General features: G+C 35.1%; 5 protein-coding genes across 5 annotated transcripts; 3 read left to right on the top strand and 2 right to left on the bottom strand.

Moving 5' to 3' along the window:
• Positions 1-15,930: 15,930 nt before the first annotated feature.
• Positions 15,931-31,022, bottom strand: LOC110696489 (GRIP and coiled-coil domain-containing protein 2-like). Its single transcript, XM_021873784.1, has 12 exons — positions 30,116-31,022; positions 29,687-29,820; positions 28,810-28,942; positions 27,567-27,767; positions 27,330-27,452; positions 26,463-26,500; positions 26,269-26,380; positions 20,147-24,547; positions 17,646-17,771; positions 17,335-17,433; positions 17,106-17,248; positions 15,931-16,512 (listed from the first exon to the last, which is right to left on the bottom strand). Exons 3-12 carry the CDS (start codon positions 28,885-28,887, stop codon positions 16,236-16,238), a joined length of 5,598 nt encoding a protein of 1,865 aa, XP_021729476.1. The 5' UTR covers positions 28,888-28,942; positions 29,687-29,820; positions 30,116-31,022; the 3' UTR covers positions 15,931-16,235.
• Positions 31,023-39,559: 8,537 nt separating this feature from the next.
• Positions 39,560-41,910, bottom strand: LOC110696488 (transcription factor MYB117-like). Its single transcript, XM_021873783.1, has 2 exons — positions 41,508-41,910; positions 39,560-40,999 (listed from the first exon to the last, which is right to left on the bottom strand). The coding sequence occupies exons 1-2, from the start codon at positions 41,674-41,676 to the stop codon at positions 40,200-40,202; spliced, it is 969 nt and encodes a 322-aa protein (XP_021729475.1). The 5' UTR covers positions 41,677-41,910; the 3' UTR covers positions 39,560-40,199.
• Positions 41,911-51,727: 9,817 nt separating this feature from the next.
• On the top strand, positions 51,728-52,600 carry LOC110696428. The gene has a single exon (XM_021873715.1). It carries the CDS (start codon positions 51,728-51,730, stop codon positions 52,598-52,600), a length of 873 nt encoding a protein of 290 aa, XP_021729407.1.
• Positions 52,601-60,585: 7,985 nt separating this feature from the next.
• LOC110696427 lies at positions 60,586-61,437 on the top strand. Its single transcript, XM_021873714.1, has one exon. The coding sequence runs from the start codon at positions 60,586-60,588 to the stop codon at positions 61,435-61,437; it is 852 nt and encodes a 283-aa protein (XP_021729406.1).
• Positions 61,438-67,861: 6,424 nt separating this feature from the next.
• On the top strand, positions 67,862-68,737 carry LOC110696426 (uncharacterized mitochondrial protein AtMg00810-like). The gene is made up of 2 exons (XM_021873713.1): positions 67,862-68,089; positions 68,165-68,737. Exons 1-2 carry the CDS (start codon positions 67,862-67,864, stop codon positions 68,735-68,737), a joined length of 801 nt encoding a protein of 266 aa, XP_021729405.1.
• Positions 68,738-72,089: the final 3,352 nt, after the last annotated feature.

Here is a 72,089-nt window from a genome sequence, read left to right as displayed (position 1 = left end):
ACGAGACGGAAAAACTATTCAAATAACAAGTCAACGCACGCAAAAGTACTATCCATGCAATGGCCTAGTCATGCCAGGCTAGGCTAGCAAGGCTCCTAGCCATGCCCATGGCTTAGCCGCAAGCCTAGCAACCACATGTGTGTGCTGCGTGGGCGAGCTGGCCGAGCGCACATGCTAGCAACGCTAGCCCCGCAAGCATGCGTGCTGGCATGCTAGCAAGGCCAGCACCAGCCCCGTGCGCCAGGTACCCTCGCAAGCAAAGCCAACAGCAAGAGATGCTTGCTGGGCCTTGCGAAAGGTAGCAGCAGTAGCAGCGAGGCGGGCTAGCTAGCGATAATAGCGCCCAGCAGCGCACAGCGACCCTTGTTTATGCAAGGCCTGCTGGTGCGGGGCTGCTACCGAGTGGGCCGGCTAGCAGGCCCAACCAAGGAACCAGGCGCCAGCGAGGCAGCCCGCCATCCGGCGCGTAACTATTGGGCCCGTTTTGAGTGAGGCGGTTTGCTTGGGGAGCAAGGGATATGTAGTCCTCCCTTATAGTCCTCACCTACTCCCTTTCTCTCCTTGTGACACTTGTTATTTGCTAATTGTTTTGCCATTTTAATTTAATTTAAAATTAAATTAATTCATTCTTTTTGGCATTTCACCAATTCTCCCACATGGAAAGATGATGGGAAATCTTGGGAACAATTCCCTATAAATACCAATCATCGGGTATTGGGAATTTCACTTGGGTTGGTAAACTCTAAGGGATCTTCCAAAGTGTGAGAAAACCTTAGTTCGTAAACTCCAAGTAATTTTAATATATCCCCGTCTAAGCTACAAGGTAGGGGCCGTTTGGTAATCGAGGGTGTGAGACGTCGGAGGTCTTGCATTTGCAGGGCTTAAAGTTTTCCAAGTCCGAGCTCGATTAGTGAGCGAAGCATGCATCAAGGGTTAGCTTCTTTCTCTCTCTTCTCTTTATGTGTTTGTGTTTTATTTATTTGCATGCTTTTGTTTATGTTGTAATTATTATGCATGCGATCTGGTTTTCAGGTTTCGTTTCCGCGCGATGTCGGACACCGCAAAACCTAACATATGGAAACCCCTATATCCAGTGCCTGTCCCTCCTAAGGTATTAGGATTAGGTTGGGGCATCGCTGGATATCTTTCACCATATAGACCACTAGCTTGACCCTGATTCCATGAGGAACCTTGCGTAGGGTGACCAGAGTTTGGATATCCATATGGTTGTTGGTTATAATTCCCAGGTTGTGTGGGAGATTGGTGACCATTCATACCGATGGGCCGAGAGGAAACCCTCTGTGCAGGCGCAGCAGCTTGTTTATGGCATGTTGTATCTAGCAGGTTTCCAATACCATAGTTGGCATAATTGATACCAATCTCTGCTCCCAAAAGAGGCATGTTACCCATTGAAGAGATTAATGGGTGTGTGGTAACAGGTGGGAGCAAGGACGAAGAAGATGGACCCTGGCCATTATGGTTATAGCCTAACTCATAAACCGGCCCTATACCATTAGCTCTTCCTTGACCCCGATACCCCTCATCAGAACCAATAGGAGGGATACTTCTTGGAACTGACACTGAGGGCGGATTTGCATGAGATTTAGTCATATTTTCTACTGTAGGGTATCCCAGGGGGATATTCTCCCTTGATTTACTTCAGTAATCCCACTAACTAAAACGGTTAGAACATTCAACAACTTCTCATTGAGTTGGTGATGTCTTTCCACTAAAGGTTCAAGCCTTGTACCTACTTCAGTTGCTACACTTTTTGATAAAGCCACGTTAGTAGCGTTTAGAGTATCATTAGTATCTAGAATAATCCTATCCACTTGTCTGGTAGCCGCTTGTTGGGTAGTAGAGTCAAAATTCCTTAACTCGATAGTTACCACTTTGGTGGCTTCTTTTACCGCGACACGATAGTAGTTATCAAACTGCTCTCTATTATTTTCTTATAGATCTTCCATCAGACTCTTTACAATGTCTACATATTTCGTGTAGATTGTATTCAGTAAGTTTCTAGTAGGAGAACGGCCTTCTACTCCTTCTAAAATCAATTCGTCTTGCCTTTGGGTACACTAGTAGAAAAAGCAAATGAGCACCGGTTCAAAACCGGCTTTGCGCACCGGTTTTGAAGCGGTGTTCATTTGAGGGGTGCAAAAAACTTAAAGTATTCGCACCGGTTCAAAACCGGTGGGAATAATGTACAAGAGCACCGGTTAACCAGTGCACATACAAGATTAATAGCATTTGTTAACCGGTGCCCTTAATGGCCCAAATAATAATATATTTTTTTTGTGTTTTTTTTTTTTTGTATTTTCACTTAAATTTTAGCAAACACTTGTATATAATCATAATCTACATAAAACACGTATATATTCATCAATAACTTGTAATATTACACTTTAAAAAACTGAAAAAAAAGAAACTACAGAACCAATATTTTCTTCTAGCAGCAGTAGCATCAAATATAAGGCAGCAGCAGTAGAGGGAGTAGCAGTACAGGGAACAGTGGAGAGCTGATCCACTCTCATGTGAAGGGCATGAGTAGCTTTATAAATCCATACATCTCCTTTGTGCTCATCTTTCCTCTGAACATTGCAGAGGCTGTCAAGTAACGACCGTGACGTAGGTCTTCTGCACACATGTTCTTCGAATCCCAAATTTGCTGGGTTACCTCAGGGACTGTCAAGGAGCGGTACTGCTGGGACCCACGAGATGTGAGGGGAGCAAAACCAACCATGAAGAGATAAAGCCTGGGGAATGGAATTAGATTGACTGCAAGTTTCCTGAGGTCCGAGTTCAATTGACCTGGGAACTCAAAATAACTGTCGGATGAACTTCTTGCAATTAAATCAAAACCCCAGATTAAGACTCAAATCAAAATTGCCAAACAAAATGATGAACTTCTTGCAACTAAACCAAAACCCAGATTTTAATTGTTTTCAAATCGCATAAACTATACAACTACTCAATAGTACCCAATTTGACCAACATACCAACTTCAAATAATCTACACAGCAAGACTAAGCAACAAAATTCTAGCTTCAATCAATCTCTTGCAATTTTACTCGAATATGTAGCCTTGAAATTTTAAATTAAGGAGTTCAAAAATCAGGATCCAAAAAAAATCACACTTAACATCAGCCTCGGCAGAGTAGTAGCAGCAGCAGCCTTGCCAAGCTAGCTACAACAGCAGCCTCAGTAGGGCAGCAGCAGCCTCAGTAGGGCAGCAGCAGCTGCAACCTTGCCAGGCTTGCTGAAGCAGTAGCCTCGGCAGGGTAGTAGCAGCTGCAACCTTTGCAGGCTAGCTGCAGCAGCAGCCTCGACAGGACAGTAGTAGCTGCAACCAATCAAAGATGGAAAGATTTGTGATGCTTGTACTTATCCCTAAACAGAAACTCTGAAGGTTGACATTATTGAAGGATACGATGCATCACAATGTTTTTTTATTAATGTTCCAAGTAAACAAAAATATCATCACTGAACTTGAACTTAAATCACGAGAACACAAGAGTAGCACAACCAACAAAATTAAATTCAGTGCAAGTATACAAGCTGATAAATATACAAGTTTTATCACGAAGGGAATATTATACAAGTTGCTAATATTTAGCACAAAACAGAAGACATAGTTAATGATATAAATTGCAAGTAATGACTGACTGACCTTTAAAAAAATGTAGAAAAAAAAAAAAGGAAGACAAAGGGAAATTATGCTTAGCATGCACATAGCATCAAAAATAACCAGCAACTTTTATACACAAGCTCATGCAAGCAATCCAAGTTTACAAGGCCAACCCAAGAATAATAATTCTTATTTCTAGAAGCTTTAGTATAATTTTGTTATAACAAAATTGTAGTAATAAGATTCTAGTTACATATGTAAATAGCATGTAATAATCTCTATAAATATGAGATGCTATTGAACTTGTATTAGTCATTTATTCAATTAATAACAAAAATTATTTCCCTCTTTTCTCTCTAAATTCCTCTCTATTTTTTCTCTGCGATAATAAAGTTCATAATACCATGAAATTCAACACTTTCAATTTTTCAGATGGTATTAATAATATAACAGGAACTGAAACTATTCGGTTAATCATTAGCAATTGACAAAATAATCATTTAAATATAAAAAAGGAAATTTCATAATACAAACTATACTATTACTGTAAGATAAACAAAACCACAAAAGTCACCAAATTAATAGGAAGACAGAGAATTTATACCTCGGGAATGAGCTTAGTGTCAACCGTCGTCATTGCTGGTTTTCCTTAAACCCGAGATCGAGAGGAACTTAATGGTGAAGGTGGGTCCAGATTACCCCTCAAGCCCAGATTACCCCTCTGCAAATTCATATTCCATTTTGAACCTCCTTCTCCACAAGACCCATAATCTTATCATCCCACTGTTAAATTCAATCAAAATTTCAATTATTCAGCATTAATCACAAAAAATTAAAGGCAAAATTGGCCTCGACACTCTTAACTATTGCTTAAGTGCACCCAGCACCCTGTACTTTGCGTAGTAGCCAAAACACCACAAACTAATGACTTGAGTGCAAAGCGTACCTTTAGTGAGTTTTCCAACCACCATTGTCGCTGGAGCCGGTAAATTAAATTTTTTATTTTTTGATTTGCGTGCCTAAATTTGTCCCGTTAAGGTTTTGGGGTTATTTTGATCCTTAAGAATCCAAATTGAGCTCGAAATAAACAAAAAAAAATAGCGTAAATGACTCGTTTTACGTGTTATAAAATATCTTGATTTGTCATTTTTTTTAAGCCAAATTGAGTTATTAACGCTAATTTTTGCTTATTACGAGCTCAATTTGGACCCTCAAGGACCAAAATTATCCCCAAAACCTTAACGGGACATTTTTCGGCATGCAAATCGAAAAATAAAAATTTAATTTACTGGCTCCGGTGAGTATGGTGGCCGAAAAATTCACTAAAAGTACGCTTTGCACCCAAGTCATTAGTTTTTGGTGTTTAGGCTACTACGCAAAGTATAGGGGGTTGGACGCACCCAAGTCATAGTTCAGAGTGTTGAGGTCAATTTTGCCAAAATTAAATAAAAATTTGAATAAAAAAATTGTTTTATAGGTCAAATTATATGCTCTATATAATTTTGAATTGCTTAGTAGAGAATTCTAAGACATTAAGCGTCACAAAAAGAAAATTGATGTCCCAATCCTAATTTAGTGATAAAACACTAAAATAGAAGGGAAAAGCAAACTCACCAACACGTGCATGTAATAATTGTCGAATATTTCGCTCAATTAATAGGATTCAATTTTTTATTTAAAGGCAAAAATAGACCTTTAAATTGATAAAAATTAAAAACCCTAGATTTCAAATCGAAGAACAATACACCTTCATAAAGAAATCCACCATATCTGCAAAGGGAAGGCACCGCCGCCGCCACCTACGATGGTCACGACAACATTCACCACCTCCGTCACCCTCAATTCCCCACTAGTGCGAAGAAAGAGAAAGAGAAAGAAATAAAGATCTGGGAATAAGGAGAGAGAAGAATGAAAGAGAGAGTGGCCTGGGGCGTCGGTGGAGTAGAGAATGAGAGAGAGTGATTTGTGAGAAAGAAAGAGAAAGAGGAGGCAAGAGACTGAAGAGAGAGAAAGGAGGGTTTGAGGAGAGAGAGGGGGACGCAAGAGTGCTATAAAAAAATAAGAAAAAAAAAGGCACCGGTTAAACGGTGCTCTTTGTATTAGAAAATGTTGGAAAATAAAAAATAAAAAAAATCAAGGGCACTAGTTAACCGGTGCCAATTGTATTTTGGGGCACCGGTTTTTAATAATCGGTGCTCATCATTCAATGCGCATTTATGTTTTCTACTAGTGGTATGAGGCTCGAATTGTTTAGAAGAGTGTGCCACGTGTTCAGTTGGCAGTTGATTTTCTAGATCTTGTTGATCCTCTAAAATATAATAGTCTCAGGATTGAGTTCAGATGAATTAACATCTTCCTCAGTGTTTCCTTTACGTGTTGAACGCTTAGGAGCCATGGGAAAAACTTCTAAATTAACAGAGTTAAATAGATTTAGTTTAGATTTCTCCCATTGTGGTTGCCAAAAAACTTGTTGAGGCAGATATTGTTCTTTGCCAACAAGTTAAATACTCTATCTTGTTCTAGAGTATTAGGGGGCTGCCCCTCGAGTTACCGGTTTCTAAGATTGATAACCTAGCTAACGTAACAACCCAAACAATAAGGAATCTTTCCCAAAGAAAGTAAAACAAGTTAGAATTGCTTAAAGAAACGAGTAGATAAACATATGACAAAAGATACAAATGCATTCCATTAATCAAAGGATAAAGTCAGGTCTACAATTGTATAAGTTGAAGGAGAGGTTACCTCCATGATCATACAACTGGAAAAGACGAACGATCTTCAATACATGCTAAGAGAAAACTAAACTATCGCTTGGCTACTAAGCCAAGGGAAATTACAAAAGCTAAGAAGAAAGCTTAAAAGAAATGAAATGCTTGTTGTTCATTGTTGTTGATGTCCTTCCTTTGATCTTCATGCTTCTATTTATAGGCAAACAGGAGCGGTTATGGATGACTCCCACAATTGTTGTGCGGTTATGTTTCTTAGCACCAACTCTCTTCAAAAATTAAATTACCCACTTTGCCTCCAAACCACTTTCTAATATTGAGTTTTTGGATGATATTAGCCCAATTCTCATTATATCTCTACCAGTTCAGCCCGAAAGCCTTCTACTGACTCTAAGACCCAATTCGCTTGGTCAAAGTCAAGAAAGATCAATAAAAAGTCAAAAATCCAATTTTTGGGTGTAACAAGTGATCACTAATATTTAGAATTATGTGTGCATTATTATTCAACCAATTTAGCCTAATCTAGTTTTAAGTAAATTGAATCTTTGTTTGTATTCCTTTGAGATCGCAACTTTTCACTATAAGAATCGAGTAGAGGCCAATACGGGCGAAGTTGACTTCCATGACTCACTTCGTACTATCATCCTCGATCCTTCATTTGTGGTTCATAACCATATGCAGTTAGTAATCTCATGGATTATGAATATAATGGGGTGTAACCTTCACGGATCAAATCGTTGTTGCCTTTCGTTTGGTCGATTTTCGTAGTTGCCTTCAATGATCCGTAAACGGTTTAAAAGTTTCTTTATAAATTTGTTGGCGGCTCCCTACTTTATTGTCTCTTATCGTATAATGTCAAATCCCACTTTATATGATTGTCAAGCATATTCAACATATGCTTAAATAGGCGTGCTTCAATCGACGCCTACAGTAGCCTAATATGCCCATATTGCCGACCCACTTAATTCACGACGAAAAAAAGATTGCTACAGTTGGAATGAAGAGTCTACAAGAGCTTTTGGGAAGCTCAAAACTGCCATGGTGACTGCTCCGGTACTCGCCATGCCATACTTTCAAGAATGAATTCGTGGTGGTGCTACTTGCTCGATGTTGTCCTTATGCAAGAAGGAAGACCCATTGCTTATTTTAACGAACTTTTGGGTATGAGGGCCCAAGCCAAGTCGATTTACGAGAAGGAATTAATGGCTTTTTTCTTGGCTATATTGAGGTGGAAACACTATCTTATGGGAAGACACTTTGTGGTATTAATGCCATTCATGTATTTTAGTACCCTCCCCCCGGCCCATTGGTGTTGTTAAAATTAATTTTGATAGTTCAGTTCGAGATGGGTCAAGTGTTGCTGGTATCGTTATTAGAGATCATTTTAGCAACAATATCTGTAGCCGCACGTGTAATTTAAGAACGGCTACTCCCCTAATTTCTGAAGGTATGGCTCTCCAAAATGGGCTCCTTCTTGTAGGCGTCATTTGAAGCACGCCTACCTAAGCATGTTGTAAATATGCTTGGCACTCATAGGAAGTGGGAATTGACATACGATTAGGGACACGATTAGGGACAAAGCAAAGTAGGGAGCCGCCAACAAGTTTTTAAGGAACTTGTAAACCGTTAACGGATCATTATAAGGCAACCACGATAAGAGACAACGAAAAGCAACAACGATTGACCCGTGAAGATTACACCCCATTCATAATCCATGAGATTACTAACTCCATATGATTCGGAACATTGAAAGGAGGATCGGGGATGATGGTATGAAGTGAGTCGTGGAGTCACATTCACCCGTATTGGCCTCTACTCGATTCTTTTTGTGAAAAGTAATTCCTTCGATCTCAGAGGCATACAAACAAAGATTCAACTTGCTCCAAACTATTATTAAGCTAAATTGGTTGAATGTTAATGCAATATATAATTCTAAAATATTGTGATCACTTCAATTAAACAACAAGATTAAAAAGGATCCTAAACCGATCATCCAAATTATCTTATTAAGCGTTATATTCAATTACATATTCCCTTTAACCATGCAATATGGTGATCTGATCAACAAATATAATAAAATCAACATCAACATTGGAAGCAATTTAACTATTAAAATAACGATTAGTATATGAAAAACATAATAAAAATCGTTAGAAATATAACAGGAACAAAAAGAACATGATTCCTTACTTTGACTGCTTTTGCTTGCAAGTATAAAACAATAAACGCGTTAGTAATTTCAAAGAAAATAATAAACAGTAATGGAAATTAAATTAAATTAAAGTAGAGTTGATTTGGGGTCAAACCCTAAAACAGTTCTACCTTTCACGCCTTGGTTTAAGTGTAGAAATTCGGGTAAAGTATGGACTCCGGGGAGTGCTTAGGGGATGTATAATGAAATTAGGAGAATAGGTTTAAGGCTTAGAATGAGAGAGAGAGGAATTAGAATGTGTGTTCGTTGGTGCCCCGAAACTGGGAAATCAGCCTCGTATTTATAGAGAAAATGTGAGGGGTGAGGTGCGAAACCCTATAAATGAAGCGCCGCAAAGGAATAACGGGTCAAAGAAATTGTCGTGGCACGACAATCACAATCGTGTCACGGTATTTTTACAGTGACGCTGTAATGTCCGGTTTACGCGTTTTTAAAACTTTGATAACTTTTGATCCGTAAATCAGAATAAGGCATATAATATATCGTTGGAAATATCTTCAATTCTACTTTCCAACCTATTTTTAATCAAGTCAAAATATTTTGTATATTTTAAGATATAACCGTTTTAATTCAAGGGTGTCGGCTTGGGGCCGAGTTTTAGTGTTTTGCTCATATCTTCTTCATTTTAAATCGGAATTGGGCTTATGATATACCGTTGAAAAGCTTATTTCAAGTTCTATCCAATAAAATAATATTTGGATCAAAATTATAGGGCCACAAAATCATTTAAGCTCGGTTTTGTGATGTGGACACAAAAAGAGGAAAATAAGTTATGGTTTGGGGAAATGGGCTAAGAATTGGGTCGGTTTATGAAATGTATTGGATTGAATATGGATTTAAGCACTCCAAAGATTAAATAATCAACCCGATCAATAATGACGGTGAAAGGTTGTTTATCATCGGGTTTGGTCTTGGGGAGACATTTTTAGGTGTCTACACTTCTAGCCGCGTGCCCATAATTTTTCTAATATTTTAATTGAAGGTGATAACTTGCTTATTATTCATATTTTTTAGGGTAAAGCTCAGTGCCCCGAAGATTCAACTGTTGATGGAAGACATCAACAAGCTTATTCATCATTTCCTTTGCGTGACTCCAAGCACATGTATAAAGGGCAATCGACGCGAGCAGCAGATTATGTTACTTCTTTGGGTCATTTTATACAAAGTTATCAGGATTTAGATCCCTTTATAGATAGTAATTTATTTTGTTATTAATTCTGATAAGTTAGGTTTAGTCTTGAGAGAATACTTTCCTAACTTTTGTGAACCTTTTCTTTTAAAAAAAAAATAAAAAATTAAAGGCCACGCATAAGTGTCTATCTCATAAATTTGTTGGTTTCTACTCCTTCAATTCATTGGTGCTCTTGGACATAAAATAAAGGTTTTAAGAAAGATTAATCAAAGACGCTGATTAATACCTCCTATGTTTTTCCATAGTTGCAATACTTTCTCGGAATGAAAACGTCGCTATGCTTGCAGCACACTATAATTGGAAAGGTTTTTGGGTGAAAGATGTTTACCCTCATTTAAAACTCATGGCCCATTTAATAATACTTCTAACAATCTCTCACCCTCATTTTAATTAATTATATTAAATTATACGAGATCCACTTTTCTTAAATACTGTGAAAAAGTACGTGTTACAAATATTAAAAAACGGAGAAAGTATGTAAATACCAAACGATTGTCAATGGTGTTGTGCATTCAATTCCTTTAGAGTTGAATTTGCATAGATCATAATAAACATTAGCTAAGTTGTAAAAACAAATTCAAGGCTGCACCCATTACAATATTAAGGGGTGAAAGGTACTTATCTCCTCATAGTGAGAGTCTTACTAAAATAAATTTTTTTAATTTATCAAATAAAGGATAAAATTTAAATGTACGAGAAATCTAATTTTTATATTCTATAAAACCTCAAAATATATAGGTAGTACATACGTTGTTAAAGGAGTAGAAGTACAATAGTTGAAGAATAAGTTGAAGAACAAGACGAGGAGGAGGAAAGACAAAATGAGATTGCTTGAATTTGTTGGTTGAAGGAAGAAAAATGTTAAAGAGGGGAAGGGGCTTAAAGCTAAAAGGAATTGCATACATATATGAAGGTGATGAAGTCAGAGGTTCGTTGAGAGAAGTAAAAGGGTAAATAATCATAAAAAGGATAAATGGAAAGGAATGGACCCCATTAATGGATTAATGAACGAACAAAGTGGTGGCAACATCCAACTTCTAAGTCTCTTTTGTGGTAATATAAAAAGTTTATTTTTTAAGATGCTAAAAGACAATTTGAACATTTTTAAAGGCATAAAAAGAATAAAAAAAAATAATGATAAAAATAAAGGAATACGAATGAGATGCGTCACTTTCTATGACTTGCAAAACAACTATGTGAATATATTTTCATTTCTTAAACATCTTCCTTGATTGTTTTCAAATCTCTAGGATTCATGTCAATACATACGAACATATCATAGATGATTCACCATATGTATTATGATTCACCCAATTATGTTTGATCTCTAAATTTTTTACTCCTTTGAAAAATCTATCACAATATGACACTTATAGAAGCATATCATTGTTGATGTATCATTATTCCCATAGCGTAAATCCTTTTTAACTTCTTTCTTTTTCTTATTGTACATTTTCTTCTTTCAAAATCTCTAAATTATTAGCTATATTTTCTCCACATTCAACAAACAAAGTACTTTATACCTTTTAAATAATTCCAATGCATATTAAATTTTAATAATTAATTAAATATACAAAACTTCACTAATTCTACTAAGGCCCCGTTCACTTCACCTTATTATTTTTGCTGAATAGAAATTATTTTTACTGAATTGAAATTATTTTTGTTGAACTTAAATTATTTTCACTGAACTGAAATTATTTTTGCTGATTTGAAATTATTTTACTTAATATTATTTTTTTAAGGTGAAATGAATAAGACCTAAGTTGCAAATAGCAACGACAATCAATTACAAACGCAAATAAGTGCTTGAAGATACCGTTATACATTATTTAATATAAACAACTAAGAAAATAATAATTGTGGGAAAAATATCATCACACTTTTGGTAATGAATCAATCTAACGTTACTCTTAGAAATTAACAAATTTATAAGAATCAGTAAATACACAAATTGGAAAACTGAAGGCATTAAATTATAATAATTTTTGTATATAAAAATAAAACTGCTCTATAATTTTGTTTTTGGTTCTTCTTCTTATGCTCAATCCTCTCAAATTTCTCTCAAAGTTAAAGAAGATCATCTTATTAGGCTGACAAATCTCTCTAAATCAAAAGTAAGACATTTCTTATTTCTCCATTATTTTTGTTTTTTTTATACTACTTTTTAGCACAGCTTCCATATTATATAATTTATGAAATACCATCACCATAATTATTGTATTAGCCATGGGTTTTAATTATTGAAATAAGTTAATAAACGTGATACTTTGGAATTAAAAGGAAAAAATTGAATTTTGATGAGAAATTTTATAATACTCTTATTTTCTCTTTATTGATTTATTTTTTAATTAATTCTTTATATATGTTTTCGACTACATTTTCTTTTTATGTCTTCTTGACTTTTACGTGCAATCCATACTTTGTGGATGAATGTCAAATATCTTAATTGGAAAATAGTTGGAATTGGGAGGAACACATGAATTCAAATATCGTCTTCATATAAGACTTCGTCTCATGGCTTTCAATAAGAAAAAGAAAAGTAAAACCTAAAAAAAAAATGGCGCTTTATGTTATGTTTTGATTTTAAAGGTTTTTTTTTTTCTATAAAAAATTGACGAAATTATTGATATGTATAATTTGTTAAGAAAATTAAAGAAACCTTATTCTATCACATTTATTGAGAAATTTTATAATTAATGCCTACTTATTTAGTAGAAAAGACTATGACACACTACCCACATTAATTTAGTCAACAAGGGAGTGAGATAAATTATGTTTGACACAACATTTTATGTTTGGGAAATTCTACACGGTACTATTGTACTTTTGATTTTTCTTTGTGGTACACAATTTTTTATTTATTCCACATAATACCACTATAGTTTACCCCATAGTAAATTAGTGATACAAACGTTAATCAACCGTTTAATTGATTGTAAAGCCTATTTAACATTTGATTAACGTTTGTATTATTGTAGTATTTAAGGGTAAACTACAGTAGTATTATGTGGAATAAACAAATAAAAATTGTGTACCATAGAGAAAAGTCAAAAATATTGTAGTAGCATGTAGAATTTCCCTTTGTTTTCGCTCTAAATTTTTTTTCACCATTCTCCAATATTTACGAAGATTTGTTTTACACTAATCTATGAATTGCCTACCTTTCAATTGTTTTGCATAAACTTTGAAATTTGAAATAATCCTAAATTTTTTTGATAATATTAATTCATTAATTGAAACCTATACGACACCTACAAATACAATCTAAATTAACAATTACATAAAATTGAAATAAGAGTTTTCTTTTCCCTAAAAAAAGAGTTTGTAACAGAAATCGCATAACGAAAGCTAAATTAGCAGCATAATCTCTTACAAAGAAAACAAAATGGACTAATTTTTGCATTTCAAAATATTTTTTGCACTTTTTAATTGTAAAAATCAGTGAGATACAAGTGTAAATTAGAACAAAGAACCAAATTGCAATTGAGCCCGTACATGATTAGAGTCTAATTTAAGTAGATAAAATACAAAAACAGCTGGATAGATCCAATTGTTGCAAAAATTGAGGGTTTATTGTTAGTTGTAGTCAACAAGATGAACACAAATTGCAATATTAGGCCCTGTTCACTTCATCATAAAAAAATAATATTCATTAAAAATAATTTCAATTCAATAAAATTAATTTCAATTCAGTAAAAATAAGTTCAATTTAGTAAAAATAATTTCAGTTTAGTAAAAATCAGTAAACTTTAAGAAGAAATATAATAGAAAATCAGTAAAAATAAGTTCAGTTCAGCAAAAGTAATTTCAGTGTAGTAAAATTAATTTCAGTTCAGTAAAAATAATTTAAGTTCAGCAAAAATAATTTCAGTTCAGTAAAAATAATTTCAGTTCAGCAAAAAAAGGTGAAGTTAACTGGGCCTTATTGTATTTGTTTATGAAAATGTCCCAAAAGACACTGAGTTTCATTAATTAAAGCCACTCGACATCAACAATTGACAATTAATGATATAGAAAACATATTTAACAAAATAAAACAAGAATTTATTCAAAAAAAAAACAAGAATTAATCAGAAAAGGCTAAAAGCCTCATAATCTAAAGACATAGATATAACAATTCAATACATTATCAATTTGTTATCTCGTACAACTTTATAAGTGAATCCATCCTCGTTTTATAATTATTTATGATTACACCTTCGTGCATCATTGTCTTGTCAAAATTTCGATGGAATCAAAAACTTTTCAGTTCTCGCAAAGGTATAATGTCAAAGGTATCCATGTACTTGTACATAGTTAGCAAAAGAGTACATACAACAAAGTACAAGTTTTTTTTTTGAGGAACAAAGTACAAGTTTTTTAATACTCATTATTAAAATGGTTCCTACTCTTGCGTAATTTATTCAATTACCATGGTGGCGGCGTCCCGGTCAGGCGCCGGTTCCAGGGTGGTGGTCCGGCAATATTTTTTTTTTTTTTTTTTTTTTTTTTTTTTACATTTAACTTGCTTAAAATTCAAAATAAAAAATTTTCTCAGTTACCAACAAAAAAAAAACAAAATATTAAAAAAAAAAAAAAAAATTTCTCAATTTCCAACAAAAAAAAAACACAATATTACACCAAAAAAAGAAAACAAAAAATTATCAATTTCCAACAAAAAAAACATGATATTACACAAAAATAGAAAAAAAAATCTCAATTTCCAAAAAAAAAAAAATATTATACAAAAAAACAAAAAAAAATTAAAAAAAAATAACAAAACAACCACAACAAGGTGGTGGGGCGCCTGGCCAGGACGGCCGACGGCTGGTGGTGGCGCCAGGTCCGGCAGCCACGTCCACCGGCTTGGCGTCTGGGCAGGACGCCCAGCCACAGTGACTGGCGCCTGTCCCAAACGCCACTCACCGTGGCTGGGCGTCCTGCCCAGACGCCAGGCCGGTGGACGTGGCTGCCGGACCTGGCGCCACCACCACCTTGCCGCCACGAGCCACCACCACCTTGCTGCCACGAGCCAACCACCTTGCCGCCACGAGCCTCGACATCCCCGTACTTTGATTTTTATTGAGGTTGTGTTTTTTTTTAAGGTCAAGGGCAATATTGTAACTTCAATATAAGTTTGCGGGCTTTATGTGGAGATTTGCGGGCGATGTTTAGCAATCCACTTCTTATTGTGTAATTAAATAATTGCTCGATCATAAACAATTATTAAAATAATTTATGCTTCTCTTCTTGTGTAGGTAAAATTAATTGCTCGATCATACAGTACTCATGCCTAGCAATAACTGGTTTAATATTGGTATGCTACTCTCAAACATTTGGATTAAGCACTTGTTATTTAAATTTAGACTTTTAACCCTAATCATCTATGCAAATCCGAGGTTCGATTCATATATTGATAAAGATATTCATAATATTGGTCTTAAATCAATACTTAATCACCAAGATAAAGAATTAGAGGGCTCTAATTCTAATTCAAAGATACTCGTCGACAAGATAAATATAACTTCATCATTATTGTCACGGTCACAACCACAACCACCACCACCGCCACTAGTAGACTCATTACTATTTTGTCTATCATCATCGTCCATATCACTAGATACTTCACCATCGTCGTTGGCCTTAGTAGATCATGATATAATTGGCACCGAGAGTGGTTTTCATTCCATGTCAATAGATGATATGATAAATTACAAAAGGGTAACTCATAAGACAAGTAAAAGTGTTACTAAACGATACAAATCTCCGGTACCATCATTGCCTCCTCTTACATACATGCAAGATGGAATGGTAACTCGATTTCATAGAAAGTGTATCGATGGTAGATTAATCATAGAGGGTGAGAGCATTGATAATCATGCATCTAGTTGTTTCAAGACTTATAGACAGAATGGTCGATTGGTAAAATGCTTGATCTTACCTTCTAAAGCTTAAGTTTCAGACTCAATTGCAACAGTTATGACTAAATTTTATACTACTTTGGTTAATAAAAATATGTACTTTGAATTAATATGGTATTGTTATAATGATGTGTTGAGTTTTTAATCTTACAGCTAAATTATATGCAAAATAAGTTCCCATCTATGATAATAGCTGGTGAAGATTGGGTCATTGTGTGCTATATAAATGAGGAAAAATTTGCTAGATTCGAGTTAAATTACAAGTGTTCCAGCCAAAATTTATGTTATAACACTGAGATGCTGTAATTTACTTGCTATACATACATATTGATACATAAATACCGGTGAAAAGTTCCGGATATTACCTATGCAACAGCCCAAAGAACAATTGAGCATCGAAATCTAACCTATAACAAGGAATTTTTACAATGCTCGTTATTTACACAAGCACTAGTGTATTTACCCTATGGATAAATTCATTCGCCATCCATTTTCAAACCTTGAAATATGAAACTGCTGATGTTCAAATAATCAAAATTGATAAACAAACTAGCAGTAAGAAAACTCTGAAGGATCATGAAGATGGATCCTCATAGGTGGATGATTGAAGCCGATTTAAGAGTCTTTTTGGTGAACGCACGTTTTTTAGCGTCATTGTCAGCTTTTGTCGCTCTCCTTCAACCTCGGCAAAATCCAGGCTTAGTTGAGAGTATCGCTTATGCATATCTTTGAGTTCTGCCTCCATGGCACTGTATCTATCCTTCATCTCCAGCAAGTCTTTAATCAACTCATTTATGTCTCTGAAGCTATGGAATACTGCAGCTTCATCACTGTGTAGTTTCAAGAAAGAACTAGGCCAAAAAAGAAAGAGTATGGTAAACCTTTAGTTGCATTTTATAACCACAACAAATAGAAAGGGGAAAAAAAACATCTATCACCAAAAATATGTCCATGCAGCAGTACGTTTTCTAAGTACTGAAAGAGGCAAAATAACAAATGAAACGCCCACTGTCACAGGCAAATGCTTAAATAGTCAGTATGTGTGGAGCATTCTTGCACTGGGGCAAGAACAGCTAAAACAGCATGACAAGCTAACACAAAACCCAGAACTTGGAAGCACACGTGCACAACCAAGATTTAGTTAAGTGGTGAGTAAGACTTTTTTGTAAATAAAGGAGTTTTGATTAATTAACACGAGATCAACACAAAGGTGAAATCCTCTCTGCCTCAAGTGTTAACTGGGGGCACTTAGTGGGCACAACCGATATTTCGTTAAGTGGCTTGTGGCTAGTAGGAATTTCTCATGGGTGTAATGTTGAAAGAACTGAATTTTATTTAACACAAGCTCAAAACTAAGATTGAATCCTGCCTCAACTGTAATGAAAGCTGAAAACTAGGTGTGAATCTTGAATTATGAGTCAATTATGAGCTAAAGTATATTCACCTCTGAAATTGAATGGTTGACTTTTTCTTGGCCTGCAAGGCTTCAGCAAGTTCCAGCTCCAAAGCAAGTACTCGCTCCACTGAGTTCCCACTTCTTGAAGAATCATTATACAGAGAAGACATATCACTAAGTTCCTTAGTCACCTGTGGTGAAACATTGCAAAGTAGAAGAGCTAAGAACCAGATCAAGCTGATCACTTGCAGATTAGACTCAACTCTTACGGCCTTACCTTCTCCAGATGCATTTGCTCACTGCGTAATCCTTCATGACATTGTTCACCAGAGTTTTCATCCTCTAGAAGTGTATTTTCGCTTCTCATCCTTTCTAACTGCAAGCACATAACATATAAGTCAATAAGGTGTTGACAGAGCTTCCAAAGGATGAAGTGAGAATACATGATTACATGGTACGGGGAAAATAAAATCGCTATATGCTTTCTAGTTTGAACAGGATATGAAATGCAACTCACTAAGAGAAAAGACTAAGATCATTATTTGCAAATCTTTTGCTTTTATGTTATTCATAGCAAAGTGTGTATACCTCCTTCTGTAGGCGGTCCATGCTTGACATTAGATTTTGTGCTTTCAGCTGATCATCGTGAAGTATATCATCTTGATCCTTTGTTACCCCTGAAAGACCTTCTGAGGCTTTGGTTACCAAGGCATCCTGCATATATGGTAAAATTGGTTTACCTCAATATCAGAAAACAGAACATGTAATTTATTGGGTTTAACATAAAAAGAATATTGAGCATTAAACTCAAACACAATGTACACCTAAATTGATAGTGGTCAGCATATCTCATGCAAAACAAAAGCTCCAACAAATCGATATACATCCCAAGATAGAAATGAAAATGTTATTCTTCCCTCCATATCACCGTGACCAATCGAGTTGATTTGCATATTAGGAAAAGTTAAAAAGGACAAATAATAAATGGTTCAGGGAGCTGTGCATCAGCTGAATAGAGTGAAAATGAAGAATTAACAGTCCATTTGAAACTGATCAAACTAGAAATTAGGCTAGACAAAGTGGAACAATATGAAGAAAGGTTGAAGAGATGATGAAGAGGTCAATGTGAACTTTTTAATATCAGGCACCAACCTAGGACCTAAGTTGCACAGACACCCCAAGTAGGAGGCATGTCACCATATCAACACATATTGAAAACCAACACAACATTAACAGCAACAACAACAACAAAACTACATTAATATCTTATAAAAATTACTGAGAAGAAAATTTTGGAACAAGTATAGCTTTACAATGTCTCTCACAAGGGTATATAATACAACCACCAATTTTCTAAATTCTACCCACTTTCTATTTTCATCTATTTCATCGAGTTCTACACACTTTTACCTTATTGCCTCAATGGCAAATTGGAAACCTTTTTCATATTTTATCATCTCCTACCCACACCCCACCTTGTGGAATCCTACTACATAAAATAGAAACCCTTACTCTTTGTATCCTTTCCTTCTAAAAGTTTTAAGTACCCACATGAGAGGCCCCTCTATTGTGTTCTCCTTAGTTTCCATTGCTACAGCTTAATACTAAGTGAACTCAGAAAAATGGAGGTAATAGAAGTTTCTGCAAATTTTCCTGAATGTGCTGGTGCAAAGTAAGACAGATGAATGATAAAATAATGTTGTAGATAAAATTTGGTGTCCACTCCCAGTCACCTATCTCAACTCAATAATAAGTTTGGGAGGAACACAGGAACTTCATCATTTATATCATAGCCTTCTATTCATGAAATCAGTAATTAGCATAGATTATTATTAATTTGTGCTATGAAATTTGATATTTCATCAGATCTATGCTGGAAATTTACATCAGATACTCCAGGTGATTCTGCTCTTGCACTCAATAATTATTATTCCATATTCATACTAATTACTATTATCAATGGAGGAAAATAAATTTACATAGGGATGCAGAGCAGCTATAGTTGACATAAGCAAGATTCATTTTGTTTATAGAAGTGAACAGACAATCATCTGCCCCAGGTTAGTAGTGACATTGGAAGTCACATAACCCCAATAAAAGCTTGTCACCAAGCATAACAAAGTCATATAGCAACAGTAAGCAAGTTTGAGATTAATGTCAGAAATCAACATAAATAAAAAAAAACCTTACTTGGGGCAGATTATCTAATTATTAATACATCAGTAATTTCATACTAATAGTTCTACACTTTAAAAAGAAAAGAGAGACTAAGAATATACTCCATCTCTCCCAAAAGACCATAATAGTGTACCCATTTGTTTTTCATATTCTCCAAGACACCTTTGATTATAAATATCTTTAGTTACATGTTGGTAAAGTAATATTGACTCCTTTTTTTGGATGAAACACTTTGTTTCACACTTACCAATACATATCTCTAGTTATCAGTAAGTAAATTTATTGCAAAATTGATATTCGGAAAGTATATATTTTAACAGATTTAATGATAATGTTTTTCCTTCATGAAAATATCACCAAAAATAGAGATTGTATGGTGTGTGAATGGTGTAGATTTAGAAATGTTTCACCTATGAGGAGGGAAAAAAAAAGGAAGAAGTATGTGTTTGAAAATACACATTGAAACATATCTAACAAGATCACACATAGCAAAATTGATGAACTCTGACCTCAAAGAAGCACTGGGTACACCTCTTGTTTTACACTTGCCAATACATATCTCTAGTTATCAGTAAGTAAAAATCATAGCAAAATTGATTTTAGAAAGCTTTACGTCAGATTTAATAATTATGTTTTTCCTTTATGAAAAAATCACCAAAAATAGTGTATGGTGTGTGAATAGTGTAGATTTAAAAATGTATCGCCTAAAAGGGGAAGAAAAAAAAAAGGAGGAAGTATGTGTTTGAAAATACACATTGAAACATATCTAGAAAAATCACACAAAGCAAAATTGATGAACTTTGACCTCAAAAAAGCATTTGGATACACTATCAGGATGGAAGAAAAGTTTGCAAAATTGTGACTCATCAACCGATTACTTATATACTTAGAGCGAACATAAAGACAATTACCTGTACTGCTGGCGGATTCATATATTCCCTGTCACCCCTTTCAATTTTCTGTGGCACATTGTGAGATAAGTAGTTAGCCTGATCATCAAAGGAATTGTCCACTATTTTCTCAAAATTTGAACCCTTTTGCAGTGCATCACATCCATCCTCATTGTATTTGGGACTTGTCATGAATGCTTTAAGATTCTCTATCTGTTCTCTCAACAATTCAATTTCATCAGCAAGTCTAGTTTTTTCACCATTGGATTCCTGTAAAGATGCCATAAGCTGCTTTTTTTCTTCCATGCAGCAGTCTAGACTCATGACTGAGCAGTCTAACTCTGCCTTTAGCTGTTCATATTCCATAAACCTTTCACGATTATCCGAGAGCACTGATTGTAGCTCATCCTCTAACTCGTTAATCTTCAATAGTAGCTCTTCATTTCTTTTTAACTGAGACGCTTCACATTTCTTCCTATTCTCGAGCTCGTCAAGAGCATCCTGTAATTTCCAGAGCATCTCTTCACCATGCTTCTTCGAAATAGACAGTTGATGTCGAACTTCTTGTATCTTAGTTTCATACTGCTCCTTAATGAATGCTATTCTCAAGGATTCTTGCATAGAAGCAGAAGACCCTTCAGCTTCTTTCTTTTCGCGTGCTTGAAGATGCCCTGCTTCAGCTTTGTCTTTAAGCTCCTTAAGATGAATGGACAGGTTCTTGAACTCCTCTGTTTTCAAAATTTGCTCAGAAAGCTTACGGGTAAGATCAGAGCACTGTTTCTGCAGTACAGTCAGCTCTTCTCTACATTCTTCGTGAAATTTGCAATGAGCACTCATCTCCTCCACTAATGCTTTCATCACCAGAAACCTGATCTCAAGCTCTTCCTTTGAAATTATCAAAGTGTCATTCTCTATTTGAGAACTTCCAAGCAAGGATTTAAGCTCTTCAACTTCAAACTTGTGCTCTAATTTAGCATCTTCATACCTTGTCTCTAAATTATCACTCTTCTTCTTGTACTCTTCAAGTTCAGTCAATGTAACTGTGTTGATATGCTCAAGATCTTTGTTCAAGGAAACATAAGATTCTGACTCGGATCTAAAAATTTCAAGGGCTGACAGCAATCTAGTATTGTCTTCAGCAAATGTTTCTTTGCTAGCAAGGCAATTGTTAAGCTTGGAAGTGAGATCAAGATTTTGCTTGTTAACCTCTAAAAGAAGCTGATTTGAGTACTCCAGCTGCTGTAAGAGCGCTTCAACATGGACTTTATACTGCTCCTTAACAACGGTACATGTAATGTCAGCAGCAACTACAAGTGCATGCATATCCAGCAATTGAATTTCTGAATCAGCTGAGGATCCTGCTGCTGCCCTCTTTAGGTGCTCTTCCATATTGGAGAATTGATGGTAGAGACTTGATTTTTCTGACTCCATGTCTGATAGATGCCGCTTCAGTTGGCTAACTTCAGATTTCTGCTTATCAAGGTGGGACAACATTTCATCTCTCTCCTTCACCTGAGTATTCAAATTCAAAACATCTGCCTCGAGTTGATTTCTGAAGCCCTTTTGAAGAGAGACCTCATCCTGCAATATTTCCACAGTTCCTTTCAATTTATTAAGCTCCATTGTAAGAATGCCTAATTCATCAGTCTTATTATGTAGCAATTCAGTTAGGTGCATATTTTCTTGTGACAATCTATCTATAACCAATTTATCCCCCTCTAGCTCATCAGTAACACTTCCTAAATCCCTTATCTCTGCAGCAAGATCCCTATTTTTGGAAGTAAGTTCTTGCACAGCATCATCCAGTTTTGCAAAATCAGACAGAAGATCATCAGCCATCAGTGAATACTTTTCCTCTGCCTCTGAGCTAAGCTTGAGTTTGTCACCAACAACCTCAAGATCTGTTTGAAGCTTTTCCATGAGAGTGCTCGATGCATTTAATTTTTTAACCATGTCTGCTACATCACACTCAAACTTCTTCTTCACAATCTCAACTTCAGACGTTGCACTGGCTAAGGAGAATTTAACAGTATCACACTCATTCAGCAAATCTTCCTTCTCTTTTGTGAGTAGGAGAATTTTATCATGGAGCTTCCGCTGGCCTTCTTCCAACTGAAATATTATACTCACAAATTCTTCAAACTCTGAATTCTTATCCTCTATGTCACGGCAGGATACCAAACCATCAACCCGTTCATTGCCAGAAGCCAACAAATTCTCCAGTCTTTGACGAAGATAGTCGACTATACTCTGCAAATGCTCATTTATGCTAACTTTCCTCTTCATTCTCATCAGTTCTTCTTGCAATAACAATATTTCATTTGAAAGACTTCCCTTCTCTGCAGTAGCTTGCTCTAGTGAATATGCCAGGTTTTCCTTTTCAACATTACATTCTTCATAATTGCTTTTATAACTTTGGTAGTTGGTCAACAAAATCCCTAATTCACCAATTTTCTCATCAAGAACAAGCTTTTCGTTGGAAATGCTTTTCAGATCTGCTTCCAATCTATCATTCTCCAAAGCAAGGTCATTGCACCTTGAGATATAAAGATTTTTTTCCTCACTCAAATTACATACCTCACCTGTCATATTCTGCAATTGAACTTTAAGTGATTCATTGGCCCTGGATGAAAGTTCCAACTGCTTCGCAAATCCATACGTCTCTGTCTCTGCAAGTCTCCTCCCCAAATCTGCTTCTACTAAAGCTTCATGTAGCGTAACTGAGAACACGTCAAGATATACATTTGCAAGATGCATTTCAAAAAGTTCTTCCTGTATCTTCCCAAACAGCTCTTCCTGCGATGCTAGGGACCTCTTCAACTCCTCCAAGAGCCTATCACTTCCCAGAAGCTGATTATTGACAATTTTACTATGACTCTGGGAGATCATAAAATTTTCAGTGTCACAGCCTCTTGCAAGATCATTTGGCACAGCATCTTGACACTCCAGGAGATATGGTTGTGGAGATTCTGAAAAAGCTTTACGTATGAGGCTTTCATTTGTCTCATACATAGAGTGTACCTGCAGAGAAAGAACTTCAAGGTCCTTTTGTAACTTATTCACAGCAATTGAATAATTTAATCTTGCCCTTCTTAGTGCCGCTTCTGATGAATGAGCTCTTTTCTCCAGCTCTTTATTATGGAGATCCAAGTTACATCTCTCCTCAGCAAGTTGTAACAGCTCATTGTTCATCTGTTGATGCATTGCCTCCATCTGAGCCTTAGTGGATGAAACAGTGTATATGCATGAAGAATGTTCATTTCTTAGATTCTGCAATTCACCAAGAATCTGTTTCTGGTTTTCCTCCAGCTCTTGAATAAGTGCTTCATAATAACATTCCATCTGATCCATTTTTCTTAGAAGGCACTCTCGTTCAGCTTTAGACTCATCTAACTCCCTCAGAAGTTTAAAAATTTCTCCTTGCATTGCATTTGTAGCATCTACTGAACCAGTTCCAGTAGGCAGCAGCCCTGGCAAAAGTACACCTTCAGGATGGCACAACTCAACACCTAGACCAGTATCTGACATGACATGATCAGTTTTAGGTGAACTCATTACGCCAATGGTTGTCATTGCTTTTCCAACTGAAAGTCCGTCAAGCTGATTACTAGAACCCTCAGCTCCTCGTTTGAGATCTTGCACAATACTGAGCAATGCCTCTAGATCTGTGTGCTGCAAAGTTGAATCATTCCCATTGAATCCAAGATGTGCCTTCTCCTGAACTTCTCTTATCTTATCCTCCACAGCTGAAATGCCCTTCATCCATCTCAAATTCGTGTCTTGCATTAAGTTATATGGATCTGCATCTACTGCTGTCCTTCTAGGAATTGGAGGATTCATTTTCAAATTCTTTAGCCATTGAAGATCATCTTTAAACCTAGAACAGTCTGATTTGAGCAAAGAGACCTCTTTCACCAGTTCCTGATCTGCAGAAATTTCAATGGCTAATTTTTTTGTCAAGCTTTGTGCTTCAACACCTATATCATCAGCATAACTTTGCAGAGAGCTTATCTCCCGTCTTAGATCATTAATAGTCATATTGGCTGCTTCCAAGGCTCCCCTAAGTCTATTGTTTTCTTCATATGCAATTGCAATTTCACCATCGGTTAAGTTTTCAGCACCCCATTGGTGGACCCAATCACCGGTACCATGCACCAAAAAGCGATGATCAGATGCCCCTTTCTCCTTTTCAGAGCTCTGAGGGGAAGGAACTCCCTCACGATCACCAGAGAATGTTCTCTTGACACTCTCAATTTCACGAGTGCTAGAGACTTCATTCTTTTCTGCACACAAACTTCCTGAAGTGTTGGATGATCCATCAAAGCCAGCAGCTGAGTCTGCATACTCTTCACTGACACCTGATTCTTCTTCAAGTGATGGTAGCTCCTTAGATTCTAACTTGAATTTAACTCTTGGGCTCACCTAATAATAATGATATCATTAGAAGTTTTATAATGTTACACAATCTTACAGAAAGATAACAGCTTTAAGCTAGGCTTTGCTCCTTGTCAAATGTCTTCAACACAGAAGAATTAATTCTAGACATAACAATTATGGACCACAAAAAAGAATATTAGAGATTCTTACACAAAAATACACACTTAGTACACATATTTTACCCTGGAGCAGGATATTGTCGCAGCGTGACCCGTGAGAGTTTTCCAGTTAATGGCACAGACTTCATTTAGCCTACTGTTTCATTAGAGATATCTGCTATACATTCTCTTTTGTGATCTTTGCTGAAAGAAACTAAAAGAACAACCAAGCATAGCCAGAGAGAACATCTGACATATTGTATGGCTAAGAACTTTTGGGAATGGAGGTAGTGTGTTTTTGTTTGCAAGTTTATTTATTTACTCATATGTTAAAAATTAATATTATTTTACTAAACTTATATAAAAATATAAAGATTTGCCAATTTCGTTCTTTTAATCTAACTAATGATGCCCTGCCCAAAATATTCAACAATAATATTACAAACTAGTTGTTGAGCACTTGAAGCAACCCAGACCAAGGAGTCCAAGAAGGTTTGGACTTAGGGTTCAGAGCTTTTGAAATTTACCCAAGACCCATTGCTACTCAGCTACCCTACTCTTAACAGCGCAAATTCTAATATGACCCAATCTGATCTTCATGAGATGAACCTTTTTACCTATTCATCTATTACTCTATTATACATGTGTGCATTTGCCAGACAATTGTAACATAAGAAAGATAAATGCACTTATACCTTGACACCACATCATTTTATGCCAATAGTTCTTACTTCTTAGATTGGAACTCCACTTAAGATTCAAAGTATCAAATTGATTGTATTACTGCGTACCTTTAGAACATATGCCTTAGTAATACTAAGAGTAACCCTTATTCATTCATACGAGCAACCTCAATTATTCATAATGGTAACCTTATTTTATCAATAAGAGTAACCCCAATTTATAACAACTTTATAAGAATAACATCAATTAAATAAAAAATAAAAATTAAAAAAGGAACCATATCTGATCATTCAAGTAACTCCTCTTTTTTGGTTTTGACTATTAAGAATTAACAGAATGACTCCACTTGTTATAAGAGTAACCCGATTCCCCCATTGCGGTAAACCCTCATCCATCAAAGTAACCCCATTTGATCATCGTCATAACCCCATTATTTAATAATTGCTTATATGTGAAGAGGCCACGCGTTCAATTAATGGTGTGGCTGGCCAAATATAAGAATTTGTGATAATCAATATTATTAATAATTTTAATAATTAATGAAACAAACTCCGCCAAACCCACTGCCAGTCCCAAGCCTGGATAAAGGAGGACGGTTACGGTAGGCCAGTGACAGCCAGTGTAAAACTTTGTCACATCGCTTGACAAGAGCCACAATGATTGAGAAGAGTACTAGGGTGGGTGACCTCCTGGGAAGTCCTCATGTTGGTTCATGTAGCCAACCCCACTTATGGGATTAAGGCGTTCAAGCAGAGAAGAAGAATAATTAATGAAACAATATAAAAAAAAAAAAACTCATTATAGCATCTGAGATTAAAAAATTTCATGGTGACGTGCAATCTATAAAAGGTTTTAAAACACAAACAAAAAAGCATCACAAATACAGATGCAGCTTCAAAAACACTCTGTAGAAAAGTGTCATACCTTGTCAGTACGAGAAATGACTCCATCTACTGGTGCTGACAGTTTTCCATTATCATTATCAGTATTTGACGGCAAACCTCTGTCACTGACTTCCCTCTGCTGTTCAAATTCCCTGGACATTTGAATGACAATATAAGACCTACTAAATAAAACAGTGGAATCACTAACTTGTATTAGGAGTCTGTACACTGTACCTGAAACCTGTTTTTGAAGTCAAAAGCTGCACTGTAACCTGGCATTGAATGAGAGTCAGCTATATTTCTTATGTTCAAGATCAAATGATTTTTTAAAAGTGAAAACCATGTTTCTATAGATGCATCAAGATTTGTGGCATCTAAAGTCTAAACCATAACTAGTGCTGAGGCACCCACATACTGTGGTATCTAAGATGCAGATATATTTGTCCTTATAAAGTCTAAAGATGATTGCCAACAGAACCCTACTCTAAAATGATGAAAAAACATCATTAGATTGAAGGAAATAAAATCCCAATAAATGTTTTGACTGTTTGTATCATGGCTTCCCTTCCTCCACCAGTCCACCCCACCCCCGAAACAAAAGGAAAATTCAACACGTTAGATCTTTTACTGTCTTTAGATAACTGTCCCATTGGTATCCTCCCTACCAGCGCCAAAATCTTGTCATATATTAGTTTACTTTCATAAAAGAAAGTATGGAGCACTTTAGAACTGCCTAACTGTGCCTGGACAGAAGTCTAAGCACCCAGATTTCATACTTTAGGAGAAGTAACACCAAAGACAGTGGGAAAGGATGATAATGTCAATTTTCCCCTCAACCCCAATACCCCCCCCCCCCCCAAAAAAAAAAAAAAAAAAAAAAAAAAATTAAAAAATTAAAAAAAAAAAACAACAAAAAAAATAAAAACCCACATGTAAGAGAAACAGAAAGCTTTTCTTGTTCACAAAACAAATCACAAGCCTTCATCATAATGCTTACTGTGCAGTATATTTTTTTTCAGGTCAAGCAATATGTTCTCAATTTCCTGTCAGATATAACCTCAAACCAAAATGAATGGAAAAAAAAAAAAAAATTATCCTTACATGTAACATAGCTCCAGAATCAGATCCCTGAAGGGGCAGAGAAATGGCAGTGGGCTTTAACGCATCAACATACTCAGAAAGATTTATGCTAGCTTCACCAAAAAGGCTAGACCTTGATGTCCCCTGATAGCAGCAGAGAGAAGAGAGCAAGAAAATCAAATAGTTCTTCAAACAAGAAGAAATATACATAAACTGGTATGTTGACAATATCCAAGTACAGGAATTATAAGCAATTACCATTGCAACAAGAAGTTTGTAAATTTTTTCTTCAAATTGTTTAGTTCTAGAGTCTTGGAGAAGTCTGGTGGTTTCATAGATAGGATCTGGCCATTTGCAAGAACCATTTCTAACATTTGCTTTATTAGTCTTTGCTGTTGCCTTGCCAGAATCAGCCGGAACTAATGAAATGAATAAATTATTCCATCCAGATTGTGGGATCTGTAAAAGGCAGAAATAATCACTTCAGTTGGAACAGAAGTAATTAAAACAGATCCCTTTTCTACACCAAATGTGGTGCCACATCTCAAACAGAGCAGTTTAAGCTAATAGTAATTCAAGTACTGAAAATAATAATTCGATATTATATTGGGATACTGTGACACAAACACAAAGGGAAATAACATGAAGCCTTTCTATTTTTGGAGGTAAAATGCTTCCTCTGTTGTTTATATATTTCCATTGCAGTATGGGGGCAGGCACCGAGTTCTAGGAAACCCACGTGATGAGGAGTTAAAAAAAATGAAAACAAAAGCTATAGAAGGCATATTAAACTAATTTAAACTTCCAAAATTGGAAAGTATTGCAAGTCTTGCAGCTATATAACACCATGAAGATTTCTCCAATAGTACGGTTGTCCAACTTAATGAATGATATTTAGTATAATCCACAATTATCAGTCCTTAAATTGAGTCTAAAAAACACTACTTCATATTAAATTTTTCTACAAAAATAAGTCGGAATACTTATGCTGTTAGCCTGTTATGCATCATCCTTAATGTTCATTCTGCACTTTGTTCGTCCCTTGTCTTACCTTTTCTCTGCGATCTGCATCAGTATAAGCAGCTAGGAAGGACTGAAGTACATTTCAGGCATATAGAAACTAATTGATTAAATTTTAAAATCCACTTTTAACAGGCTTTAACTAGAACAAAAATATCAACATCAACATTATCCTATGCCTCTAAAGAGGTTCCTACAGATGCATCTAAAAGGGAGAGAAATTGGAATCTATCATAAATTTGTCCAAGTATCACATATAATGTTAATAAATCAGTATAACCAGGTTTGTCCACCACTACCACCTCCACCACCCACCCACAGGAACCGCTTTCAGTAATATGCAATCTGGCAAATAATAAGGAGTAAAATGGTACACTTCTGGACTAATGTTATATGTAATTATCCAATCCCAGCATACTTTAAGAGAATTAACTGCTTAAATCACAGTGTGCATTGCGAGTATTCATAAGAAACAACTTACATGTGTACATTGGAACTGAAGTCGGAATACAACTTTTACTTTGGTCTTTTCAAGTTTCCACTTCGAAACCCTTGACATTCTTGGCGGTCAGAGTATTATAAAGTGAAGACCATTTGATTCAACTATCGATACCCTGTTCACAAAACACATAATGGCTTTTAAGACTTCACATGTTTCCACTAAAACTAAAGCCGAACCTCTATGGATTACTATTAGCAAGGTAATGATCATTTAAATTTAGCAGAGAAATGTAAGAAAGTATTTCAATTGCCAAATCCATTTAGTTCTAAATAAATGTCTATATGTCATTGTTTCAATAGTGACACCTTTAAGCAAATTCCTAATGAGAAACCATTCATACAAGCTAATTCCGTGGTTCATTAATTATCCCCATACCTTCCTAACAACATTCACAAAAGATCTACGGTTTTTACAAAACATCGCCCCTATACTTTTTCGGAGCCTCTTCAAGCATAGCTATTAAAGTCACAAATATACTCATCATAGTAATAAAACAAAAATAAAATTAAACCACCCAAAAAGTGCAATAATCCTTTTTCTTATTAAGACTAAGACCCAAAAGAAAAATGCAATTACTTCCATAACTTTTACACTAATGTGGGTCACTTGGGCCACAAAACCCGCTTAAAATGTATATTTGTATTAAAGTAAACCTTTAAACTAAATCAACAATCCAAAAAACCAGAAACGAGTATATTCTACTTGATTCATTTCGATTTCGTTGCGAATTCGGATAAATGCACGTAAAATCAACAATCTAGAACACTAAAGACTATACCCAGAAGCAGATCTTGCATTTGAATACTAAACAAGAAAGAAAAGATGCAAAATTCAGACAAAATTCCCAGAATTTTACCTTTTAGAATTCAAAATTTGAAAATTTTCAGCTTCAAATTTCAAATGGGTTTGCTTCAAACAAGCCAAAAATCAGCTCAAATCGCTCCCAATCTCAACAATGTACTTCAAATCTCCAAAAAGATCACCCAAACACTAAAATCAATGAAATGAGTAAATGGGGTTATGATTATTGATAAATAGAGAAACCCCAAAAAGTCAAGAACTCAATAGAGAACTCAGGACCACAGTAAAAGAAAAAAAATCAACTTTATTTTCCTAAAATTCAAAAAATAAAAAATAAAATAAAATGTTGAAGCACTGAAGCAGCCCATAAACCCAAAAAAACCCAGAACAGTGACTGTTACAAATTATTTACAAAATCCAAAACAATAAAATAAATAAATTGAATAAAGTAAAATTAATAAGACAGGGAAGTGTTGTCAAGCACCTAATTGCAGATCTTCAAATAATTGGGAGCTGCTGGAGTATTCTTTTGAAGTAAGCAAGGAAACAAAAACCTTATGTCTGAAGCTTTAAACTAGAATGATAATAAGCGGGATCAAAAACTTAAGATCAAATCTCGTCTACATCACTTATTAATGTATATTTCGCCAATAAGAAAGATGATTGGTGGGAAATAATGTGTTCGGATTTTTGAAATGAGCAGGAGGTTTGTGTGATTAATGTGACAAGGAGGAAAAAGACAGCCCGCCAAAGAAGCAAAGACTTGTGAAAATTCACGAATTAATTGTGGGTGGTCAATTCATTTTCCTTTGATTAGTGTAAGAGATTTGGTATTAGTGCTTGTTATAATAGATTAATATTTGAGTAATGTGGGGTACAAATGATGTCTTAGCTTTTTTGCAGATTTTCAGACACATAAGAAGATGGGCTGTCTTGTGTTTGTTAGAATTATATAGTGGGATTGTCTTGATATTTTGACTTCACATAGTTTTCAATTATATGGAGTATTGTTTTTTTTTTCTTTTTTTTCTTAAATGCTACACTTTAATCGTTAGCTTAGGATAAATTCATTGATTGTTATATAAATAAAATATGTAATTAGGATAGTTGCGGCATTGTAAAATGATAACAAAAAATATTGGTGTAATACTTTTTTAAAAAGTAAGGGATGTGAGATGGACTCAAAGTTAATCCGATATCCAAAGTGATCAAACTCGAATGTACCCAACTCGAAGTTGACCCGATATACCTGTAGTTGGCTCGTTATCCGAAGTGACCCAATACCTGAAGTGACCCAACTTTATTTTAACACACTAATAGGAATAACAATAAGCTAACATGCCTCACTCCAAAATAAAAAAAAAAGTTAGTCACATGTAAAGCCACTCTTTTAAAACTTACCACCATAATAAACAACTCTAAACTCGATAACTTGACACTTGACTCAGTTTTAATCAACTTACTTTAATTGGATTACGCATCGAATGAGTTTCTTACTTCATAGTGTCCACAAAAGGAATTAACTTTAATTCCTTGAAAATTAAGAAGAAAATTAAAAGTGTTTTAAACAAGTACAATATTGTTTTAAGTTCATGTAATAATCTGATATTGTAAAAATATATGACTATTACATTGATTAAATTAATTTCATTGTCTCAATAAAATCATTTTTTTTTAAGAAATGGTGTAAAATTATTATGAGTATTTAAAATTCGTAAATCATACATCGCATGGGAACTTGTAGGCACCTAATCGTGTCTCCCCTACTCAAATTTGATGATAAGTAGTCTTTTACTGCCATTTGGTCGTGTTACGTATCGGATCCGAGAATTGCTTGATTTCCCATAGCCTAGCTGAAAGTGTAACTGGTACTCAAGAAAGGGGGTTGAACGGGAGAAGTTGTGAACTTATAAATTTTTTCTTGATATAAAGGGGAACCAGTAGAATTAAAGCTAGTTCCTGCACAACGAAAATAGAAATAATGCCAGAAAGCATAAGAACACATAGATTTATCGAGGTTCAGCTCAACCCAAAGCCTACGTCCTCCCTACCCTAATTACTCTTATTAATCAACTCAAAAAAACAAAAGCGGTTACAATGATTGTTCATCTAACTCTAGCTAAATAATCCTCACACCTAATTAACTCAAGGTGTTACTCAGCATTTGAACTCACAAGCACTTTGTGCTTGAACTCCCAACTGCTAACCAATCACTAACCCCTTAGTGATTCAATTATAACACTCAATGATTGATGAATCATATTTATATAGGAATTATAGGCACGTTTATGCTACTTTATAGTTGCTTTTTAGGTCTTTTAGTCACTTTTTAAGTCGCAAATGCATAAATTGTCCGTTTTGCGCTCTATTACACTTCGTTTGTATTTTCTTAATGTTTCAGGTAGTTTTTATAATTATTTGGACACTTTCAGAGTGGTTTTGGATGAATAGGACAATGAAAGGATGAAAAGTTGATTAATCAAAGTTGTTGAATGAAGGATATGTGTTTGTGGAGCTTAGGTTGAGATTTATAAGCATATGAATGAAAATAACATCCACAAGGATCGCTATGCATCTTTCGGGAACGAATTTGAGTTAGAAACGAAGCTAAACAATGATTTACGAAGTGCCAAAACTCACCCTAGCTTGTCCACTCTTTTGATTATAACTTGAGTTCTACATATCAAATTGGAGTGATTCAAGTTGTGTTATAAACTAGACTTGAATAGGTCACACACCCCAAGAAGCCTCATAGAACAGAAGATGTGGTTGTTTCAATCCGAGCAATGCAGTCAGCTACCCGTAGGATTTGCTGCGCGCCTATCCCGCGCCCACTCGAACGTCCCACGCTACTGCCAAGCCTTAGCCTACCTACGCCCGCAGGTTTTGGCGAGTGAACAACAACCCACAATACATCATCGCTTCACATATAGCTCGTGTCCTTCAACCTCACTTACGGTTTTATGCCACGTCATCTTCTATCGTCTAACAGTATTGTAACTTATGTAATTTATATTTCTTATTTCTTTTCTTTTTTTATTTATAGATTAGAATTTAGGATATTATAAATAATCTAAGGGATTATTCTATTTTCCCTTGTCCTTTTATGCCTTTTATTTTTTATACGTTCGTTTTAGTTTCTCTCTAGCCCTAGTTTTTCATGAACAACTCCATGGATACCTCCATGGATTTGTCCATGAGTTTGTTACTTTAATTTATAGAGGTAATTTTATTTCTTTACTTTAATCATGCTTTCTTTCTTAGATTTAGTTTTAATTATTCATTTCATGCTTGAGTGGTTTGTTTTTAGGGTTTGGGAATCCATATTTATAAAATGCATCTTGATTAAATATTATTGATATTTTAAAAGGGACTTGTTAAACATCGCCCGCGTTTTTCTACATAAAGCCCACAATTTATAAAATTTTGACAACTTTGCCCTTGTTCTAATTTTAACCTAAAACGAAATTTTGTCTCACCCAAAATGTGGAACAGCGCCGGATCGCCGAGGGACACCAAAGAGCCGCCGTCGTCGCCGGAAAACGAGGTCCGAGGTGGTTAAAAATCAATTTTTGGCGGCGAACGTCTGGCCGGGACGCCGCCACCGTGGTTGGGGCGCCTGGCCAGGACGCCACCACCGTGGCTGGGGCGCCTGGCCAGGACGCCGCCACCATGGTAGTGGCGTCCTGGCCAGGCGCCCCAGCCACGGTAGTGGCGTCCCGGCCAGGCGCCACCTCCTTGGTATATTTTTTTTTAAATCTTTTTTTTCGTTTTGGTTTTTTTTTTTTTTTTTTTGTTTGAATTTTGATAAATTTGAAATTTTTTTTAAAAAACAAAAAAAAATATTAATTTATTTTGAAAATATGCTTTAGTAAATTCAAAAAATAAACAAAATTAGAAAGAAAAAACCAAAATAATAAAAAAATTTAGGAAACAAAAACATAATAAAGAAAAAAATTGCAAAGAAAAAAACAGTGGCGGCGCCTGGGCAGGACGCCAGAAGCCTTGGTTGTGGCGCCTGGGTGGGGCGCTGCCACCACGGCTGCTTCGCGATCCGGCGACTTTGTTTACTTCCACCGCGAAACCGCCTCCGGTGCCGCCACTTCCCGTTTATTAGCCATAACAGTGTGTTTTAAGATAAAAGTGTGTTTTTGATGTTGAGGGCAAAAATGTCATTTCATTTCAAATTTGTGGGCTTTATGTGGAGATTTGCGGGCGATGTTTAGCAATTCACTTTATTATTGATTTCGCTAACTGATAGTGTTTTATTGTTAATCTTACAACCTGATCAATTGTTTGATTAATTATTGTTGATAGAGTTTGAATAGAAAGGTCGTACTTTTAGAGGTTTACCTACAATTAGCAATTCTGATTATGTTAGCGACCGAATTACATATGTTGAATTGAGAGCGTTAAGACCAGACCGTAGGCTTAGAAATTGCTTTAGATACTTGATTAAATGAATTGTTATTGATATTTGATAGATTTAGAATTATAAACATGGTGAACCACAACCCTAGTCCTTTTTATTAATTGCATTCTTATTTTTGTTTAGACTACCTTTCAATCTCAATTTCGCGACATTGTTTAGTTTCTCCAATCCTTAGAAGTTAGATTGAATAGTCATCACTGCGTGGATTCAACCTTACTTACTCTACTACATTGTTAGTTGGTTTTATTAGAATTTATTTTTGATAGGTGTACGACAACCTATCAATGATCCCTTAAAAGCGCAATCTCTCAAAGCAAAGGTAAGAGAAAAAAACAAAACGTAATAAGGTGTGTGCACAAACAGTTGTTAAGCCGACGAACTGTTTTTCAGGAGTTTTTTTTTTAGCTTTTCGAATGATCTCTCAAAATATGCGTAAAAAGCCACAGCCAAAAAATTAAACTAGAAATTAATGTGTTTATCTTTTATAGTGTTTGAGAGATAAATCATTTTGTAACTTAGAAGGTCATATCTTAGATTGAAGATCCTTTCCTTGATGTATTAGTACTCGCATAAACGAAAACATCTTCTATATTAAGTTGTTTCCTAAAATAGGACCAAAATAATATCCATCCTAAGATACATGCAAAATAATTTATCTCCTAAACTAATATAAACACAATTTCTCTTAGTTGGCAAATATCCCCTTGGTTAAAATATGCTAAGGACAAAATCCTCAACTTTTGGAATTACCGAACATTTACCAATTAATTGTCCCAGCATTGTAAACAGTCTTTACAATTTCGTTCGTTTCCAGTGGCGGACCAACCTAGCGTTGTTCAAGTTGTCATAGCCCAAAATCTAATAACCTTAGCCCAATTTATATTATCAAAACGCAGTCCAAAATCGAGCAAATTTGATTTTCGTGCCTCGTAACTTTTACGCAAATCCTATGTGGTTGAATGGCCCTTGAAATAAGCTTTCCAATGATATATCATGTCCGATTCCGATTTAAAATGAATCAGATATGAGCCAAATACTAAGTCCGGTCTAAAATTGACACCCTTGCACTATTTCATCCATATTTTAAGATGTACAAATTATTTTGACCTAATTTCAATTGGATTAGAAGTAGACTTTTAGGACTTTCCAACGATATATTATATGCCATTTTTTATTTTTTTCCCGTCACCTACCATAGCAATACTGAACTCCTTTAATTTATAGAGTTTCGGGCACCAAATTAGATGCACAAAACAACTATATTCTACACTTTTACTATAACTAATCATTCCTCCTTCAAGTCATCCGAAGAGACATTAAAATACTCGAAGTACTACTCGATCTTAAACCTAGGCATGAAATGTTAAATTACAAAGGGTTAGTTTGACAAAGCTAAACTTTATTTTAACGTAATTCTTTTTTCAAAGCTGGTGTAGCGATTTATAAGGGAACGAGTGCAATGTAGGAAATTAATTTATTTTAATTTCTAATTTTTTTTTTATTTTTATTTTGCTAATATCATTTTAGGATTTTTGTAATTATTATTGTCATATGATTTAATTTGTACCTTTAAAAGTATTATGTTGGTTCCAATATTTTTGTTACATGATTATCAATTTGATCACTCTTTTACATGTTTCAAATAAGAATATGTAATTGAAAATCATGCCTAATAAGATAATGTGGACAACTAGTTTAATTAGGTTCCCTTTTAATTTGTTGACTTAATAAGTGATTACAATATTTAGAATTATGTGTGCAGTAATATTCAACCAACTTAGTAATATTAGTTTGGAACAAAATTGACTTTGATTGTATGTCTTTTGGATCGTAAATAACACTTATCACAATAAGAATCGAGTGGAGGCCAATATGGACGAAGTTGTCTTATTGACTCAATTTAGTACCTTCATCCCTAAACCTCCGGCCGTGGTTCGTGACTATATGGAGTTAGTAATAATCTCATGAATTATGAATGAAGTGTAAACCTTCATGGATCAAAATTTGTGGTGACCTTGTCCTTTTTGCGTCAGTAAAATCCATGAACGATTTACAAGTTATCTAAAAACATGTTGACTGCTCATTACTTTATCCCTTGTCCCTACCGTAGAAGTTAAATCCAACTTCCTATGATTGTCGAACATGTTCACACATACTAAAGTAGACTCACTTCTTGTGATGCTTACAGTACTATACTGACCAAATATTAAAACAAGGTTGCCTAGATAGAATATACTGATATAAGATAATTAGTTACAAATTAGCCGCAATATATGTACCAAGAACTACGAGTAACAGATTAACGTCAAAATAAGCTGCAATCTTCATTTTCATGCAGTTAAGCTTGTAAGTCAAAAAATATACAAAAGCTAAGCTTTTCTCTGTGCATATACATGCAAGTGACTTTAGTGCATATATATAAAATATGTGCAAGTGACTAATTAAAGAAGGAAAATTGACTTAAAATAATACCAATTACCAATGGTGTGTGTAAAATAATACGAACTTAATTATTTGTTATTAGCAGTACCACTTTTTATATTATATGGGCAAAATAGTATGCTGATCACTGAAAAAGTATTTAGAGGAATATTCTGTCTTTATTTATTATTACTATATTTTATTTTTATTAATTTTCTATTTCTTTTCAAAATACATATTATGTTAACAATTTTTCTTTACAAAGATTAATAATGCCCCACCCACCCCTTTGTTTTTTTTTTCTTTCTTTCTAATTTTCAATATGTATTTAAAAAAATTTTAATTAAAAAAAAATACATGTAGTAATTTCTACTATCACGCAATAGTAAATAGGGTATTTAAATGCATTATTATGTTGATCTAATTAGTTTCAAAAATCCAAAATTTCCCCACATTCACCAACCAAAATAAAGAGGGGAATTTTTCAAATTTTTAAACAATTTTTATAATTAATTATATCAAAATAATTACATTTAAATACCATATTTACTATTGTGTGGTAGTAGAAATTACTATAGATATTTTGAAAAAAAAATAAATTTAAATACATATTAACAATTCAAAAAAAAAAAAAAAAGCCTAGGGTGGGGCATTATTAATTTGGATTGTAAAGGAAATTGTTAACATAATATGTAGTTTTGAAAAGAAAACAGAATATTAATAAATATAGATGAAATATTCCTCGAAATACTTTTTTGGTGACCAGCGTACTATTTTGCACATATAGTGTAAAAGGTAGTGTCGCTAATATCAAATAGTTGAGTTCGTATTATTTTACACACACCGTTAATAGTTGGTATTATTTTAAGCCAATTTTCCATTAAAGAATAATAGAAGTTGGTTTCTTAACTGATCGAGATTACTCACCCCACGAAACACACTTATCTTTGCATCTAATTAAACATGTTAATTATTTACAAATAGTTTATCTATTAACATCAACATTTCTGCAAGAAATCAATAAGCATCTATCAATCTTTTCTTGGTGGGTATAGTATCAGTGTTGTCTTATAAAAATTTCAAACTAAATTCTATCCATCAACTTCATGGAATAATTGTTCCTATTTGCTATATTACTCATGTACGTTTACTTGTTCAAGTAGTGCACATAAGAGCAAACCTTAAAAAATGAGGAAGTATTACATCTTTCTCATTCTAGAGGGCGGCTACACTTCCCCCCTCCCCCAACCCCTCGTTTTAAAATTCCTGACCTATAAATAATGGACTAAAAAACCGTTGGTGTTGAAGTATAGTCTGTTAAAGTTATTTTTCTTTCTTTACAATTTTTTTTTTAAAAAATAAAATTCTAAACTTAAAGTAAGAAAATTTTAACAAGTTTAGACAAATAGGAGTAAAACATATTTCATTATGTAACCCTTTCGAGTCGGGCATAGGTGAACCGATCGAGTAGTTATAATAAACTTGTAAAAATTGTATGGGAAGGGAAAAAAAAAGTTACTTCCTCACATTTTTTAATAAGTCTTTTGTAAGGCGGATATACATTAATTTTATTGTAAGACAGTCATTTTGAGGGTAACTTTAATTATTTTAATAGTAACTTTAACCCCTTAAAGGATAACTTTTAATTTGTCGTTGGTTTGAATTTTATTTTAATATGTAATTTCTTATAGATTTATGATTACATACTATAAAGGTTAATATGATTAATCTAATACATTATAAGTTTTTTGTAACATAAAATTTATTATCAGAAATATAATAACTTTTGTAGTATAAAGGGTAACTTTAAATACTTTTAAGATAACTTTAACCCGTTTTATAATAAATTAACGTACATCTGCCTTTTTGGAGAATTTGTGAAATTTTAACGGTCTCAATCATAAAAGGGATGGTCCCAATGTAATTTAATGGTCCTAATAATGTACTTTTTTTTTGAAACGGTCCTAATAATGTACTTTATTCTCCAAAGAAAGATGATTCCAATATATTTTAATGGTCTCAATGTACTTTATTCCAAGAATCTCTTTTATTCTTAATTTACATAAAAGATTTCAAATGAATAGAACATATTGAAACGGAGAGAGTATTTATTAGAGGTATCTTTGCCGGTGCTTCAACCAAAAAAAGAAAAGCTTCCCACATAGATTTACAACAAAAGGCATATACGATATATTTTATTTCTTGATAAAAATTAAGGAATTGCTGAACTCAATGAGTTTATTGAAAAAGACCATTGATAAGTATGATAACCAACTTACCAACACAAAAGGAGCAGAGGTAACGTTTCGTACTAGTATTTCTTAGTACCACCATCAAGCCAAATAATGTCACTCTATCTATTTCATATAATTGTCCATCTATATATAGATTAATGAAGGTGCGTTAAATTGTTCGTACTAACCCTAAAAGGTGTAACTGTTACGTGTAATTACATCATCCAATCCTTTTTTTTTCTTCTCTTTTGGAATGTTTTTGTGAGGAAAAAAAATTAAAAATTAAAGTGGGAAGAGCAAAAATGATTAGAGGGACTTTTTCGTTATCTTGTTCTCACTTTCACAAGAAACAAGCATAATAATACTCCCTTCGTAATAATCGCAACACTAAGTGTTGCGCATAGTTTTAGAAAATTATAGCCAAAGGGAGAAATTTAAGTTATACGGAGTATAATATAGTTGGAAGGGGTATATTTCGTATTTAATTGTTAGCAGGAGAGAGAAATAATATTAAACAAAATGGTGTAATGTAGGAGAGAGAAATAATAAAATAGAAAGTCGTCCTTATCAAATAAGAAAATGTTCAATTATTATATACATAAAAGAAAAGTATTGTGATTATTATTATGAGAGGAAGGGAGTATATGTATAATACCAATCCATGCTCAAAATTAGCTACTTCAACAAGTATATATATATATATATATATATATATATATATATATATATATATATATATATATATATATATATATATATTGGAGTAAATCATTAACCACCCATCATATATTATAAATGTAAAATGCTGAGTTTTTTCAATTTACTAGTGTAACGTTAACAAACAAGTAAAATATTTGTATAACCTAAGTTTAATTAGCCATAACTTAGCTAACTCATAATTAAGTCCTATAACTTAACCCCTCTCTATCTACATGCATCTTTAGATGCTTGAAAGGAAAAACAAATTGAGAGAGAGGAGTTTATATTAGAAAAAATAATAAGGGTAAGTTTATCCCAAGACCCAGACTCATACACCAGAATCTGTCACGTCAACTTTCTACTGGCTTTAAATTATTTTTTATTATTTAGACTCATACTAAACTTTTTTCAATTTAACACATTATCCCAAGAGTCACTTCAGACTCACTTACCCTCCTAAAAAATATTAACAATCATTATTAAAATATCAATAACTATTTTGAGTTGATGAGTTGGCAGCTCATCATTGGCCAACAAAAAAAAAATTAGAATTCTTTTTCAATTTGTAGAGTCTTAAGATGAGTTTTGGATTTCAAAACTCATCTCAAGACTACATATAGTCTTGCACCACATTATTGCAAAAAACACAAGCCTTGTATGTGAGTCTTGAGTCAAGACTCCACTCAAGACTCACCAATAAACTTACCCTAAGCCGGTTTAAAATCATAAATTAAAGAATATAATTTATGTTAAACTAAACTTATGAGCATGAATTTTGTTGATCAAGAAGGGTTTCCCACCCCTAGAAAATCAATGAAGTGAACCTCTTTGGTGTTACTCGCCATTGCACGACCGCATCCTCCATCCTCGAGTGCTTCTTCTTGTAATGATGATTGCCTCATAGCAGTTGTTGTCGTCCTCTTGCTTTGGCTGACTAGTGGAGCATAACCAAAAGAAATAGCCTTGTTGTGGTCGGAAAAATAATTAACTCCATAAGATGAGCCAAACCCTCTTCCACATGAAAACCTTGTATCAAAACCATTTGAGTGCTCAAATAATGAGCTATTAGTACTATTATTACTTCCAAGCCAATTTCCAAGTAAACATTGTGGATGTATCGTCGAAGATGATGCCCTATAAGTCCCCTTGCTTATACATGATCGCGGAAAAGTCAAGCATGCCATTGTACTAGCTTTCCTCATCTCCTTGTTTAAATTTTGTTCAAACTTGTACAATTCGTGACTATGATCATTATTCTTTAGGGTGCCATGATATTTCCATGTTTTCGAGAGGAGATCATGAGTTGATGAGGTGGTAGACGACGAAATACTAGAACTATTTAAGCTTGATCTCTTGTTTGATTGTTGCTTGGACCGCTCCCTTTGCATCCTAGCCATGATAACGTGCCAATGGTTCTTGACGGCATTGTCTGTTCTACCAGGGAATAGTCGCGAAATTAATGCCCATTTGTTCCCATGGATCCGGTGGGCGGTCAAAAGCCGTTCTTCCTCCTCTTCTGTGAAAGGCTTCCTATTGATTCTTGGGTCCAATTGATTGAACCATCTTAACCTACAACTCTTCCCTGAAAAACAAATTTAAAATATATATTTAAAAAAAAAAATAATTGATCAAGACATGTTTTCAATGTATAATCATCTATTTTAGTGGATTATTTAGGAATAAGTACCTTTCGGATTAATCTATTTCACTTAATCACAATAAAAAGCAATTCTCTAGAATTATAACTTTCTAATTGTAAACCTAGCTAGGATGCTTAAATTTTACATCAACCCCATGCACATATTATATAAACTATTGATTAAAAAAAATTTGATGTTCTGTCCATTTCAATATCTTACAAAAAATATGTACAAAAAAAAAGCTCTTATATTCATATTAAACTCCAAAAACCTAATAATTAATATGCTCATAATATGATACACAAAACAAGAAAATCGGTTTTAAAAGAAATATATAGAGGAAATAATTATTAGTAATTATCTATAAGTTGATCTAATGAACAAAAAATTATTAGTAATTAATTATCTATAAGTTGATCTAATGAACAAACAAGCAAGTACATAACATACCTGATCTTCCTTGGAGCTTTTCAGCTATGGAATTCCAATTCTGAGGGCCATGTTGCTCAACGAGTTTTCGAAGCTTTTCGTCTTCAGCTGGTCTCCAGTGACCTCTAGGACAGCTGTTAGAAGATTTCATCATCTCATTATCACTTGAATTTTTTCCAGAATCCTCCATTATAATTAGTTATCAATCTAAGAGATAAGTACTTGTATTTTATGTTATATGATGAAAATAATATTAAAGTTATTAAGCTTTGTTATGATTGTTTCTTTTGACTTTTAAAATAGAGAATTGAATATAAGAAGTAGTTTGGAGAGAAAAATAACTTAAGTGTAGTAAAGTAAGAGAAGTATAGGTTAAGATACAAAAAAGAGGGAGAAGAAAGAAAATGGGTTAACAGAATAAGAAAAGTGAGTAGGTTGTGTTTTTAGGGTTGTGGATGGGCAGTCACTTTTGTTGTTTTCTCACGACATTATTTTTTTTCTTTTTTTTTTTTTTACATTTGTCAATTTATAAATTTCAATATCTATATATCTTTGATTTTTTAGGTATTTTGAACTTATTTGTTCTTTTCGTTTTCCAATTTAAAAGATTTGAAAAGTTTTTCTCATTTGGAATCAATCTATAAATGGCTAAGCTAAAATTTTCCATAATTTTTCTTCCATTTACTTGGTAAATGTATGTGCCAAAAACTTTATTACTTTTTCCAGTTTACCATGTAATTTTTAATTTTTCCATGCATGATTTTAAATTTTAATCATCATTTTCTCTTCCCAATTGTCACATTAATTACATTGTCGTCCTTATTTTCTTGATTATCTCTTTGTTTTGAAAAGTAGGACTTATTAATGTGAAAACTAGAATCTCTATTATCTTAATTGTTTCTCGATCTATCTCTCACTAAGATTCACTTTCCTTAATTTACTCCATCATGATTCCAAAAGTGAAAGAACAAATAGGATTGGAGGGATTACTTTTACTTATAGAGATAACTTTACAAGATTACACATTACTATGTTTTTACTTGCGTATGGTTACAAAAGACATTAAAATAATAAATAAGTGTGAACCGTACAAAAATCAAAATTGGTCAAGTTAAAAAAAATAGAGGAAAGTATGTATCTTATTTATGTTGGACCATCGTTATTCTTGCTATCTTTAGAAATGGTTAAGGTTGACAATATAGTTAAGGTTAAGTCTTCTATATGAACACAAGCTAGTGACTACTATATATACCTGCTTGCAATGGCAATAATTTAATTGCTGACAATAATGTTTGGTATGTTTTGAATTGCTTTTTAAGTAATTAGAAGGAGTATCAGATTATCACTATTTTGTCTATTTACCATAAATATTACTGTCAAAAGATTTTTCTTATATTATTTATCTTGTATATATTCTACATGTTGAAAAGTAAAGAGTTTTGTCTAAGTCAAGTTTTAACAAAATTTCTTATGTGCTGACATGCATGTATGGACTGACATTATATTATTTTCCACTCTAAAAGAAAAAATAAATAAAAAAGAAAAAAAAATGCTAATTACATGAATCTAAATGTCTCTCTATCTTTGGAATAGAATGTTTGTAGCTTTACATCATAGAATTCTATACTAGAATACTCGATACTTCCTCTATTTTTTTTTAAAAAAATTAATTTAAAACATCTGTAATACATGCTAATGCACAATTTTGACCATCAATATCTATTATACTCTATTAATTATTTTAAAAAAAAAAAGTAAATATGCATTATGACTAATTCGATAACATTTTACATAATAAATATCATATTTACATATTATTAAAAATATCTAGTCCCCGTTTTTTTTTTCTTAAAAAAAAATAAAAAAATAAAAAAAATATAGTCAGAGTTATTATCCCAATATGAATAATGCAAAAGTCAAACCAATGCACTTAAAGAATCAGAGGAATTTCCTTCTAATAACAGTTTGCTAATTTTGGTGGGGCAAATTTTATACTCCCTCCATCCCAGAATATTTAGAATGTTGGACTTTTTTCACTATTCATGTATTAGCTTTGACCATAATGTTTTACTAATATGATATAAACATATTATGTTGTTAGAAAGGTATTTATATAAAATTTCATAATATAATTTTTCAAATAATTTTCAATAATATTTAATTATATAAAAATAAAGTCAAACTAGTGCATTGGTATGTGTGTAAAGTTGATTGTGCTAGATATTTTAGAATAGAGGGAGTATTGGTATTAATCCTGTTGTGAGTCATTTGGTTCGAATCCAGCAGATTAGAACAAATAAAAATCAGGATGATATTTTGTTTGCCTCTGAATATATGTTTTATGTGAATGATTTCGAGTACATACATATACATTCCATATTCGGGTCGTTAAGTACATAATTCAAATTGGGCAATCGGAATTGAGTCAGTAATTTTGTAATAATATAATCATATAAACTAGACATTCATTAATTTAATATAAACACAATGCAATTTTGACATTGCTTAACAATAATATCACATACATACATACACCACTACATTAAACATTTGGAGACTCCAGCTACGAAAAAAAACCTGATAACAATAATTAACAGTTTTTTCACCATATACCCCTGAGTTTTTTGTTTATTTATCATATATCCCTGAATTTTTTAAAATTCATCATATACCCCCGAGTTTTTACAAAAATACACCATATACCCTTGATGACTAATGATTGTTAACTTCGTCAGTCATTAGGGTTAATTATGACTCGAAACCACCCTAAATACATTCCCCTACCCCCGAAACCACCTACATTCCTTTTTTCCACCATCAAAACCACCTAAAGTTTCTTTTTTCATCCTCAAAATCAATCACATGGATATAATTATGGAAATTTGGAGTGGTTTCGGGGGTTATAGAAAGGAGAGGAGTGGTTTCGGGGATGGGGGGAGGGAGATCTAAGGTAATTTCGATGTGTAATTAACTAAATTCCACCCATCTAGTTGCCATTAAGGGTATATGGCGAATTTTTATAACAACTCAAGGGTATATAGTGAATTTGAAAAATTTCAAGGGTATATGGTGAATAAACAAAAAACTCAGGGGTATATGGTGAAAAATCCGAATAATCTAATATCATATCATATCACTTCACTGATAAATAAGGTCGGTCTCGCAGCCAGGCCATGAGATAGCGACACTTGACATTTCAGTTTTTCGCTAAGTGTCGAACCACGTAAGTGACAAATAGATATTATTGTGATTAGATTAGATGCCACATTAGATTAGCTTGGATAGATTTGTTTAGAATAAAAATGTACACATAAAATAATTTATAATTCTTTTGAAAAAAGTTTATCTTTTTATTGACAATAGAATTTATTTTACTTATAGCGACACACCACTTATATTATAATTAATATGAATATCCAATTAACAATAAAATTTTACTCCTGTACGAATAATCATGTAATTATAATTATAAATATGGCCATGTATTTCTTCCAAAAAAAAAAATCCATGTATCATTAATTTTTTTTTATCTAACATTTTAAAAAAATATGAATACTCATAATAATAATAATTATTATTATTATTGTTATTATTATAATTATAATTATAATACAAAACATACCCACAAATAAGTAAACTCTCTAAAATTTGAATTCTTATTTTAGCTTATAAATTCAAATAATTGAAAACTAATAAAATACCCCTATTAAATAAAAATAATTAAGAAAATCACTCTAAAATTTACAAAATATTAAAGGGTGTGTTCTATTCATCACCTAATTTTCACTTATCTGAACTTATCTTATCTTATTTGAACTTACCTGAACTTATCTGAAGTTATCATAACTTATTTTGTTGTAATTTGTATTTAGGTAACTCTTATTAGAACTTATCTTTCCTAAACTGAACTTCTAAACTTAATTAAACTTATCTGAACTTATTACACCTGAAATAAGTGAAAATAAGGTGAATAAAACATGCCCTAAATAGTCACCTTAAGATTCATCAATTTTTTATATTGTTAGAAAGTTTGAAAACAAAACACTATAACAATAAAAAAAAAATACGGAGGGGCGGAAACTTTGAACGGTGAAAAAAAAATATACGTATGAGGTATGACGTTATGGGTAGAAACGCTAGTAACCAATTTTTTTTTATTTTTTTATTTTTTAACCAAAACTACATATGTACTCATAATATTGCAGCTTGACTACCGATATTATAACAGTCTTATACTTTATGTAGCGGTTTTTAAGGTTTTTTAATTAGAATTTGCATTAATCAGTGGTGAATTTAACATTTAATATTAGTGAGTTTAATCAACATGAAACAAATTATTTATATGTTAGCAAATTATGTAAATATTGAAATGTGAATATATTCAGCATATGTTTTATCAAAAAAAGGCACCACTCCAATTTTTGTCATCCAAAATATTTGCTATTATTAATAGTGATATTTTTGTAGAAATGTCCATGAAGGTTAATACCTCAGCCGTGTCCTTAATCACGGTAGAACTACTTTCGCCCCCTTAGCACTGATTTTTTTTTAACTCTGCTCACGCTCATCATTTTGCTTTTCGCTTTGGACACTGTAGCATGCAAGATATTTTTATCCAAAAAAATATACTTATATATTTGGTACTGTAGCACACTGTTTGCCCGATCAGTGTTAATCTACTAGTACATGCGCGCTGTGCTTAGAGCCCAAGTTTATAATTTGCTTGTTTCTTTGTTCAAAGCTACTCGGTGTTTATATATATTAGTTTGGTATGCATTATGACTTTTGGTATTTGCTATTTTGTAGTACGTAGATGATTAATGCTTTACTTGAAATATATTATGCAAGTTGGAAATATCGCCTAATACAGATATGTAAATAGATAATCTAATGTGGTTGATCATAATTGGTCTAGCTAATTATTAATATTATTTGCTAAATATATAGCCAAATTCACAAAGCTTTGAGCCTAATCTAACACCTAGAAATTAAAAACTTAAGAATAAGCTAGTTGCATTTTTATTCTTTCAATATGAATAAATAACAAGCTAAGTGACAATCATAAAAATCAATTAAAGATATTAATGTGAATAAAAAACTAAGACAATAATTTCATGCTCTTTTATCAATAGTACTGAAAAAAAATATTTTCTTTGTTTTCCATTGTTATATTCACTTTTTGTTTTCATTCAGTTTTCAAAATTAACTCAATAATCCCTTAGGCCACCTATAATTTATTTCTTTTGTCATTCAATACACGACTTTATGGATCTAATTATCAATGTAACAAAGAGCAAAGTATTTACAAAAGAATACAAAATCTAAAGTAGGTAGTCTCTTTACTCTTAAACCTAATTTGGACTACATGCCAAAGCACATATTCACATTAATGTCACATTTAGTATTTGCCATAATATTGAGGCCCAAATTTTGTTAACGCGACATGTAGGATTATACATTTTAGTTATAGCTAATTAAATAAGAGATTTGTAATTTTTTTAAGAATTAAGTAATTCAAATGTCAGTAAGCAAAATTGGCGAATGAGATTTTAGTTTTAACTAATTAAATATAAAATATTATCTTTTGAGATTAGGAATTTTATCTATATATTTAACGAATGAAAGGAAATTTACAATATATATATATATGTATATATATATATATATATGTATATATATATATGTATATATATATATATGTATATATATATATATATATGTATATATATAAAGGTGAGTTTATTCCCAAGATTTTAGAGCGTCACGTAGGATTTTAATTTTAAAAAAATTATTAGAGCGCCACATAAAATTACTATGTTTTAAAACGCAACAATAAGATTATGCCACGTAAGATAATTTTTTTTAAAGCGCTACGTAGGATTTTAATAAACAAGCGCCACGTAGGATTAATATTTTAAAACGCTACAATACGATTATGCCACGTAAGACAAGTTTTTTACTTTTTTTAAAATGCTATGTAGGATTATAATAATAAATTAAAAAATTATCAGTGCGACATATAAGATTATTATATTTAAAAAATTATAATAATAAAATCAACACATTTTTCGTGTGGCTAATCATATCGTGTGGCCGGCTGAGATATACCAAAACACTGACCGGGTAACCTCTCACTGTCCGAGTAACCCCTGATCGATCGAGTAACCTTTGACCAACCGAGTAACCCATGACCAAGTAATCCTGACCACACGATGTGACCAACCACATATGAAACTTTGTGAAATAAAATAAAAAACTCAAGTATTAAGCAAACGAATATCAGAAAGTTTAGGAGATAAATATATATTTAGTAGAATATTTTATTTAAAAAAATACAAACAAACTGTGCATCGCACGGGCTTCATCTAGATTAATTTTTTTTAAATAAAAATATTTAATGATATACTACGTACAACGTATAAAATAACAAATTTTATCACATAAATACAAAAAATATTTGAATTTAAAAATACAAATAAACCGTGCATCGTACGAGCTCCATCTAATATTATAATATTATAATAGATTGATGGTACATCAGTGATATTTTTGTGTAGAATTATAAGTTGATGTATATTTCTTTTAAGTGGCATATGTTTTTGAGAATAATACTGAATTCCTACAGTTTTAAAAAGTTGAACTAACTCTTATTATTAGTATTTGAACAATTACACTCTCTAAAAATGTTTAATTTATTCACTTTTCTACCCTCATTGATTTTTATTATCTATTGTTTTTTTTTTTGAAATTTTAAGAATAGTATGTAGACATTTATATCTCTTAAAATATTTTATTTATATATAGTTTCATCAAGTATACTATCAACAACTAAAGTTATGACATACGGTAAAATTGAAAGAGCTCTCCAAATATGATTAGCTATATCCGTCCTCATATGTCTAAAATTTCCAATCGACTGGAAAATATAAAAATTACAAAATAAAAATTACATAGAGATTACACATTAAAAGTCCAAAAGTGACCTCCAAATAAAAGTAAGTACAATCAACTACTTCCAAGGACAAGTTTGCATATGCCCTTTATAGCCAAATAAGTACCAAATATTAATCTCAAAATTCTTATTGAACCAAGAAATCTTATTTAATTAGCATTAAACTACACATTCAAGAAAATCCATAAACAAGCTTTAGTATATGGATTGTCATGTATTTGGTCCATTTGGACACTTCGTGATTCATTTTGTTGATTTAAGCGGAACTAATAGTGGGTGGTTGGCTCTATTTTCCTAACTAACATTATCCCAAAATCAACGTTCACATATTTAGCTTAGATTTTATGTGGATGACGTATATATAATTAACTTGAAGTGCCCCATAAGATTATATACTTGTATAATTGTGGAATTATCAGTCTTCTACAAAAACTAACTCAATCAAATGTTTAAGATTTAGTCAAAAATAAATTGTTCGCATCGTATTAGTATAAGTCGTATATGATCAATAAAAATATTTTTAGATTTGTCTTAATGTGCAGTTTTATAATATTATAAATTTATATATATACTACCTCCGTTAATTATTATGTGTAACTTTTGGGTATTACTATGGATTCCAACGCGGGCGATGCGCACGGTATGGTTAGCCCTTCAAGAAAAATTATTACCGATGAGTCGATGGCCTTTAAGCCCTATGCATTTTGTTTTATTACAACTATTTGCATATAGACAATAAATGTGTTGGATGTTGTGGGATGTGCAAGGTTCGAAATATTAGTAGAGCTAATTTGATTTAGCGAGGGAAAGGTAAAAAAATATCGAGTTCTAAAAATATAAATTTCTAATAAATTTAAGTACTTATTGAGACAAATTGAATAAACTAAACAAGACATCACACAATTATTGTAATTCTTGTACTCCTTGTATATTAAAATTAATTTAGAATACTTTGTACTCCTTCGTCCCTAAAATAACGACCCTTTTGGGCATTTTTCACGGGTATTAAGAAACTTAAGTGGGAAGTACAAGTGTATGGGGAAACTAATAAAAGTACATGGAAAAGGTAAATTTACATAGAATTTGTAAAAAAAGTAGAAATAGAAAGTAATAAAAGTACATAGAAAAAACAAAATTTACATTGAGAAGCTAATTTTTCACAAATATTATTGCAGATTGGAGGGTATTTAATGCAAATGGGATGAACATTTTGGGACTAAAATTTGGCCAAATTCCATATAAGAAAAAAAATAATAAAAATGGAGAGAGTAAAAGATGGTTTTTTATATTGAAATAAACACAACTTTTTAATTTACAAATAGTTTATCAATTTAAAGGATTTAATAGACCATTTTAAGACTTTAATTTCGAAATCAAATGGAAGCAAATAAGTAAAAGAACATTTTTAGGGATATAAATGTCCATGCACTATTAATAAGAGTTTTGTTAAATTTTTTTATAAAATAGAGATTTATGAGATATAAAATATTCCAAGGTGACACGTAATAATTAACGGAGGCAATACTTAATTTTAAATCTTTGTTGACGACTTAAAGTACGTTTTATAAATCTTGCAAATAAAAATACCTGACACTATATTATGAGACAGAGGTAGCAGTACAAAAGACAATAATGACAAGTTAGCTACCCAACTACAAAGACTAGAAAGTAGATGAGGGTTAAAGATAGATTATGGTTCTCTTGTCAGAAGGTTAGTGATAACTATTATGACCATTGACAAGATACCCTTGCTTTCTGTCGGATATCATTGAGGTGAAGTATAACAATAAGATAGGGACTTTAACTATACTAATTCTTTATGTTATTGCTTCTTATCATGGTTTTATACAGGAATAAAACACTTTGATTTATATCTGAATGCTTAAGGTTTAGCTAGTCAAGCGCAGGATGAGTAATAAGTATAAGGTACAGCATATACTTCATCTTTTTTTTTTTTTTTTTTTTTTTTTTTTTTTTTTTTTAATTTTTTTTATGTGCTCCAATTGGACTTTTGCACAATTCATGTACAACCACTTTGACTAATGTTTTATGCTTTATACTTCCTCCGTTTTTAATTATTTGCAACAAAGGACAACTTCACGCATGCCTAGGCAAAACTTTAAGAGGTGTTTAGTTGAATAAAAGTAGGTAATGGGGTATGTAATTAAAGAGTTAAAAAAGGAGGGAAAAAATCTGATTTTTTTAAAGAAAGAGAAAGTGGTCCAACTTTTTAAAAAAAGGTGGACCCTTTATCAAATTTTTGAACCACTTTTTTTCCCTCTAATATTTTGTCAACCAAATTTAAAAAAAAAAACAGCCAACCCCAAATTTTTCAATTCATCATTTCCCACGAAATTTTTCCCACCCTTTTCCAAAAGATAGCTTTTCATCCAAATTTTCCCCCCCTTTGAAATTTTCATTTAAGGGGGGTATATAAACAACCTGCCCAACAGTGTACAAGCAAAAAAACAGAGTTTCCCACAAATTACAGACCATACTTGTTCCTTCCAAAAGATTACATAATTAGTAATGACTAAAACCTAAATTAGTCCTAAGTTAATTGCAGCATCAACTCCATAATTCTGGTTCAGCAACAGCACAACAATCAAAAAATAGCCCCCCCCGCCACTTCATTACCAGGCCTGAAATCTGGGGAACTCAACATCATCAGCATAAATATCATGGCAGGCAGTGAAGATGATGATTTTTTCAGCATAGAACAAATGCTTAATGATGAAAACAGAATGGGACACAGTGAAGCAAACAATATGCAAGGGACTGCAGAACATCAGACTGATGGTGGCATGCATCAACAGAAAAGCAGAAAACAGCTCACTGTTCCACAGAAAAGGGAACTAGTAGATGGTTATTTGTTGAAGCTAGGGGGGGGGACCTCTGCCAAGAGGATATATAACACAGCAAGCCAACAAATTTAATGTTCATAGATCCACAATTCAGAGACTCTTTGAGGACATTAAATCCCAGATGGCAAAGGGGAATTTGATAGATATCAGAAGTAAGAAGCTGGGGAAAACAGGACCAAAACCAAAGGTCTACACAGATGAGTTCCTGCAATCAGTTCCCTTGTATAAGAGGACCAATGAGAGAAGCTATGCAGCAGCTCTGAAGATACCACATGTCACAATACACAAACTGAAGAAGAAAGGCAGACTCAGAACACATACAACCACAAAACCATCCATATCTGACAGACAATCACAAGGTAGCAAGATTGAAATGGGTGCTAAGTCATCTAATGCCTGCTGAAGTAAATGGGGACCCAAAGTTTATGGACATGCAACAAGTTGTCCATATTGATGAAAAATGGTTCTACTTGAACCCAGAAACCAGGAGGTTCTACCTCCTTCCAAATGAAGCAAACCCATACATGTGCCAACAGTCCAAAAGGTTTAAAGTCAAGGGCATGTTCATGGCAGCCATTGGGAAGCCTATTTTTAACCAACAAGGAGAAGTCAGACATGATGGAAAGTATGGTATTTATCCATTTGTGTATGAAAGCACAGCAAAGAAAAAAAGCAAAAACAGGGAAGCTGGTGTGGTGGAAATCAAAGCTACACAAAATGTCAACAAAGAAGCCATAAGGGCAATGCTATTGAACCATGTAATTCCAGGCATCAAAGCTAAATGGCCTTCCAATCTACCCAAGGACATATGGATACAATGGGATAATGCCAGACCCCATCAAGTTCCTATGGTTGAGGAATTTCAGGCAGCCTGTCAGTCAGATGGATTCAACATTGAATTCATATACCAGCCCCCTCAGTCCCCAGATTTAAATGTGCTAGATCTAGGGCTGTTCAGTGTGATACAATCACTACAATACCAATCATTCTCAAAGAATTTAGTGGAACTCATAGATAGGGTTAAAGAAGCATATGAGTTGTTCAACCCAGTGTTGAACAAATATTGTTGGATAACCCTACAATGCTGCATGGAAGAAATACTCAATCACCTAGGGGGGAATAACTTCACCCCACCACAGAAAGGGAAGAAGAGGCTAGAAAGGATTGGGATGCTACCAGAAATTTTAGAGGTGGACAGGAGGGTGGTTCAACAAGCTGTTGACTACCTCAACACCATTTTCATATCAACTGATCAAGCAAATGAAGAAGATGAAGGGATGCAAGTTGATGCAGACTAAACACAGCAATTGACACATGTAGAAGTTTTAGTAAGACTGCCACACATAACCAATGGAAGTAAATGAAGCAACAAGAATCATTGTATGTAATGGTTTCTGTTTATTTTTTTTTTCATTACTGTAGGTTAATCATTGGTTATGTGTATTTTGTTGTAAGTCAGGCACATGCATATTGTATGGTAGTCTAAGCTAGCTTGTTTTGGATATTGTAAAATCTTTTGGGGAAATTAATGATTAACATTATGGAAGATTTATAACCAACTAGGGACACAAACTAAGCATCATAATACAAAACAGGGAAACAAATAAATCCATCAGAGGGTTTTTATTTTTTTCACAAAAATTACATAATTGGTTCCCTCAACAACAATTGTTATTTCAAGTTGTTGGAGCTAATCCAAGTTATGAATTGGTTGTATCAAATGAGTCCCTTCATCATATGGATTTCCCAACCACAATACACAAAAAAAAAAATCAAGGGACTCATTCACTGGCTAAGGGACAACTTGCTGTTTAGGGGACTCAAAAAGGTTACTCACAATTCACCAAATCACTACTAAATCAACTCAGGCAACCAACAACTCTGAACTCCAATGGCATAAGAATCCCTTATTAGTCCAGCCTCCAAGTTAAACCGAATGAACTCAGACAAAGAATTCAACACAACACAGATCATGATTATCTTAAACAACTTCTCAACCCTCCAACAGGCTACAATAATTGTGAAGAACTATGCACACAACAAGCATAACACAAGTAGGGCAACCAACATAATGGTGAGGCAACTAATCACAGGGCATTTGAGCCTTCCAAACATACACAACACATCCTAAGAATTAGGCAACTATGAATCTGCAAAGCTATTAGCAAACCCAACGCAGCATAACTCAAACTAATAATCACAGAACCAGCAACTTTTGCAACAATTAGAACCAGCAAATGCCAATACACCAGCAACAATACACTAGACAAACTGAAGCAATAATTACATCCAGCAAATGCCAATACACCAGCAACAATACACCAGACAAACTATTGCAACAATTAGAACCAGCAAATGCCAATACAACAGCAACAATACACCAGACAAACCATTGCAACAATTAGAACCAGCAAATGCCAATACACCAGACAAACCCAGGAAAGGCCAACAACAATCAAAATAAGGCAATAAAACACAAATCAGTACAACCACTCCACATTATTAGCCAATTACAGTCCACAATAACATGCACCACACATGAATAGATCCATTCAAGCCATTTCAACCATGTAACATCAAGTCAGGAAAAAAACCTTAAACCCTAGAATAATTGAAAGAGTAAAAGAACAAGAAAACGAAGAACCAATTAAATCGAGGGTAAGAAATGAGTTACGCTGCTAGATTAGTAGGAGACTCAAGCTACGGCGCACAGCTTTCAGCGCTCTCAGCAGGAAGGGACTCAGATCTCTGCCTTTTTTTTGCCAGAAGCGACATCCTTTGCCCTAGAACCAACATCAGCCCAGAAAATAGTCGCTCCCTCTTCAACGGCTTTAGGAGGCGAAACGGCAGGAACAGGGGGTTCATCATCATCGCTGTCCAGAATGATGACTTCCGGAACAGTTTTGGTACAACCCTCACCGGCCTTAACCAGATCTGGCCACTCCACAACACGAGGCTCATCATCAGACTCACATGGGGTCAGTTTCGCACCCCCCCTGTCCTTCGCTTCATATCCAAGTACATCGCAGTACGAGTTCCAAACAAACGCATCTTCCCACTGCGTTTGTCACACTTATAGGTAGCAATGACGCCGGAATCGGGGTTTTTTTTTGTCTGAGGAACTCATTTTCTGGGTTTAAAGTTGAAGAAGGAGAATCGCAAAGTTTAGGGTTTCAATTTGAAGAGAGAGAAACACAAACGGGCATTGGTTTGGGAGAAGGCAGAATGTTTGAAAAAGAATAAACGGAGGATAGTAAACGTTGGAAGATGTAACAGAGCTTCATTAATGGCGACGGTTGAGAGCTGCATTGATGATGGTAGGTGAGGAGGTGAGGAGAGAGAAATAATTAGGGTTCCTCTTTGTTGATGAAAAAAGGGGGAGGGGATTCTGATTTTTGGTGGGAAGGATTAGGTTAGGATGTTAGATTATGGAGTTTATTAATCATAGTTAAGTTTTAGGTTAGTTTCTAATCAGTTTTTTAAGGGTAATTTCGGAATTTTACACACCCCAAACTTACTATAAAAGGAAAAAAAAACTTGTTGCAAATAATATGGAGCGCCCACTTTTAGTAATTGTTGCAGATAATAAAAAACGGAGGAAGTACATAAAATCAAACATAGTTATAAAAGTATTTGTTAGAATCGCTTCAATATATTGTATTCACATGTCAAATTTTATAATCTTTATTTATTACTAATTAAAGATAATTTGTCTAAGTAATACTTTGACAAATATGCCGATCAAAGGGAGGCACTTAAATAAAAAGTTTAAAGCAGAGGGAGTATTAACTTATACTCGTAAGAAATATGTGTAGTATTACTCATGGTTCTAGATTAATATTTATGGAAGTAGTAGCTTAGTTATGGTTTTTGTTTATTAGTTGTGATTATCAGGTAATTAATTATGCATATTTGGTTATCACTTATGGTTTTCAAGTACTCTTTTTTTCCTTTTTATTCTTTACATTTGGCATTATGCATAGTGACTAAAAAAATTTAAAGTAAGATTATTTATTTATTATTATTATTATTATTAGGAAATTTTGACTTTTGCTACCACAAAAAACCTTGAGTTTCATTTTTGCTACCCCTTAAATTTTTCTTTTTATTTTACTACCTAAAAACACCTTTGTCAAAATTCGCTACCAGTTGACGGAAGCTGTTAGTTGTGCCGTTTGTGGGCCCCACTTCACCCCTGCCCCTCTCTCTCCTCCTTCCCCCCACCAATCCCCTTCCCCTACCTGTCTCTCCTCCTTCCCCCACCAATCCCCTTCCCCTACCTGTCTCTCCTCCTTCCCCAGCCACCAATCCCCTTCCCCTGCAACTCCCCCTCCACCCCCTAGCCACCTGTCCCGCATCTCCCCTTCCCCACCAATCCCCTTCCCCTTCCCCTGCCACTCCCCCTCCACCCCCTAGCCACCTGTCGCGCATCTCCCCTTCCCCTGTTGTCTTCATCGCACACAGGAAGATTCGAGTGTGGGGTAGTTGGGGTTTCGAGGGGGTCGCCGGAGATCGAAAAGGTTTAGGGTTAGGGTGGCCGAAAAGGGTAGGGGAAGGGAAGGGGGGTCGATTCCGGTGGGGGAATGGGGAGAGGGGCCGATTCCGGTGGGGGGAATGGCGAGGGGGGTGGTTTCCGGTTCAGGGTGGGGGTCGGGGCAGCAAGAGGGGGAAAAGCAAGGGGGGTGGCTGCGTAGCTGGGGGAAAGGGATTGGGGGGTGGCTGCGTAGGTGGGGGTCGCCGGGGTTGGTGGGGGAAAGGGATTGGGGTGGGGTCGCCGGCGTTGGCCCTAGTTTGGCCGTCGGTCGCCGGCAGGGGGGAGGGGGGGAGGTGGCTGACGGGAGGGGGGGCAATTAAGGGTGGTTGGTTTTTTTTTTTTTTAATACATTTTAATTTATTTTTTTTTGAATAAACTTAACGGAATCTTGAATAAACTTAACGGAATCTTAACGGATTCTGTTAAGTGGTAGCAAATTTTGACAAAGGTGTTTTTAGGTGGTAGTAAAATAAAAAAAAAAATTTAAGGGGTAGCAAAAATGAAACTCAAGGTTTTTTATGGTAGCAAAAGTCAAAATTTCCTTATTATTATTATTATTATTATTATTATTATTATTATTATTATTATTATTATTATTATTATTATTATTATTATTATTATTATTATTATTATTATTATTATTATTATATCTCAAAAACAGACAAAGTCATACAACCAACAATAAATTAGTGGGAAGCCGAGATACAATCTGGGCCCCCACTCCTCTAGCTATAGCAAAGCCTACCCTAATGAAGATATGAGCTGCAGCACGAGCCACAATGTCTTGCGTCGTTGAGAACCTCTGAACCCATTTTAGCAACACAACAACCTCCTTCTCTAATTTCCCAAGCGAAGAAAAGGAGAAGGGAATGAAACCATATCCAATCAGCCGACAACTAGCTTCATACTTCACCCGCTTCCGATGAGCCGCATCAGCCACAACCCGTCCAGGAACAAAGTCAGATAGTCCTGTCTGTGTCAAAGGAGAAGACCTTGTTAAATCCACACAAACATCGCGACAACGATCCCAGGAATAAAGTAACACATCAGCAGGTCTGAGGGCCCCGTCATTCCCTCTAGACAACCCTATGTCAACTTCTTTTCTTGCTGAAATCCCAAATCCGTAGCAGATATCAACAAGGGTATCCCGGACAATATTATGCCGATGTTTAATACCCACAATACCAGCACACGACACCGCGTGATCACCGAAAATATCCCCAGTAAAAACCCGAGAACAAGCAGAGCACGACATCGAGATAGAGAACAATGGAACACCCATCCTAGCACAACACACATCGGTAGGTCTTTGCGTTCATCGTCTGACCCAACCCAGAAATAGGGACTGCCTGAAGCAACAGAGGTGTAATCTCCCTGCTGCGATTTCCACAATGCTGATTGTCGAGGAGACAAAGAATAGGCGGATTATGCAGAAGCGGTAACCTTTGTGAAATATATATCTGCCAATTTCTTCATGAGTTTAGGGGCAGCGACCTCACTAGGATTACTCATAACGTCAGACTCCACTATTCCATTAAACAGACTCAACGCATCTTCAAAGGCTCGTCCAAGACCAACAATGCCAGCATGTCGTAAATTATTATTATTATTATTATTATTATTATTATTATTGTTATTGTTATTATTATTATTATTATTATTATTATTATTATTATTATTATTATTATTATTATCTGTAAATGAAAAATGATAGTTACTACTTTTACGTTTACTATAAATGGAGCCTTGAAAATAATGCAACAAAAATATTAGATGATTTCAAGTTATTAGTTATAGTTGTATTTGGGTAAGAAGTTAATGGTTTTTTGGACTAATAGTTACGCTAATGTTAGCGATTTGATAGTCCATCACAATTCGAGTGTTTTGGCACTCGATTGTGCACAGCGCTCTTGCCTTTTGGCGGCAAGATCACAAGATTTGTACGTAAATGGCTAGAACTTGGGCCATAATTTTTTTTTTACAAAGTCTAAGAAACAAGCTCAAGCCCAAATCTATGTCATACGTAAGGTGCAACTGGTTATGCATAGAATTTTCAAAACTAATTGTCAATAATTTGTTTCTAGAAAACAATAATATTAGTCTTTAGCTTTAGGGTCTTTTAGCTCATATCGGATCAATTTCAATTCATGTCATAATCGACTCATCCTAATTTATGCAAACTTAGATTGTTTTTTTTTAAAAAAAAAGCCTTAGATTTTGTAATTCACATTTCACATAAGGTTATTGGATGTTTGGTTACATATATGGTATGTGCATGTTTCACCAAATTTTAGGACAGGGGCTGTATCCTCATCCAAGTCCAGCATCACAGTCTTCAGAACCCCCCCTTCTCATAGCCCTCATAATCAAAGTTCGTCAGAAAATCAAGACTCTAACCACCATCAGTCGAATCAAGACTCCTCTTCATCCTCCTCAGATAGTTTAGGCAACTCAGGTGGATCAGGTCCAAGTAATAGAGCCCCTAAGCGACAAGTGAGTTGTTTGGATCAGAACAGAGAGTTAGAAGAAACATGGGAACCTTCAAGTAAGAGGTTAAAACAGGCTGATCAGTCTCAACCATCAGAACAACATAAGATGGAATCCTAAAGAACAACATTTTCAATTCGAGCCAGAAGAGGTTTATCACCAATATAAATACAACAGAGGTGTAATCTCATCACATCCCTTTAGAGTCAACAAAATCGAGTAGCTTTGTGGCAAAACCTTATGAAGAATAATGTCAAGCCGCAAGTAAACAAGAGAGGATATGCTACTACCTGGTGCACAAGAACAAGTCCACCCACAACTTCTAGTTCAGAAAGACGGAGGAAAAGATTCAAATCTTCCCATTCCTCCGATTCAGCACACTCGGATTCAGCTACTCATCATCAATCAAACTGCAGGGAAGCAACCACTACTAGAAATAGGCTTAATTCCGACGGAATTGCTCCGACGGACTGAAATTCTGTCGGAAAATTTAAAATTCCGGCGGAAAATAGAGTTGTCGGAAAAATCCGACGGAAAAGGTACCTTCCGACGGATTTAAATTCCCTTGGAAATTTCAAATTCCGAGGGAATAGTCTGTCGGAAGAAGGCAATTCCGAGGGATTTTATTCCTTTGGAAGATTAAAGCAAATTAAAAAAAAAAAACTAGAGTTTGAAACTTGTTTTGCGACAGAAAAGAAAGAACATAAACAGGAAGAGAGGGAAAGGGAGAAAGAGGAAGAGAGAGAAAGGGAGAAAGAGAAAGAGAGAAGGAGAAAGGGAGAAGGAGAACGCGCTTCCACCACCAGCCGCCGGTGTAGGTATGTCTCTTTTTTTTTTTTTTTTTTTTTTTTTTTTTTTTTGTAAATGTTGCGGAAAACCCTAACCACCATCACCACCTAGGCTTCACCGGAATTCACCATTAGCAGTGCCGATTTCCACCACAACCACCTAGGCTTCACCGAAATTCACCATAAGCGCCGCCCTGGATAGTGGTAAGTATTTAAATTTGTTATTTTTATTTTTTAAAATAACCTGTTTTCGGGTTTTTTTTTTTTTTTTTTTTTTTTTTTTTGTGGAATTGCTACTAACAGCCACGACACCAGCCGGCCGCCGGTCTGCAACCAAAACGACGCCCAGCCACCGCCGACAGCAGGTTGTCTTTCCTTTTTTTATTTTATTTTTTCTTTTTTTCATTATAACTTGATAGCATTTATTCATTTTTTATATAAATAGGCAGCACAAACTTAGTTACTAAGTTTTGAATTTGAATTATTTGTAGGATTTGTAGATATATTTGGTTCTTTGGCGATAACAACTTCAGATCTACAGGTTAGAGAGTATATAAAAGCTATAATTATAAGTTTAGTTTATACTTGGCATGTTAGTGACTAATGATATGTAGATATATGTTAGTTTATTATTGTTTTAAGTGTAGGTGTATACAATTTGTTGTATTTATATTTTAATATGTTGAAATATATGAGATGAATGTGTTTGTGTTATGATATGTTAGTTTAGTTTATTTAAGTTTAGTTTTTAATTGTTGTATTATAACATGTTAGTTTAGTTTGGTTTAGTTTAATATAATAATGTATGTTAGTTTAGTTTATTTTAGTTTAGTTTTGTGTAATATTGTGTATGTTAGTTTATTTAGTTTAGTATTTTTGTTTGATATAATGTTTAATATAATATTTAATATAATATTTAATAATTGTGCTTATTTATTTGCTTAGTTTACTTTAATTATGATATATCTCTGTTTAGTATAATGTATGTGTCCTTCACTTTATATATATATATAATAAATGAATCATTTGCATAATCATATGCTAGATACCCGTTCAAGGCATACACATTAGGAGTATGTCTTGAATAGTCCCCGGTTGGGACTGTCCTAGTACGCTTATTCTCACTTAGGCGGTGAATGTAAGCCTTGTTTTTTATTCTAGGGAAAATCCTGCCTTTTCATTTCTCTACAGTGTTCTCTGGGTACATATGTAGGTGTGTTTAATCGCCTACATCGTGTACTTGGAGAATTGTAGGGAAATGCTGGCGGATTTTCCATAGAATTGAAAACTTGGCTTACATTCACTAGTGAGATTAAACGTACAAGGATGGGTTAGGTTGGAGTGATAAGGACCCCTTGGAAGCATTTCAAATCTCATTTGCATTTCCATAACGCTTTGGTATATAATGACCATAAAATACGGTTTATAACTAATGTGATTGTACATATGCGTGAGTTGTGTAGAAGTTGTAATCATGAAACGAAGAGAACGTAGCTGGATGTATGAAAGGATGGTTGGGAAAAGTATTAATCCAGAGTTCGTGAAAGGGGTTGATGAATTCATAGAGTACGTCACAGATCATCCCGAGAGTAGTAACCCGAATGAAGTTAGGTGTCCATGTGTTAAATGTAAGAACAAACGGCTTTGGAATGCGGATACGGTTAAAATTCATCTATACCGCAAGGGTTTCATACCTAACTACTATCAGTGGATGTGTCACGGGGAAGGGTTTCCGGGAGCTCTTGAACGGCGGTTCAACGAATATCGTGAAATGGTTTTCGATGCTTTTGGTCATAGCCAAGATCAGGGGCACTCCGAGCAGGCTGGTGTTTCATCGGAGGAGGAGCCTAATGCAACAGCTAAGCATTTTCTGGATTTGTTGCAGGCTTCTGAAAGGTCATTATACAAAGGGAGTTCTTTGTCTGTGTTAGAGTTGGCCGCTAGAATTACTAGCCTAAAGTGTGAGTATAATTTTCCTTACAGATGTGTTGATGGGTTTGCTTCTTTGCTAAGTGAAGCGATTCCGAACAACAACCATATGGCCGACACATTATATGAGGTGAAGAAGATTGTGAAGGGGTTGGAACTGTCTCATCAAAAGATTCATGCATGCCCGAAAGGGTGTATGTTGTTTTGGAAGAATGATGCTTATCTGTCTGCATGTAGGGTATGTGGCAGCGACCGATACAAGCAGACTTCCAAAGGTAGCCCAGTGCCTTTGAATGCTCTGTTTTATTTCCCGATCACACCCAGGTTGCAGAGACTGTTTGCAACCAAGAACATCTCGGAGGAAATGAGATGGCATTCGAAAAATCCCCGAGTTTAAGGCACAATGGCACACCCTAGTGACAGTGAAGCTTGGAAACACCTCGACAGTCGCTTTCCAGAATTTGCCTCTGAGCCTCGTAATGTGAGACTTGGCTTGTGCACAGGTGGTTTTGCTCCTCATGGTAAGTTTGGGGCACAATATTCTTGTTGGCCTGTCATTTTGACCCCTTATAACCTGCCTCCCTCAATGTGTATGAAAAGACAATTCATGTTCCTTTCGTTGCTCGTTCCTGGTCCTAAAAACCCGAAGGGAAACTTGGATGTGTACATGTTACCGTTGATAGAGGAGTTGAAACTGTTGTGGGAAGTTGGCGCGGCTACGTACGATATTTTGATGAAACAGAATTTCAATCTTCGAGCAGCCATCCTATGGACCGTTAGTGACTTCCCGGCTTATGGTATGTTGTCCGGTTGGGCCACAGCTGGTAAGAAAGCTTGTCCACATTACATGGAGAAGAGCAAAAAATTTTGGCTCGAACATGGTGGTAAAGTTTCTTGGTTTGATTGCCACCGCCAATTCCTTTCGACATATCACCCTTTTCGGACTAGTAAAACTGCATTCTGCAAAAACAAAGTCGAAAAAGGTGCCCCTCCACACATCATGTCAGGAGAGGAGCTGTGGAAATGTGTGAAGGACCTTCCGAAGGCGACAGATGGGCTCGATTCACTTAAACGGCTAAAAAAGGAAAAGAAGGGGTGGTACAAGCAATGCACACTGTGGGAGCTCCCATATTGGAAGCATTTGCTCATTCGTCACAACTTAGATGTCATGCACATTGAAAAGAACTTCTTCGATCAATTAATTCACACTGTAATGGATGTGAAAAAGCATACGTGTGACACGCCATCAGCTCGGAATGACATTTCCAGATATTGTAAACGTCTGCAGCTTCATCTTCAAGAGGATGATAGAGGAAAAGAGGTCATGCCAAAGGCTCCATTCGCTCTTGACAAGGCTCAGAGAAGTTTTGTGTGAGTGGGTTAAACAGCTGCGGTTTCCTGATGGTTACGCCTTTAATTTGAGCAGATGCGTAGATTTGCAAGCATGTAAGCTCCACGGAATGAAAAGCCATGACTGTCACGTGTTCATGGAGAGGCTGTTGCCCACTGCTTTGAGGGAATTGCTCCCTTGCTACATTTGGAATGCAATTATAGAGATTAGCCAATTCTTCCGCGACTTGTGTTGCTATACAACATCAGTTAGTGACATGGAGCGATTGGAGAAAAACATACCTGAGATCCTTTGCAAGCTTGAGAAGGTCTTCCCTCCTGCATTCTTTAACTCCATGGAGCATGTACCTATACATTTGCCATATGAGGGGAAGTTATGTGGTTCTGTTCAGTACAGATGGATGTATCCCTTCGAAAGGTAAATCAAAGACCCTTTCACATCTTATGTTTTGCATCTTATTCATTGGCATGACTTGTTCAAACTTTTACATAACTATAATTGTAGGTTCCTTAATCATTTGAAACGAAAAATTGGGAATAAGGCTCGAGTTGAAGGGTCCATATGCAATGCTTATCTCACTGAAGAGATAGCAAACTTCTGCTCCAATTACTTTCAGTCGACAGTTGACACTAAAACACGAGATCTTGGTCGAAATGTGAATCCCGACGTCGACTCCACATTGGACAACGCTGAAATTCCAGAGTTGCGACGGACCATTGCGATGGACTTCCCATTTAAGTCAAACTTGACTCCGACAGACCAAAATTCGTCGGAATCGACCTTTCCGACGGATTTTCCCTCGTAATATCTCGAATTTCCTACAATAGGTGTTGCGACGGTGCCTTCCGACGGATTTTCCCTCGGAATATCTCGAATTTCCTACAATAGGTGTTGCGACGGTGCCTTCCGACGGAATTCCGTCGGAAAAGGGCATTTCCGACGGAATTTCAGGGTATTCCGACGGATTTTTCCGTCGTTGATTGGTTGTTTTCTAGTAGTGAACTCCCGTTCAGCAAGATGGAAAAACGGAAGTTAGGCTAGAGAACGCTGTTAGTCAAGGTTCGGCTGAACGGAGTCAAATTGTCTAGATGAGCAAGTCAGCAGAAGTCAACCCAGCTTCCCAGCTCCCTCCTTATATCTCAACTACCAATTTATTAAGCTCTTCTAACCATTTAGAGCTAGTTGACTCATATAGCCTTGGTAGTGTTGACCATCTTTCGCGAGGGGTCTTTGTGATGCCACTCTAGATTTCTCGAGACTCAAAATTTGAGCTAGCAGACCCCCTCATTTACTCCTACAACAATGTGTTTAACTCATAAATTCATTGCTCTTTTCCTCCATTTTTAAATTTGGAAACTATTGGTTTACCCAATCTCCTAACTACTAGCATTTATGGAAACTCTGTATGGTACTCACCTGAATTATACCTTTATTCTCAGTTACATTATGCTTACCACCTATTTTATTCGCTTAAAAGCCCCACCATCTTCACTTTCAACACTCCTTTTCCACTTCATGTTTAACCACCAACTGTCGCTTTTATGTCCAGCTTGTCAACCACAAATATGGCAAAGGAATGTTAGGATATAATTATGTTGAGATATATTTTGTGAATATATTGTATATATCTTGTTAGGAGTTTTTGGCATGTTAGGTTAATGTTGTAAGCCTAAATATATGTGTTTAATGGTAAAGGCTCATTAAGCCGTTCTTCTAATTGTTTTTATTGAAGTTTAACATGGTATCAAGAGCCCTCTAAATTAGAGATTTTTTTTACGTTCTTTTCCCATTTTTTTTTTCCCAAACACAAACCCTAGCTTTGTTCTTCTTTTCCAGATTGTTTACGTGTGTTCCTAGTTTGTGCATCGGCTTTGAGTGCTCTTTGTTGTTCTTCTTGAGTTATGATGACCGGTGGTGATGATGTTTCGCCCCCTAAGGGCCCTCGCTACAAATCGTTTTCACCCTACTATCTCCATTGGAGTGAAGGCACAAGGGATAAGCCCTATTATGTTGAAAGGAGACAACTATGAGGAGTGGTCTCGTTCTTTACGCAATAACCTCCGTGCGAAGAACAAACTCGGTTTTATTGATGGTACTATTAAGGTGTCGGATGCTAAGTCTCCTGATTTTGATCAATGGGGCATTGTTAATTCAATGCTTGTTGCTTGGATTGTTAATACATTGGATGTTTCTGTGCGATCGACTGTTCGATTTCCAGACCATGTCAAGTCTTGTGGGATGATCTACGTGATAGATATTCCCTTGGCAACGGCCCTCGTATTCTAGAGTTAAAGGCTCAAATTGTAGATTGCAAGCAATGTGGTAGGCCGGTGGTGGTGTATTTTGGTGAGTTACGTAAATTACAAGATGAGTTGGCTAGTTATGTCAAAATTCCCAAGTGTACGTGTACAGCTGCTCCTGAATATGCTAAAATTGTTGAAAGTGAATTACTCCATCAATTTTGTATTGGTTTAGACCCAAAGTAATTTGGCAGTGTGGTGTCTACTCTCCTCATGATGGACCCTATTCCTTCTCTCAATGTGGCGTATACAAAGGTTGTGTCGGATGAACGTAAGCAAACCATCTCGGATGCTCACGATAATCGTCCAGATGGCGCTATTGGGTTTGCTGCGTCTGGTACGGCTCAGGGTCGGACTACTTGGTCGAGTAGTGGTGAATCTCGTGTATGTGATAATTGTGGCAAAAAGGGTTGTGAAGGAGAAGTGTTTTGATCTACATGGCTGGCCCGAATCTTTTAATTCTAGTGGGCGTGGTGATCAACGTGGTGGTCGTGGGTCAAGTAGAGGTGGTTGTGGTGGTTGTGCGCAAGGTTCTAGTGGTCATGGGTTTGCTGGCAGTGTGAGTAGTAGCTCAAAGCAAAATAATGGTGATGATATTAATGATGCTGACCGTACAAGTGCTCCAACTTTGAGTAATGAACAGTGGGTACAATTTATGAGTGCTATTAAGGGTATAAAAACACCCCCTTTAACTGACAATAATTCTCACGGTATGTATAATTCGGATGAGTGGATAATTGATAACGGAGCATCAAATCACATGTCGGGTGATTTAAATTTGTTTTATAATTTGCGTGATATTTTATTTCCCGTTGGTTTGCCTAATGGGAAAAGTACTACGACCACTACGAAAGGGAAAATAAAATTGCGTGATGGTTTAATATTAGACGATGTTTTATTTGTTCCCGAATTAAATTGTAATCTATTGTCAGTGTCTCAATTATTAGGAAAGCAAAAATATATATTTTTTTTCACTAACAAGCTATGTACTATTCAGGACCGCACTTTGGAGAACCTGATTGGAGCGGGGGTGCAGTATAATGGGGTCTATATCTTCCGGCCGGTCCGTGCTCGTAGTTTTCAAATCAATTCTATGGTGGTTCCAGATGCAAGTATGTTATGGCATAGGCGTTTAGGTCATCGTTCTATGAAAGTAGTTTCTTCTTTACTTGGAGTAGCTAGTAGTAGTATGAATAAAAATTGTGGTGTGTTTGATTGTCATATTTGTTTTATGGGTAAACAACCTCGAAACTCTTTTCCTTTGAGTATGAATAAAGCATCTAGTTTGTTGATTTGATACATTGTGATATTTGGGGTCGAATAGAGTATCGTCTAGTTGTAATGCTAGATATTTTCTTACTATTGTGGATGATTATATATTCTCGTGCAATATAGGTATATTTGATGATTGGAAAACATGAAGTGGGAAATTTGGTTCGTAATTTTTATTCTTTGATTAAAACTCAATTTAATAAAAAGATTAAAATTTTGAGAAGTAATAATGGGCAAGAGTTCTTGAGTTTAAGGTCCTTTTTCGATAAAAAAAGGAATATTGCATCAAACATCATGTGTTGATACTGCACAACAAAATGGTCGTGTTGAGAGAAAACATAAGCACATTTTAAATGTTGCACGGGCTTTACGTTTTCAAGCTAACTTACCTAAGTATTTTTGGGGGGAATGTGTTTTAGCTGCGGTTCATCTTATCAATTTGACTCCAACTACCATTTTACAAGGAAAATCCCCTCATGAATGTTTGTTTAGTAAACCTCCTTCTTATGATGAAGTGCGTGTTTTTGGTTGTTTGAGTTATGTTGTGAATAATTCGCATGCTAAGGAAAAATTTTATCCATATGGAAAAAAAGGATGGAGGTTTTATGATTTAGAGACTAATGAGTTTTTAATAAGCCGAGATGTGCAATTTGTTGAAGATACTTTTCCTTTTATTGATATATTTGATGAGTCGGAGAAAGTGCAATGGGAAAATTATTTTAATCAAGTTAGATTGTGGGATGATGAAGACTTTGATAATGATTTGCATGTGCCTACCCCTGTTTGTGAGATTGTTAGTGCTTCTGATGTGGCCTCTTTGCAAGATATGCATGCTACTGTGGAGGTTCATAATTTGCATGGTAATAGTGATTCTTTGCATGGTGATGTTAACAATATGCATGTGCCTGATAATGATTCAATTGGTGATGATGTTGCTACCGCCTCTCTTGAGTTGAGGGGGTGAACAAGTGCTCATAGTGACGTGGTAGGGGGTAATACTCCTAACAATGTTGAGGTTTTGGGTCGTGGTCATCGTACAAAAATCCCATCCTCGAAGCTCCGTGGTTATGTGACTAATACGGTTGTTCGACAGGCAATAGACCCCACTCCATCAACAACTATTGCTCCCGTCTCTCAATCATGTTCTTCTAGTAAACAATTTGATATAGCTTGTTATGTTGATTATAACAATTTTTCTATGAGACACAAGTGTTTTCTGACATCAATTTAAAGGGTAAAGAACCTTCCTCGTTTAGTGAAGCTATGAAACATGAAGGGTGGTGTAAGGCGATGAAAGAAGAAATTGATGCTCTTGAACGAAATGGCACATGGACATTGGAGGACTTACCTCCAGGTAAGAAGGCTATTGGTAGTGGTTGGGTGTATAAAATTAAATATACATCTACAGGTGAAGTAGAGCGACTTAAAGGTCGTCTTGTTGTGTACGGAAATCGACAGGTTGTAGGTGTTGATTATAACGAGACTTTTGCCCCTGTGGCAAAAATGGGGACTGTTAGACTTTTTCTTTCTATTGCTGCTTCTTTAAATTGGGAGTTGCATCAAATGGATGTTCATAATGCCTTTCTTCATGGTGATTTGGAGGAGGAGGTGTATATGCAGTTACCTCCAGGTTATAACTGTCCTACTCCAGGGAAGGTTTGTAAGTTGCGTAAGTCTTTATATGGTCTGAAATAGGCTCCTCGGCAGTGGTTTTCTAAATTGTCTAATGCCTTGAAATTGTATGGTTTCAAGCAATCGTATGCAGATTATTCATTATTCAGTTATATTTAGGGATCAGTCTCTCTGCATGTACTTGTCTATGTTGATGATCTTATTATTGCTGGTTCTTCTCATGATGCGATTATTCGTTTTAAATCGTATTTGAGTGATGTTTTCACATGAAAGACCTTGGTGTGATGAAGTATTTTTTGGGTATTGAAGTTGCTCGTGGTCCGGAAGGTATATTTTTGTCTCAGCGTAAATATGCTTTGGATGTGTTATCTGAGGCAGGAATGTTAGGTTGTAAGCCTATTGATACTCCTATGGAGCAAAACCATCGTCTTGCATATGCCGAGGGGGAGCCTTTCTCTCAAACTGATCAGTATCGTCGCTTATTTGGGCGACTTGTTTATTTATCTATAACTCGTCCAGAGTTGAGTTACTCTGTTCATACTCTTGCATAGTTTTTGAGTAACCCGCAGGTGCAACATTGGGATGCGGCAATTAGGGTACTTTGCTATATCAAAGGTAGTCCTGGTCAGGGTATATTGTTACGTCCTATGAAGGACATGTGTTTGACGGCTTTCTGTGATAGTGATTGGGCAGTGTGTCCTTTGACTCGTTGTTATTTGTCTGGTTATATGGTTTTTCTTGGTCGTTCCCCTGTCTCGTGGAAGACTAAGAAACAACCAATAATATCTCATTCTTCTATTGAAGCTGAGTATCGTGCTATGGCAGTTACAACTTGTGAATTAAAGTGGTTGAAATCTTTGTTGTCCTCTCTTGGTATTTTGCATCCCAAGCCTATGAAGTTGTATTGTGACAGTCAATCTGCTCTCCATATTGCTAAACATCCTGTTTTTCATGATCGTACTAAGCATATAGAGGCAGATTGTCACTTTGTTTGTGATGAGTTGGTGAATGGTAATCTAGCTACTGCGTATGTTCCTACAGGTCATCAGTTAGCAGATATTTTGACGAAGGCACTTGGGAAACGACAGTTTGGTTTTCTTCTTAACAAGTTGGGCATTCATGATTTACATGCTCCAACTTGAGGGGGAGTGTTAGGATATAATTATGTTGAGATATATTTTGTGAATATATTTGTATATATCTTGTTAGGATTTTTTGGCATGTTAGGTTAATGTTGTAAGCCTATATATATGTGTTTAATGGTAAAGGCTCATTAAGCCGTTTTCTCCCGATTGTTTTTATTGAAGTTTAACAAGGAAGATGATTATAATGTTTCTTTATTACCTACAGACAGAATTTATACCCCCAATCCTCTTCTAGATCCATTTCGCCCTAAAAGTATTTTGGTAGACCTCATCATTAGGGAAATTGAGTTTTCTTTTCTAGCAATCATGGTAAACAAAAATGAACTCAAAACCTACCGTGAACTACAAGAATCCCACTCCTACATCTCACTTGCTTCCTTAATGGCCAAACTTGACCCCAAAAAGTCAAGCAAGGTCCCCAAGCTTCTGTCAGAGAACCCAACCCATAATTGGCCCAAGCTGAAGGGTCCCATGTTAGCATCTTCTTCTAGCTCTTTAAAGTTCTCCTTAGCGAACATCAGCCCACCCTACTCACCTACATCAGTTGATTCCTTTAACACAGGCCCTTCATCAATTTCTTCTGAGTCTATGGAACCCCTGTTTAAGCTGACTAAGCTTGAGATCGAATCAAGATAAGAATCCTCTGACTTTGAACAACAATACTACTCGCATGAGGAAAGGAAGAAGCTCTTTAAGAAAAGGAAAGGCAGGCGATTTTCTAAAGAAGGTCATCGAAGGAAGAAGTGGAGTTATGGAGTGGAGAAGGATTTGTTGAGAAAGGAGAAGGCTGGTTCGATCCTTCTTAAAAGAACAGCCTCTGCAGATAGTTCGAAAGGTGGGAAAGCTGAGATGAAGAATGGAGATGAAGGGAATCAAGGAGTTAGTAAAGAGTGAGGTATGGAGTAAGCAAGGATGATGATCTATGGGAGAAATTCCTAGATGCAGAAGATGAGGAAAAGCTGCCAGTCAGAATTCAAGTGCTGAGGATTGCAGTGAAGGAGGATACTTTTGGCTCGGATGATGAGGTCACCAGCAGGGAGACAACCGCAAGTTCTGGGAAAGGCGCGGCTGACCTACAACCTATGGGGGGAAAATGAACGCTCTGTGTTGGAATTGTAGGGGACCAAGTGATAAGAGCTCCCCAATTTTCCAGTAATTAAGTATCTAACGGCTAGGTTTAACGTAGATTTTATTTTTCTTAGTGAAACTAAATGTAGTATTAATTCTCTAGCCCCTATGTTTAGTCGGATGGGATTCAGGGGTTATATGGTTGTGGATCCTATTGATAATAAGGGAGGCTTGTTCCTTTGCTAGTCAGATAGAATCTCGGTTGATATTGTCGAAGTCCTGCCTTTTGTCATTCTGTGTAATATAAACTTAGTAGGTGATGTTGCTTATTATTTTGTGCGTGTGCATGGTAGTCCTTATTTGTCTTAAAGATCGGAGGTGTGGGATAGTCTTCATAATCTCATGCTTAGGCACAAAGGAAACTATATTTTGAATGGAGACTTCAATTAATTAGAATCTAGTGATAAAAAAGCTAGGTGGAAATGATCACATTCCAGGGGTAGATTCTTTCATTAACTGGAAAATCATGAACAACCAATCTAATGTGAAGACAATAGGATCAAAATTTACTTGGTGCAATAACAGAACTCTTGATCCCTTTTATGAACAATTAGATTTAGGGCATATGCAAATGATGGATGGAAATTTATCTACCCAAGAGCTAGAGTATGGAACCTATCAATCATGTTCTCTGATCATGCCCCGTTAATTCTTGAAACCCAGCCTTCTAATAATAAAAGATGCACACCATATAAAATGGAGGCTTGGTGTTTAACTCATCAAGAGGTGGAAAGCCTTATTTCAGACATTTGGAAGTCCAACCTTAAAGGATCACCATCCTTTGTAGTACAAAGGAAAATTATAAAGTGTGTAAAGGAGATCATAAATTGGTGCCTAGAAAGAAGGACACTAACCTATGGACCGAATTGGCAATAAGTCACAACTGACTTAGAAGAAATCCAGGACCAAGACAAGTTCCTCCGACAATTTGCTTTGGGCTGTGAAATTGACCAAAGAAAGAAAGTGGAGGAAGAAGCTATTGCAAAATGGTGGTATTGGAAGCAGCGGTCAAAGTCAAAATGTGGTGGTTTTGGTGATAAGTCAATGACGTTCTTCTATAAAAGTGTAAAACAAAGAACGCTAAGCGCGGAAATTAGAGCCTTAGAAATAGATAATGGAATTTGGGCTACTGAACAAGGAGAGTTCAAGGCCCAATTTAAGAAATTCTATGAAGACTTGTTCAATGGGAGTTTGTTAAATGAAGCCTAGGCACAAGACGCAGCTGCCATCATAGAATACTGGACTAAAGATTTACCAAAACTTTTGGACTCTCATAAGGCCTGGCTAAAAAGGCCCTTCAAAAGTGAGGAAATAAAAAAGGTCATTTTCGCCCCCTCACCCCCTCAAGTCACCGGGCCCAGATGAAACCCCTCCTTGTTTTCTTCAACAGCAATGGAACATTGTACAAGAAGATGTTATCAAAGGAGTTCAACATTTTTTCAGGACAGGTAAGATGCCGAAGAAAACAAACAGGACTTTTATCACACTCATCCCAAAAACATAGCAGCCAAAGAAAGTAGATGAGTTCAGGCCTATCAGCTTATGTAACTCTCTATACAAGGTCATATCCAAGTGCATGGTCAATAGACTGAAATCAATCCTACCAGATATCATTGGAGAATTCCAGAATGCATTCATTCCATGAAGACTAATGGCAAACAACTTCTTTATTGCTCACGAGATTCTATCAAAGGTCAAAACTAGGAAAAAAAGAGGGCATTTTGAAGGCATACTCAAGATAGACCTAAGTAAGGCCTATGATAGAGTGAACTGGAAGTTTCTAGAGAAAATCTTGGAAAGAATGCAGTTCCTAGACACTTGGAAAGATTGGATTCTACAATGTATCTCCACCGTCTCATATGCAGTGTTGGTTAATGGGGAGCCGACTTCCTTCTTCTCATCCAAGGCTGGGCTAAGACAGGGTGACCCCTTGTCACCTATCTCTTCATATTGGTAATGGAGGTACTTTTGAGAAAACTCACCTACCTCCAATAAAAGGGTGATATTAAGGGAATCAAACTTGCTTGAACAACTCCTCCTATTAATCATCTCTTCTTCGCGGACGATGCACTTTTGTGTTTCAAAGCAACACCTAGCTCCTACAGATGGTTAAAATCTATTCTAGATGAATTTTGTCTAATATCAGGAGAAGTGGTTAATGAGAAAAAATCTTCGATTATGTTTAGTTCTAATACATCCTCAAGATTTGTTAGGCTCCTTA

This window comes from Chenopodium quinoa, unplaced genomic scaffold (assembly GCF_001683475.1).
Source record: "Chenopodium quinoa cultivar QQ74 unplaced genomic scaffold, ASM168347v1, whole genome shotgun sequence".
NCBI lineage: Eukaryota > Viridiplantae > Streptophyta > Magnoliopsida > Caryophyllales > Amaranthaceae > Chenopodium > Chenopodium quinoa.
This window is presented reverse-complemented; position numbering and strand designations above follow the sequence as displayed.

Bases quoted from the DNA above. Each gene is read 5' to 3' on its own strand.
- LOC110696428 (XM_021873715.1), top strand. From the start codon at position 51,728: ATGGACATGCAACAAGTTGTCCATATTGATGAAAAATGGTTCTACTTG.
- LOC110696426 (XM_021873713.1), top strand. From the start codon at position 67,862: ATGAAAGACCTTGGTGTGATGAAGTATTTTTTGGGTATTGAAGTTGCT. The intron at 68,090-68,164 runs GTTTATTTATCT...AGTAACCCGCAG, and splicing joins GTCGCTTATTTGGGCGACTT to GTGCAACATTGGGATGCGGC.
- LOC110696488 (XM_021873783.1), bottom strand. From the start codon at position 41,676: ATGGAGGATTCTGGAAAAAATTCAAGTGATAATGAGATGATGAAATCT. The intron at 41,000-41,507 runs GTATGTTATGTA...TTTGTTTTTCAG, and splicing joins AAAGCTCCAAGGAAGATCAG to GGAAGAGTTGTAGGTTAAGA.
- LOC110696489 (XM_021873784.1), bottom strand. From the start codon at position 28,887: ATGTCAAGGGTTTCGAAGTGGAAACTTGAAAAGACCAAAGTAAAAGTT. The intron at 17,249-17,334 runs GTAAGGCCGTAA...GTTTCACCACAG, and splicing joins AGCAAATGCATCTGGAGAAG to GTGACTAAGGAACTTAGTGA. The intron at 16,513-17,105 runs GTGAATATACTT...TTTTTGGCCTAG, and splicing joins TCAACCATTCAATTTCAGAG to TTCTTTCTTGAAACTACACA.
- LOC110696427 (XM_021873714.1), top strand. From the start codon at position 60,586: ATGAAACGAAGAGAACGTAGCTGGATGTATGAAAGGATGGTTGGGAAA.